Raw genomic sequence first — 67,054 nt, forward strand, 5'->3', positions numbered from 1 at the left:
GTAGCGTGCTCATCAGGATCACGTTTTTGTTTTTCTTGGGCACGTAGGACACCAGGACGGTGCTGGGAGTGAAGGCAAACTCGGAGGAGAAGGCGCTCCTGCCCTTGACCGAGAGGAGCGCCGGCGGCAATTCCGGCTTGTTCTTGCGAACCGTACCGAGCATGGTGAGCTCCCTGCGCAGGAGCAGCTGGCCCAGTTCGTAGGAAGTGAAAAAGTTGTCGCACGTCACGTTGCGAGGCCCGGCGAGCCCTTCTGTGACGTCCAGCACGACCCGCTGGCCCTGATTTTTTTCAGAAGCTCTCTTTTCTCCTCCTCCTCCTCCTCCTCCTCCTCCTGGCTTGCCGGTGTAAAGCTGCATCTTCCAAGCGTAGCTGGACTTGGCGTCGCATGCCATCCAAAACTTGAGGCCGTATTTTGCTGGCTTGCTAGGCATGTACTGTCTGAAAGAGCAACGAACTACAAAAAATAAAGGTGAGATTTTTAAAAATATATTGTAAAAAAATGTACATGTAAAAAAAAAGATGTAAAAAAAGAAAGCCTGCTTGCTACGTGTTTTCTGCATGTCTGCGTGTGTGTGTGTGTGTGTGTGTGTGTGTGTGTGTGTGTGTGTGTGTGTGTGTGTGTGTGTGTGTGTGTGTGTGTGTGTGTGTGTGTGTGTGTGTGTGTGTGCGTGTGGGGTTTTGTTTCCAAGTTGGAGGAATCTCCACCACGTTGGAGGAATCCTTTTGGTGGGATAAACTGCCACGTTGGAGGATTTTTCACGTTGGACGAACCCAGGTTAGATGATTTTTTTCCCACCACGTTGGAGGAATCTTTCTGGTGGGATAAACTGCCAGGTTGGAGGATTTTTTATGTTGGATAAAGTGGAGAAGGTGTGTGTGTGTGTGCGCGAAGGTGTGTGTGCGTGCGTGCGTGTGGGGTCTTGTTGAGGGACGTGAGAGTGGTGGTGAAATAAGTCCCCCCCCCCAGGTTAGATGGTTTTTTTTGTTGGAGAAATCCTTCTGGTGGGATAAACTTGGAGGAGCTTGGAGGATTTTTTACGTTGGATAAAGTGGAGAACGGCTCCCAGTTCTTTGGTGGTGAGATGATTTTGGTTTTATGCCTCTGGCAGCGATGGAGATGTGGTGCCAGAGAATACGAAAAAACAAAACAAAAACAAGGTTAGGGTCGGGGATTGGACCCCCGGTCAGACCTGCCACCTTCCCACGGTCGGTGTCATATAAACCCCACAGAAGACAGAAGAGGGTGGCTACTCTTCCCGTCCCTCTAAACTGAACATAGCTCACCGACATGGACGCAGAGACCTCTAACTTCTCTAACGGACCGGAGCTTGTCGCCGTCGCTCAGATCTTAGAGACCTTCTCTAAAGGCACTGGAAAAGCGAGAGACAATGACAAGTTCGCTGTCTGGCGAGACGCGCATCCTGACGTCTCGCAACGCAGACCCGTGGGAAATTGGGCGCGCCTGAACGCCACCTGGGAGAAAATGGAGGTCCTAACGGGGAAGATCTGGGCCTCGCCCGGCAAGGGGCTGGTACATCTGTGTCGCGCGCGTGTTACACCGTGCGAGGGAATCGTTTTGCTGGCCGACTGCATCCCAAGTCCCCGGAAAGAGTCGGGGGACGGCGTTGTTCTTTGGGGTGCAATCAAGACCGTGAGGGGTCTAAAATTTTTCTCTCTGGTGGTTTACAATGGAGTCTACCGGATCCTCTTCGAGCCGGTGGCTCGCGACGACACGGTCATGGACACCACCGCCCCAGTTTGGTCCGACCCTTACGGGACGGCGTTGGACCCCGTGAGGCTGATCGACGAAGTTATCGCCGAGGACCGCGCCAGGCTTCTGAGTCCCCCTCAGGAAGACGGAGTGCACTTTGAGGATCTGTCTGGGGGCTGTACGCCTATCCGGAAAAGCTGCCCGAGGTGAAGCCGAACGCGGGGATAGTCTTTTGTTATATGGGACGACGCGGGATACCTGTTTGACATCGCTACCGACGAGTGTACTCGGAGCATTTTGTTTTGTTCGACCCCGTGCGGTTTCCAATACGTGCTCGTGGATGGCACTATGAGAGTCCCGTTCAAGTCTGTCTCTGAACTCTTGGCTCACATCGCTGGCTGTATCGAGCTTCTCCCTGCCACGCCAGCCTCTGTCGTTACGCGTGCCGATTAAGATGTCCGGACACCTTTGGATTATGAATACATGTGATGTGAATTCTAATATGAATATGAATATGAGTGCCTATGAATGCATTGTGTACCCCTTTCTTTGATTACTGTTTTATATTCAATAAATATTTTGCATTTAATCAAAAGTTTTGCTTATTTGGTCTTTATTTTCTCCCTCATAATATAATATAATATATATATATATAATATATATATATATATATATATATATATATATATATATATATATATATATATATATATATATATATATATATATATATATATATATATATATAATATATATATATATATATATAATATATATATAATAATCAATCAGTGTGTGTGTGTGTGTGTGTGTGTGTGTGCGGCGCATGGGGTCGTGTTGGACCTAGGGAGGACGTGAGAGTGGTGGTGAAATAATTTGCAGGTGAAAGCACACACACAAACACAGAGTTTCCAAGTTGGAGGAATCTTCACCACGTTGGAGGAATTCTTCCGGTGGGATAAACTGCCACGTTGGAGGATTTTTCACGTTGGATAAAGTGGAGAACGGTCCCCAAGTTCTCTGGTGGTGAGATGATTTCGGTCTCTCTGAGGTTTTAATATGAATATGAATATGAGTGCATATGAATGCATTGTGTACCCCTTTCTTTGATTACTGTTTTATATTTTATAAATATTTAGTATTTATTCAAATGTTTTGCTTAGTTGGTCTTTATTTTCTCCTTCATAATATGATAATATTCAAATATGTGTGTGTGTGTGTGTGTGTGTGTGTGTGTGTGTGTGTGTGTGTGTGTGTGTGTGTGTGTGTGTGTGTGTGTGTGTGCGTGTGTGTGTGTGCGCGAGCGTGGGGTCGCGTCAGACCCCGGGAGGACGCGGGACGGGTGGGTGGTGAAATAATTTTTTTTTTATTTTACATGTATGGGGAGCGTGGCTGCTGCGGGCACGGAGGTCTGCGCTATTGTGTCAACGCTATTCCACCAGTCTCAATGTGAGGAGCGCTGCGGCGGAACCTATTGACCAGTCGCCGCCTCATTTCCAATTTTTACACAAGTTTACACAAGTTTTCCCTCGATTTCCCAGGTTTCCCAGGATTTTTCCGAGTTGGAGGATCCTCCTGGTGGGAATAAATTGCCCCGGTCGGAGGACTTTTTCCACGTTGGACAAAGTGGAGGACGGTTCAGGAGGAGTTGTCTGGCGGTGAGATGACGATGAGCCGATTGGAGGATCCCTCGCTGGTTCAGATTTTGGGTTGGGTGCCTGTGTGCCGGGGGGGGAGGTGCGGCGAACCTTAAAAGTCGCAGAGAGAATACATCGCAGTACCACTTCACCTGACGAGCTTGGAACGAGCGTTTATCCACAGTCTCGTCGAAAGGTTCCAACGCTATGGCCTCTCAAGAAGAAGGTGACCTGCAAACCGACGGCTGCGCGATGTTCGAGCCGCGGCTCGAGCGGACCACAGACTGTCTGCGCCTTCGCGTAGAAGAAGAGGGAACCCTGTGCCCGTTGGATCATAGCGGATTCCCCGACCCGGAAGGAGGCCTAGACGAAGGTCTGGAGGGCGACTGTTTGCGTGGGAACGCTCTGGCCGCTGAGGGTGCCTTGAGGGACTTGTTGGACAAACACATCCTGGCCAGCGACGGACGGTGTGCTCGTGTCAAGGCTCATTACAGACACCGCCACCTGCAAACTCGCCCACGGCATGGTGGCGTTTCCGGACGCCCTCTTATTTGCCAGCGGTGGCAAATGTTACCTGCTAAACGTAAAGCGATGCGTCATCTGTGCCGGCGCTGGGAAACGACACCGCGACAGATGCAAAGAAGTTTGCGAGAGATTCACGGCGTACCTGACCGACACCCAGCTGGACGACGACTACGGGCGCAAGCCTCTGCTGTAGGCAGGCTGAGCGAGAGGAGCGTGGTCGGCCCTCGCACTGCGGACAACCTGTTCAGGGAGCTGGGCAGCCGCGAGGGCATGTCGTATGAGCTGGACACCGTAGACACTCATGTGTGTGATGCGTGCGGCGTCAGGCTTTCCCGTTTCGTAGCGGGTGACAACATGCTGAGAGAGCATGTGTATCACGTGCACGTTGCCGGAGTGGAGGAGTGCGACTTCCTGGCGAAAAAGTTCTCTGGCAAAGAAAGCGTCCGGAAAGCAATGATAGGCAAGGAGCGTTACAGAAGGGGCTACGTGGCGTTCCCCGAGTTGATGCTGAGTTGATGCATAGGAAGGCTATGTCGGCTTTGGCTACGAGATGCCCTGCGTCGTGTGCGGCTCGCGGCGGAGCGAGCCTTGGTTTAAACTTGTTTTCTTATGACCTGAAAAGCTAATAAACAATGTTTTAGTGTTTCTGCATTGACTTCCATCAGAACAGCCTCCAATGGTCATGTTCTGATGCCAGAATACTGTCAAACAGCTCAATGCATCCTAAATGTACAGCTGCATATGTCTTGGTTTAAGCTAGTGTTTTTATGACCTGAAAAGCTCAAAAACGATATTTTAGTGTTTCTGCATTGGTTTCTAACAATACAGCTTATAATGGTCATGTTTTGATGCCAGGCAACTTTAAAACAGCTCAATACACCATAAAAGCACAATTGCAAATGCCTTGGTTTAAACTAGTTTTCTTATGACCTAAAAAGCTCCAAAACGATGTTTTAGTGTTTCTGCATTGACTTCCATCAGAACAGCCTCCAATGGTCATGTTCTGATGCCAGGCAAATTTAAAACAGCTCAATACACCATAAAAGCACAGTTGCATATGTCTTGGTTTAAACTAGTGTTCTTTTGAATTAAAAAGCTCAAAAACGATGTTTTAGTGTTTCTGCATTGCTTTTCATCAGGACAGCCTCTAATGGTCATGTTCTGATGCCAGGCTACTGTCAAACAGGTCAATACACCCTAAAAGCATAGTTGCATATGCCGTGGTTTAAACTAGTGTTCTTTTGACCTGAAAAGCTAATAAAAAATGTTTTAGTGTTTCTGCATTGACTTCCATCAGAACAGCCTCCAATGGTCATGTTCTGATGCCAGAATACTGTCAAAAAGCTCAATGCTTCCTAAATGTACAGCTGTATATGTCTTTGTTTAAACTAGTGTTCTTATGACCTGAAAAGCTCAGAAACGATGTTTTAGTGTTTCTGCATTAGTTTCCACCCGAACAGCCTCTAATGGTCATGTTCTGATGCCAGAATACTGTCAAACAGCTCAATGCTTCCTAAATGTACAACTGCATATGTCTTGGTTTAAGCTAGTGTTCTTATGACCTGAAAAGCTCAAAAACGATGTTTTAGTGTTTCTGCATTGGTTTCTGACATTACAGCTTATAATGGTCATGTTTTGATGCCAGGCAACTTTAAAACAGCTCAATACACCCTAAAAGCATAGTTGGATATGCCGTGGTTTAAACTAGTTTTCTAATGACCTGAAAAGCTAATAAACAATGTTTAGTGTTTCTGCATTGACTTCCATCAGACCAGCCTCCAATGGTCATGTTCTGATGCCAGAATACTGTCAAACAGCTCAATGCATTCTAAATGTACAGCTGCATATGTCTTGGTTTAAACTAGTGTTCTTATGTCCCGAAAAGCTCAAAAACGATGTTTTAGTGTTCCTGTATTGGTTTCTAACATTACAGCTTAAGATGGTCATGTTCTGATGCCAGGCAACTTTAAAACAGCTCAATACACCATAAAAGCACAGTTGCATATGTATTGGTTTAAACTAGTGTTCTTTTGACCTGAAAAGCTCAAAAACGATGTTTTAGTGTTTCTGCATTGGTTTCCATTAGAACAGCCTCTAATGGTCATGTTCTGATGCCAGGCTACTGTCAAACATGTCAATACACCCCAAAAGCATAGTTGCATATGCCTTGGTTTAAACTTGTTTACTTATGACCTGAAAAGCTAATAAACAATGTTTTAGTGTTTCTGCATTGACTTCCATCATAACAGCTTCCAATGGTCATGTTTTGATGCCAGGCAACTTTAAAACAGCTCAATACACCATAAAAGCACAGTTGCATAAGTCTTGGTTTAAACTAGTGTTCTTTTGACCTGAAAAGCTCAGAAACGATGTTTTAGTGTTTCTGCATTGGTTTCCATCAGAACAGCCTCTAATGTTCATGTTCTGATGCCAGGCTGCTGTAAGACAGCTCAATACACCCTAGAAGCACAGTTGCAAATGCTGTGGTTTAAACTTTTGTTCTTATGGCCTGAAAAGGTCCAAAACAATGTTTTAGTAATTCTGCATTGGTTTCTAACAACACAGCTTATAATGGTCGTGCCGTGGTTTAAACTAGTGTTCTGATTACCTAAAAAGCTCTAAAACAATGTTTTAGTTTTTCTGCATTGGTTTCTAACATTATAGCTTATAATGGTCATGTTTTGATGCCAGGCAACTTTAAAACAGCTCAATACACCATAAAAGCACAGTTGCATATGTCTTGGTTTAATTTAGTGTTCTTTTGACCTAAAAAGCTCAAAAACGATGTTTTAGTGTTTCTGCGTTGCTTTTCATCAGAACAGCCTCTAATGGTCATGTTCTGATGCCAGGCTACTGTCAAACAGGTCAATACACCCTAAAAGCATAGTTGCATATGCCGTGCTTTAAACTAGTTTTCTTATGACCTGAAAAGCTAATAAACAATGTTTTAGTGTTTTTGCTTTGACACTCCATCAGAACAGCCTCCAATGATCATGTTCTGATGCCAGAATACTGTTAAACAGCTCAATGCATCCTAAATGTACAGCTGCATATGTCTTGGTTTAAACTAGTGTTCTCATGACCTGAAAAGCTCAAAAACGATGTTTTAGTGTTTCTGCATTGGTTTATAACATTACAGCTTAAGATGGTCATGTTCTGATGCCAGGCATTTTAAAACAGCTCAATACACCATAAAAGCACAGTTGCAAATGCCTTGGTTTAAACTAGTGTTCTTATGACCTAAAAAGCTCCAAAACGATGTTTTAGTGTTTCTGCATTGGTTTCTAACATTACAGCTTATAATGGTCATGTTCTGATGCCAGGCATTTTGAAACAGCTCAATACACCATAAAAGCACAGTTTCAGTTGCCGTGGTTTAAACTAGTTTTCTTTTGGCCTGAAAAGCTCCAAAACGATGTTTTAGTGTTTCTGCATTGGTTTCCAACAGAACAGCCTCTAATGGCTATGTTCTGATACCAGGATACTGTCAAACAGGTCAATACACCCTAAAAGCATAGTTGCATATGCCGTGGTTTAAACTAGTTTTCTTATGACCTGAAAAGCTAATAAACGATGTTTTACAGTAGTGTTTCTGCATTGACACTCCATCAGAACAGCCACCAATGGTCATGTTCTGATGCCAGAATACTGTCAAACAGCTTAATGCATCCTAAATGTACAGCTGCATATGTCTTGGTTTTTTTATGGGAAAAATTTTCTCTTCCTGTTTCTATGTGTCTTCCTTATTTCTATGCAGTTATTATACGATTTATGACTTATGTTCAGCAATTAATATCTTATGTTTTGTCTTACTGTATGCATTTGACATTTGACTTACATTGTTCAATGGTTGTCTCTGCCTGATAGACTTTCAACTCTAGCTCCCAAACCCAAGGTCAGGGAGTTGTGTCTCTGTCTGTTGAGACTTGGTGCTCCTTTCTCACAGATAGTCGGACGTCAGCGATTCAGGTGTGAGAATGTAAATATCTTCACACACACTGCGACAGGGAGGAGATGGTGCATGTAATTTGATTGGGTTAGAAAGACATTCCACCCTAGTCGGACAGAGAAGCTAAAAGGCAGAAGCAACTTGAGGATCGTGGGCTCTTTGCATCACACCTCCGTGGTGTGTGCACTGATCTCCCCAGCTGGTTTTTGGTTTGTTGATGTGCATGATCAACATCCATGCTTTTTATTTGCTTTCCCCATTATTTTTATTTTCTTTATTATTTCAATAAATCGCACAAAAGGACAACTCTCTCTCATCTACTTCTTTATGGGAAATTTCCACCACAGTTTAAACTAGTGTTCTTATGACCTAAAAAGCTCCAAAACGATGTTTTAGTGTTTCTGCATTGGTTTCTAACATTACAGCTTATAATGGTCATGTTATGGTGCCAGGCTACTTTAAAACAGCTCAATACACCCTAAAAGCACAGTTGCAGATGCTGTGGTTTAAACTAGTTTCCTTTTGGCCTGAAAAGCTCAAAAACGATGTTTTAGTGTTTCTGCATTGCTTTTCATCATAACAGCCTCTAATGGTTATGTTCTGATGCCAAGCTACTAAGCTACTAAGACAGCTGAATACACCCTAAAAGCACAGTTGCAAGTGCTGTGGTTTAAAAACTTGTTCTTATGGCCGGAAAAGGTCCAAAACAATGTTTTAGTGTTTCTGCATTGGTTTCTAACATTACAGCTTATAATGGTCATGCCGTGATTTAACCTAGTCTCCTTATGGCCTGAAAAGCTCCAAAACGATGTTTTACTATTTCTGCATTGGCTTGTAACATTACAGCTTATAATAGTCATGTTTTAATGCAAAGCTACTGTAAGTCAGCTCAATACACCCTAAAAGCACAGTTGCAAGTGCCTTGGTTTAAACTATGTTCTTATGGCCTGAAAAGGTCCAAAACAATGTTTTAGTGTTCCTGCATTGGTTTCTAACATTACAGCTTATAATGGTCAGGGCGTGGTTTAACCTAGTCTTCTTATGGCCTGAAAAGCTCCAAAACGATGTTTTAGTGGTTCTGCATTGGTTTCTAACATTGCAGCTTATAATGGTCGTGCCGTGGTTTAAACTATTGTTTAGATGACCTTAAAAGCTCCAAAACAATGTTTTAGTTTTTCTGCATTGGTTTCTATTATTAAAGCTTAAAATTGTCGTTCCTTTGCTTAAACTAGTGACCTTATGGCCTAAAAAGCTGCAAAACAATGTTTTAGTGTTTCTGCATTGGTTTCTAACATAACAGCTTATAATAGTCAGGTTCTGATGCCAAGCTACTGTAAGACAGCTCAATTCACCCTAAAAGCAGTTACAAGTGCCGTGGTTGAAACTAGTCTTCTTTTGGCCTTTAAAGGTCCAAAACAATGTTTTAGTGTTTCTGCATTGGGTTCTAACATTACAGCTTATAATGGTCATGTTCTGATACCAAGGTACTGTAAGACAGATCAATACACTCAAAAAGAACAGCTGCAATTGCTATGGTTTAAACTTTTGTTCTTATGGCCTGAAAAGTTTCAAAACGGTGTTTTAGTCTTTCTGCATTGGTTTCTAACATTACAGCTTATAATAGTCATATTCTGATGCCAAGCTACTGTAAGACTACTCAATACATCCTAAAAGCACAGGTGCAAGTGCCCTGGTTTAAACTTTTCCTCTTACGCCCTGAAAAACTCCAAAACGCTGTTTTAGTGTTTCCGCATTGGTTTCTAACATTACAGTTTATAATGGTCATGCCGTGGTTTAACCTAGTCCTCTTATGAGTTGAAAAGCTCCGAAACGATGTTTTAGTGGTTCTGCATTGGTTTCTAACATTACAGCTTTTATTTGTCGTGTGTGGCAAATTTTGTGTTTGTCATGAGATGCTGTGCCTCTGGCTGAGGGTTGTTCCTTGGGGGTCATCAAGCATTTGTTATCAAATGGTGGGGTTTCACTGTAGTGTCTACGGGAACATTGTTAAAGGAAGTAAAGGGGGGTTTACTGCACTCATGTATATCAAAGACCAGTCAACAGCTCATGTGGGGGTTTGTAACAGGGTATAAATACAGATCTTGTGTCCTCATTCCATCAGTGGATACTTTGTACATGCTGTAGTAAGATGTGCCTTACGTCTTAGAGGTATTGTGATTGTGATCCACTCCGTGTCGACATGAGAGTAAACTTTGAGATGGTTTATCACACTGATGATCTTCGGTTGATTTCTTTATAATAAGATTTCCACAACAATTTGGTGTCAGAAGTGGGATGGATGTTCTGTTGATCGACCCCTGGCCCAGACTGAAGGTAAACCACCGGTGGGAATCTCAAAGGAGATTCAGGGAAATTTCCGCTCCAACAAATGGAGGGCTGGAATCCCGCCTGATGCTGGGTCCGGGTGGCGGACAGCGGACGTTCCATTCAGTTTGTGAGTACAGTGTTATGAATCATTTCTGTTTACGGAAACACTTTGGGTGTTGTAGCGCTTGGTATTGGTTAAGTCACGTTCGTGTTTAAATTCTGTAATACCTTGATGGTGAGTGAGAGCCCATTAGTCTGTGAAGGACTTTGTGAGTAGCAGACACCAGTGTGGATAAAAAAAAAATACAAACAAACAGGGAAAGGTAACTGATTGATCACTGGTAGGATTACAAAGACTTTGTGAAGCCATGAGGGCTTATAAGGGAAACCCCCGTACGAGTAAAAATTAAGCAAGATTGTTAACCACTTTAAGCTCAGCTTGTGTGTTATATGTCACTTTGTGTCAGATGTGGCTTGTTTGTTTTTTGTTGTTGGTTTTTAAGTCTAGATTAATTATAACTGTTATATAAGATAACTATTAATTATACTTAATTATGGACATAGTAGATCTATGGATGTCCCACTGGAGTAAAGGGGATATGATTGATCTAATAATATGTAATGCTATAAGCTTGTGATGACTCCTTCAGTGTCTGTGTGCAGCATGATAAACACACAACAGGGTACGTTGCTCTAAACGAATGTGTCGTACAAACTACCTGGCTGAAAAAAAGTCATCATAAGGTAATTGTGTGAATGCTAATGTCTAACCATGCTGTGGTATGGGAAGATCAGAATGAGTGGAGACTTGTGTGTTTGAAAAAATCCAGTTAAAGTCTAAGCATCTGCCCAAGTGAGTCTAGGAACAAAACCAAAGAAATTACTATTTAATCCTTACAGGCTCTGATTAACAGGCTGCAAACAATGGAAAACTGGGTGAGGATGTTCAACTTTGGCACCAGGTAAACTATAGAAACAAATAACATTTTATTATGTAGTCCGTGTCACTCATTAGCAAAAGGCTGAACCAGGAGAAGAGGAAGTTGGCAGGTAGGAAGAAGAAGGTAGGGGAAGTTAAGAGTAGATGGAAATCTGTAAGATTTGTTTTGAGAAAGAAAGTCTTGTGAAAGTGAACAATGGGGATAAATTAGCAAGTAGGGGAGGAATCAGGGATCTGTACCCTGCTGTCTCTGTGTGAGGAGCTTTGATCATCAAGGAGACGTCATCTCTACAGGAATCTGGGACCAACAAAAGCTGATGTCGACCAGAAGCAGAAGACCCACAGTGGGGGAGAAAGGACACTCTCTGACCTCTCTCTGACCTCTGTGCAGGACACAGACCAAGACTCTCACTAACTGCTCCTTCCAGGAAAAAAGGATTTTCTTCCAGTAGGTGATTACAGGCACCAGAATCAGAACAAAAGGGAAGATGCAACAAATGCTCAGGAGTGAAGATGGGAAGGTGTTGGTGACTGAGAGATGGAAAAACAGCTGCTGTCTTTTCAAGGGACTGAAGGTGATGGAAGTTTACACCAGCCGGTGTGAGAAAGGTCCAAGACAAAGAATAAAGGAGAAGACAACAGCGCTGACAGAGCGATCAGAATCATAATGACTGTTCTAATCAAAAAGGACCAGATCTAGTAAGATCCAGAGCAAAGGATTTTCATCAAAATCAGCTAAACCACAGAGACAGCAGAGGATACAGACATGAGCATAGAAACATATAGAGAAGGCACAAATTATTAGGATGTTTCTCAAATCAATACTAAATTTCAACAGTAAATTTAGAATGAGTAGTTTTTATATCCAGACTATTTATGCTCCACAAGTTTTTGAAAAGAAGATTGATAGAAAAATAGATGAATAACCCATTTTTTTATAGTCATTTTCATCCCTGAGTGATAATAATGTAATAATGATAATGATAAAACGGGATAGTAATTATGACCAGATACTGGTTGATGTGGATGTTTACTGAAACAGATAAAATCCGAATAGATTTTACTTGAGTCTCTGAGCACCCCCACTTTGTCTGTCCTCACACTAAAGGGTTAATTAACTTTAGAACCATTTGGTAGAACCATTGTTCTTATGACCTAAAAAGCTCCAAAACGATGTTTTAGTGTTTCTGCATTGGTTTCTAACATTACAGCTTATAATGGTCATGTTATGGTGCCAGGCTACTTTAAAACAGCTCAATACACCCTAAAAGCACAGTTGCAGATGCTGTGGTTTAAACTAGTTTCCTTTTGGCCTGAAAAGCTCAAAAACGATGTTTTAGTGTTTCTGCATTGCTTTTCATCAGAACAGCCTCTAATGGTTATGTTCTAATGCCAGGATACTGTCAAACAGGTCAATACACCCTAAAAGCATAGTTGCATATGCCGTGTTTAAACTAGTTTTCTTATGACCTGAAAAGCTAATAAACAATGTTTTAGTGTTTTTGCATTGACACTCCATCAGAAAAGCCTCCAATGGTCATGTTCTGATGCCAGAATACTGTCAAACAGCTCAATGCGTCCTAAATGTACAGCTGCATATGTCTTGGTTTAAACTAGTGTTCTTTTGACCTGAAAAGCTAATAAACAATATTTTAGTGTTTCTGCATTGACACTCCATCAGAACAGCCACCAATGCTCATGTTCTGATGCCAGAATACTGTTAAACAGCTCAATGCATCCTAAATGTACAGCTGCATATGTCTTGGTTTAAACTAGTGTTCTTATGACCTAAAAAGCTCCAAAACAATGTTTTAGTGTTTCTGCATTAATTTCTAACATTACAGCTTATAATGGTAATGGTATGATGCCAGGCTATTTTAAAACAGCTCAATACACCCTAAAAGCACAGTTGCAGATGGTGTGGTTTAAACTAATTTCCTTTTGGCCTGAAAAGCTCAAAGACGATGTTTTAGTGTTTCGGTATTGGTTTCTAACATTACAGCTTAAGATTGTCATGTACTGATGCCAGGCATTTTAAAACAGCTCAATACACCATAAAAGCACAGTTGCAAATGCCTTGGTTTAAACTAGTTTTTAGTGTTTCTGCATTGGTTTCTAACATTACAGCCTAAGATGGTCATGTTCTGATGCCAGGCAACTTTAAAACAGCTCAATACACCTTAAAAGCACAGTTTCAGTTGCCGTGGTTTAAACTAGTTTTCTTTTGGCCTGTAAAGCTCAAAAACGATGTTTTGGTGTTTCTGCATTGGTTTCCACCATTACAGCTTATAATGGTCATGTTTTGATGCCAGGCAACTTTAAAACAGCTCAATACACCATAAAAGCATAGTTGCATATGCCATGGTTTAAACTAGTTTTCTTATGACCTGAAAAGCTAATAAACAATGTTTTAGTGTTTCTGCATTGACACTCCATCAGAAAAGCCTCCAATGGTCATGTTCTGATGCCAGAATACTGTCAAACAGCTCAATGCGTCCTAAATGTACAGCTGCATATGTCTTGGTTTAAACTAGTGTTCTTTTGACCTGAAAAGCTAATAAACAATGTTTTAGTATTTCTGCATTGACACTCCATCAGAACAGCCACCAATGCTCATGTTCTGATGCCAGAATACTGTTAAACAGCTCAATGCATCCTAAATGTACAGCTGCATATGTCTTGGTTTAAACTAGTGTTCTTATGACCTAAAAAGCTCCAAAACAATGTTTTAGTATTTCTGCATTGATTTCTAACATTACAGCTTATAATGGTAATGGTATGATGCCAGGCAACTTTAAAACAGCTCAATACACCTTAAAAGCACAGTTTCAGTTGCCTTGGTTTAAACTAGTTTTCTTATGACCTGAAAAGCTAATAAACAATGGTTTAGTTTTTCTGCATTGACTTCCATCAGAACAGCCTCCAATGGTCAAGTTATAATGCCAGAATACTGTCAAAGAGCTCAATGCTTCCTGAATGTATAGCTGCATATGTCTTGGTTTAAACTAGTGTTCTTATGACCTGAAAAGCTCAAAATCGATGTTTATGTGTTTCTGCATTGGTTTCTAACATTACAGCTTAAGATGGTCATGTTCTGATGCCAGGCAACTTTAAAACAGCTCAATACACCCTAAAAGCACAGTTGCAGATGCTGTGGTTTAAACTAGTTTCCTTTTGGCCTGAAAAACCCAAAAACGATGTTTTAGTGTTTCTGCATTGCTTTCCACCAGAACAGCCTTTAATGGTCATGTTCTGATGCCAGGCATTTTAAAACAGCTCAATACACCATAAAAGCACAGTTGCAAATGCCTTGGTTTAAACTAGTGTTCTTTTGGCCTGAAAAGCTCAAAAACGATGTTTTAGTATGTCTGCATTGGTGTCTAACATTACAGCTTATAATGGTCATGTTCTGATGCCAGGCTCCTTTAAAACAGCTGAATCCACCATAAAAGCATAGTTGCATATGCCGTGGTTTAAACTAGTTTTCTTATGGTCTGAAAAGCTCAAAAACAATGTTTTTGTGTTTCTGCATTGACACTCCATCAGAAAAGCCTCCAATGGTCATGTTCTGATGCCAGAATACTGTCAAACAGCTCAATGCGTCCTAAATGTACAGCTGCATATGTCTTGGTTTAAACTAGTGTTCTTTTGACCTGAAAAGCTAATAAACAATGTTTTAGTGTTTCTGCATTGACACTCCATCAGAACAGCCACCAATGCTCATGTTCTGATGCCAGAATACTGTTAAACAGCTCAATGCATCCTAAATGTACAGCTGCATATGTCTTGGTTTAAACTAGTGTTCTTATGACCTAAAAAGCTCCAAAACAATGTTTTAGTGTTTCTGCATTGATTTCTAACATTACAGCTTATAATGGTAATGGTATGATGCCAGGCTATTTTAAAACAGCTCAACACACCCTAAAAGCACAGTTGCAGATGGTGTGGTTTAAACTAGTTTCCTTTTGGCCTGAAAAGCTCAAAGACGATGTTTTAGTGTTTCTGTATTGGTTTCTAACATTACAGCTTAAGATTGTCATGTACTGATGCCAGGCATTTTAAAACAGCTCAATACACCATAAAAGCACAGTTGCAAATGCCTTGGTTTAAACTAGTTTTTAGTGTTTCTGCATTGGTTTCTAACATTACAGCCTAAGATGGTCATGTTCTGATGCCAGGCAACTTTAAAACAGCTCAATACACCTTAAAAGCACAGTTTCAGTTGCCGTGGTTTAAACTAGTTTTCTTTTTGCCTGAAAAGCTCAAAAACGATGTTTTAGTGTTTCTGCATTGGTTTCCACCATTACAGCTTATAATGGTCATGTTTTGATGCCAGGTAACTTTAAAACAGCTCAATACACCATAAAAGCACAGTTGCAAATGTCTTGGTTTAAACTAGTTTTCTTATGACCTGAAAAGCTAATAAACAATGGTTTAGTTTTTCTGCATTGACTTCCATCAGAACAGCCTCCAATGGTCAAGTTATGATGCCAGAATACTGTCAAAGAGCTCAATGCTTCCTGAATGTACAGCTGCATATGTCTTGGTTTAAACTAGTGTTCTTATGACCTGAAAAGCTCAAAATCGATGTTTATGTGTTTCTGCATTGGTTTCTAACATTACAGCTTAAGATGGTCATGTTCTGATGCCAGGCAACTTTAAAACAGCTCAATACACCCTAAAAGCACAGTTGCAGATGCTGTGGTTTAAACTAGTTTCCTTTTGGCCTGAAAAGCTCAAAAACGATGTTTTAGTGTTTCTGCATTGCTTTCCACCAAAACAGCCTTTAATGGTAATGTTCTGATGCCAGAATACTGTCAAACAGCTCAATACACCCTAAAAGCACAGTTGCAGATGCTGTGGTTTAAACTAGTTTCCTTTTGGCCTGAAGAGCTAAAAATCGATGTTTTAGTGTTTCTGCATTGGTTTCCACCAGAACAGCCTCTAATGGTCAAGTTTTGATGCCAGGATACTGTCAAACAGGTCGATGCTTCCTAAATGTACAGCTGCATATGTCTTGGTATAAACTAGTGTTCTTATGACCTGAAAAGCTCCAAAACGATGTTTTAGTGTTTCTGCATTGGTTTCTAACATTACAGCTTATAATGGTCATGCCGTGGTTTAACCTAGTCTTCTTATGGCCTGAAAAGCTCCAAAACGATGTTTTAGTGGCTCTACATTGGTTTCTAACATTAAAGCTTATAATAGTCATGTTCTGATGCAAAGCTACTGTAAGTCAGCTCAATACACCCTAAAAGAACAATTGCAAGTTCCGTGGTTTAACCTAGTCTTCTTATGGCCTGAAAAGTTCCAAAACGGTGTTTTAGTGGCTCTGCATTGGTTTCTAACATTACAGCTTATATTAGTCATGTTCTGATGCAAAGCTACTGTAAGTCAGCTCAATACACCCTAAAAGCACAGTTGCAAATTTTGTGGTTTAAACCTTTGTTCTTATGGTCTGAAAAGGTCAAAAAAATGTTTTAGTGTTTCTGCATTGGTTTCTAACATTACAGCTTATAATGGTCATGCCGTGGTTTAACCTAGTCTTCTTATGGCCTGAAAAGCTCCAAAACGATGTTTTAGTGGCTCTACATTGGTTTCTAACATTACAGCTTATAATAGTCATGTTCTGATGCAAAGCTACTGTAAGTCAGCTCAATACACCCTAAAAGAACAATTGCAAGTTCCGTGGTTTAACCTAGTCTTCTTATGGCCTGAAAAGTTCCAAAACGGTGTTTTAGTGGCTCTGCATTGGTTTCTAACATTACAGCTTATAATAGTCATGTTCTGATGCAAAGCTACTGTAAGTCAGCTCAATACACCCTAAAAGCACAGTTGCAAATTTTGTGGTTTAAACCTTTGTTCTTATGGTCTGAAAAGGTCAAAAAAATGTTTTAGTGTTTCTGCATTGGTTTCTAACATTACACCTTATAATTGTCGTTCCGTGGTTTAAACTATTGTCCTTATGGCCTAGAAAGCTCCCAAAACGATGTTTTAGTGTTTCTGCATTAGTTTCTAACATTACAGCTTTTAAGAGTCATATTCTAATGTCAAGCTACTGTAAGACAGCTCAATACACCCTAAAAGCACAGTTGCAAGTGCTGTGGTTTAAACTTTTGTTCTCACGGCCTTTAAAGGTCCAAAGCAATGTTATAGTGTTTCTGCATTGGGTTCTAACATTACAGCTTATAATGGTCATGCCGTGGTTTAACCTAGTCTTCTTATGGCCTGAAAAGCTCCAAAACGATGTTTTAGTGTTTCTGCATTGGTTTCCACCAGAACAGCCTCTAATGGTCATGTTCTGATTCCAGAATACTGACAAACAGCTCAATGCTTCCTAAATGTACAGCTGCATGTGTCTTGGTTTAAACTTTTGTTCTTATGGCCTGAAAAGCTCCAAAACTATGCTTTAGTGTTTCTGCATTGGTTTCTTACATTACGGCTTATAATGGTCATGTTCTGATACCAAGGTACTGTAAGACAGCTCAATACACCCTAAAAGCACACTTGCAAGTGCTGTGGTTTAAACTTTTGTTCTTTTGGCCTCAAAAAGTCCAAAACAAAGTTTTAGTGTTTCTGCAATGGTTTCTAACATTACAGCTTATAATGGTCATGCCGTGGTTTAACCTAGTCTTCTTATGGCCTGAAAAGCTCCAAAACAGTGTTTTACTGTTTCTGCAATGGTTTCTATCATTACAGCTTATAATACTCATGTTCTGATGCCAAGCTACTGTAAGACAGCTCAAGACACCCTAAAAGCACAGTGGCAAGTGCCGTGGTTTAAACTAGTCTTCTTATGGCCTAAGAAGCTCCAAAACGATGTGTTAATGGTTCTGCATTGGTTTCTTACATTGCGGCTTATAATGGTCATGTTCTGATGCAAAGCTACTGTAAGACAGCTTAATACACCCTAAAAGCAGTTCCAAGTGCCGTGGTTGAAACTTTTGTTCTTATGGCCTGAAAAGGTCCAAAACAATGTTTTAGTGATTCTGCATTGGTTTCTAACATCACAGCGTATAATTGCCGTTACGTGGTTTAAAATAGTGTCCTTATGGCCTAAAAAGCTCCAAAACGATGTTTTAGAGTTTTTGCATTGGTTTCTTACATTACGGCTTATAATGGTCATGTTCTGATGCCAAGCTACTGAAAGACAGCTCAATACACCCTAAAAGCACAGTTGCAAATGCTGTGGTTTAAACTAGTCTTCTTATGGCCTAAAAAGCTACAGAACAATGTTTTAGTGTTTATGCATTGGTTTCTAACATTACAGCTTATAATAGTGATAGTCTGATGCCAAGCTACTGTAAGATAGCTCAATACACCCTAAAAGCACAGTTGCAAGTGTGGTGGTTTTAACTAGTCTTCTTACGGCCTAAAAAGCTCCAAACTGATGTTTTAGTGTTTCTGCATTGGTTTGTAACAATACATCTTTTAATAGTCATGCCGTGGTTTAACCTAGTCTCCTTATGAGCTGAAAAGCTCCAAAACGATGTTTTAGTGTTTCTGCATTGCTTTCTAACATTACAGCTTATAATAGTCATATTCTGATGCCAAGCTACTGTAAGACCGCTCAATACACCCTAAAAGCACAGTTGCAAATGTAATGGTTTAACCTAGTCTCCTTATAGCCTGAAAGGCTCCAAAAACGATGTTTTAGTGGTTCTGCATTGGTTTCTAACATTACAGCTTATAATGGTCATGCCGTGGCTTAAACTAGTCTTCTTATGGCCTGAAACCCTTCAAAACAATGTTTTAGTGTTTCCGCATTGGTTTCTAACATTACAGTTTATAATGGTCGTGCAGTGGTTTAAACTAGTCTTCTTATGGACTATAAAGCTCCAAAACGATGTTTTAGTGTATATGCATTGGTTTCTTACATTACGGCTTATAATGGTCATAATCTGATGCAAAGCTACAGTAAGACAGCTCAATACACCCTTAAAGCACATTTGCAAGAGCCGTGGTTTAAACTAGTATTCTTATGGCCTAAGAAGCTCCAACACTATGTTTTAATGTTTCTGCATTGGTTTCTTACATTACCGCTTATAATGATCATGTTCTGATGCCAAGCTACTGTAAGACAGCTTAATTCACCCTAAAAGCAGTTGCAAGTGCCGTGGTTGAAACTAGTCTTCTTATGGCCTGAAAAGCTCCAAAACGATGTTTTAGTGTATATGCATTGGTTTCTAACATTACAGATTATAATAGTCATGTTCTGATGCCAAACTACTGTAAGACAGCTCAATACACCCTAGAAGTACATTTGCAAATGCTGTGGTTTAAACTTTTTTTCTTATGGCCTGAAAAGGTCCAAAACAATGTTTCAGTGTTTCTGCATTGGATTCTGACATTACAGCTTATAATGGTCATGTTTTGATGCCAAGCTACAGTAAGATAGCTCAATACACCCTAAAAGCACAGTTGCAAGTGCCGTAGTTTAAAGTAGTCTTCTAATGGCCTAAAAAGCTACAAAACGATGTGTTAGTGTTTCTGCAATGGTTTCTTACATTACGGCTTATAATGGTCATGTTTTGATGCCAAGCTACTGTAAGAAAGCTCAATACACCCTAAAAGCACAGTTGTAAGTGCCGTAGTTTAAACTGGTCTTCTTACGGCCTGAAAAGCTCCAAAACGATGTTTTAGTGATTCTGCATTGGTTTCTAACATCACAGCTTATAATAGTCATGTTCTGATGCCAAGCTACTGTAAGACAGCTCAATACACCCTTAAAGCACATTTACAAGAGCCGTGGTTTAAACTAGTATTCTTATGGCCTAAGAAGCTCCAACACTATGTTTTAGTGTTTCTGCATTGGTTTCTTACATTACCGCTTATAATGATCATGTTCTGATGCCAAGCTACTGTAAGACAGCTTAATTCACCCTAAAAGCAGCTGCAAGTGCCGTGGTTGAAACTAGTCTTCTTTTGGCCTGAAAAGCTCCAAAACGATGTTTTAGTGTATATGCATTGGTTTCTAACATTACAGATTATAATAGTCATGTTCTGTTGCCAAGCTATTGTAAGACAGCTCAATACACCCTGAAAGCACAGTTGCAGGTGCTGTGGTTTAAACATTTGTTCTTATGACCTGAAAAGCTGCAAAATTATGTTTTAGTGTTTATGCATTGGTTTCTAACATTACAGCTTATAATAGTCATGTTCTGTTGCCAAGCTACTGTAAGACAGCTCAATACACCCTAAAAGCACAGTTGCAAGTGCTGTGGTTTAAACTTTTGTTCTTATGGCCTGAAAAGCTGCAAAACGATGTTTTAGTGTTTCTTCATTGGTTTCTAACATTACAGGTTACAATGGTCATGCCTTGGTTTAACCTAGTCTCCTTATGGGCTGAAAAGTTCCAAAACGATGTTTTAGTGTTTCTGCATTGCTTTCTAAGAATACAGCTTATAATAGTCATATTCTGATGCCAAGCTACTGTAAGACAGCTCAATACACCCTAAAAGCACAGTTGCAAATGTAATGGTTTAAACCTTTGTTCTATCGCCTGAAAAGGTCCAAAACAATGTTTTAGTGTTTCTGCATTGGTTTCTAACATTACATCTCATACTGTTCATGCCGTGGTTTAACCTAGTCTCCTTTTAGCCTGAAAAGCTCCAAAACAATGTTTTAGTGGTTCTGCATTGGTTTCTAACATTACAGTTTATAATAGTCATGTTCTGATGCCAAGCTACTGCGAGACAGCTCAATACACTCTAGAAGCACAATTGCAAATGCTGTGGTTTAATCTTTTGTTCTTATGGCCTGAAAAGGTAGAAAGATCAATGTTTTAGTGTTTCTGCATTGGTTTCTAACATTACAGCTTATAATGGTCATGCCGTGGTTTAACCTAGTCTTCTTATGGCCTGCAAGGCTCCAAAACGACGTTTTAGTGTTTATGCATTGGTTTCTAATATTACAGCTAAAAATAGTCATGTTCTGATGCCAAGCTACTGTAAGACAGCTCAATACACCCTAGAAGCACAGTTGCAAATGCTGTGGTTTAAACTTTTGTTCTTAAGGCCTGAAAAGGTCCAAAACAATGTTTTAGTAATTCTGAATTGGTTTCTAACAACACAGCTTATAATGGTCGTGCCGTGGTTTAAACTAGTGTTCTGATTACCTAAAAAGCTCCAAAACAATGTTTTAGTTTTTCTGCATTGGTTTCTAACATTATAGCTTATAATGGTCATGTTTTGATGCAAAGCTACTGTAAGACAGCTCAATACACCCTAAAAGCATAGTTGCAAATGCCGTGGCTTAAACTAGTGTTCTTATGACCTGAAAAGCTGCAAAACGATGTTTTAGTGTTTATGCATTGGTTTCTAACATTACAGCTTATAATAGTCATGTTCTGTTGCCAAGCTATTGTAAGACAGCTCAATACACCCTGAAAGCACAGTTGCAGGTGCTGTGGTTTAAACATTTGTTCTTATGACCTGAAAAGCTGCAAAATTATGTTTTAGTGTTTATGCATTGGTTTCTAACATTACAGCTTATAATAGTCATGTTCTGTTGCCAAGCTACTGTAAGACAGCTCAATACACCCTAAAAGCACAGTTGCAAGTGCTGTGGTTTAAACTTTTGTTCTTATGGCCTGAAAAGCTGCAAAACGATGTTTTAGTGTTTCTTCATTGGTTTCTAACATTACAGGTTACAATGGTCATGCCTTGGTTTAACCTAGTCTCCTTATGGGCTGAAAAGTTCCAAAACGATGTTTTAGTGTTTCTGCATTGCTTTCTAAGAATACAGCTTATAATAGTCATATTCTGATGCCAAGCTACTGTAAGACAGCTCAATACACCCTAAAAGCACAGTTGCAAATGTAATGGTTTAAACCTTTGTTCTATCGCCTGAAAAGGTCCAAAACAATGTTTTAGTGTTTCTGCATTGGTTTCTAACATTACATCTCATACTGTTCATGCCGTGGTTTAACCTAGTCTCCTTTTAGCCTGAAAAGCTCCAAAACAATGTTTTAGTGGTTCTGCATTGGTTTCTAACATTACAGTTTATAATAGTCATGTTCTGATGCCAAGCTACTGCGAGACAGCTCAATACACTCTAGAAGCACAATTGCAAATGCTGTGGTTTAATCTTTTGTTCTTATGGCCTGAAAAGGTAGAAAGAACAATGTTTTAGTGTTTCTGCATTGGTTTCTAACATTACATCTCATACTGTTCATGCCGTGGTTTAACCTAGTCTCCTTTTAGCCTGAAAAGCTCCAAAACGATGTTTTAGTGGTTCTGCATTGGTTTCTAACATTACAGTTTATAATAGTCATGTTCTGATGCCAAGCTACTGCGAGACAGCTCAATACACTCTAGAAGCACAATTGCAAATGCTGTGGTTTAATCTTTTGTTCTTATGGCCTGAAAAGATAGAAAGAACAATGTTTTAGTGTTTCTGCATTGGTTTCTAACATTACATCTCATACTGTTCATGCCGTGGTTTAACCCAGTCTTTTTATGGCCTGAAAAGGTCCAAAACGATGTTTTAGTGGTTCTGCTTTGGTTTCTAACATTACAGCTTATAATAGTTATGTTCTGATGCCGAGCTACTGTAAGACAGCTCAATACACCCTGAAAGCCCAGTTGCAAGTGCCGTGGTTTGAACTTTTTTTCTTATGGCCTGAAAAGGTCTAAAACAAGGTTTAAGTGTTCCTGCATTATTTTCTAACAATACAGTTTATAATGGTCATGCCGTAGTTAAAGCTGGTCTTCTTATGGCCTGAAAAGGTCCAAAACAATGTTTTAGTGTTTGTGCATTTGTTTCTAACATTACAGCTTATAATAGCCATGTTTTGATGCCAAGCTACTGTAAGACAGCTCAATACACCCTAAAAGCACAGTTGCAAATGTAATGGTTTAAACCTTTGTTCTATCGCCTGACAAGGTCCAAAACAATGTTTTAGTGTTTCTGCATTGGTTTCTAACATTACATCTCATACTGTTCATGCCGTGGTTTAACCTAGTCTCCTTTTAGCCTGAAAAGCTCCAAAACGATGTTTTAGTGGTTCTCAATACACCCTAGAAGCACAGTGGCAAATGCTGAGGTTTTAACTTTTGTTCTTATGACCTGAAAAGCTGCAAAACGATGTTTTAGTGTTTATGCATTGGTTTCTAACATTACAGCTTATAATAGTCATGTTCTGTAGCCAAGCTACTGTAAGACAGCCCAATACACCAGAAAAGCACAGTGGCAAATGCTGAGGTTTTAACTTTTGTTCTTATGACCTGAAAAGCTGCAAAACGATGTTTTAGTGTTTCTGCATTGGTTTCTAACATTACAGTTTATAATGGTCATGTTCTGATGCTAACCTACTGTAGGACAGCTCAATACAACCTTAAAAAACAGTTGCAAGTGCCGTGGTTTACCTAGTCTTCTTATGGCCTAAAAAGCTCCAAAACGATGTGTTAGTGATTCTGCATTGGTTTCTGACATTACAGCTTATAATGGTCATGCCGTGGCTTAAACTAGTTTTCTTATGGCCTGAAACCCTTCAAAACAATGTTTTAGTGTTTCAGCATAGTGCATTCTGCACTGGTTTCTAACATTACAGCCTAAAATGGTCGTGCAGTGGTTTAAACTAGTGTTCTTATGGACTATAAAGCTCCAAAACGATGTTTTAGTGTTTCTGCATTGGTTTCTTACATTACGGCTTATGAGGGTCATGTTCTGATGCAAAGCTACTGTAAAACAGCTCAATACACCCTTAAAGCACAGTTGCATTAGCCGTGGTTTAAACTAGTATTCTTATGGCCTAAAAAGCTCCAAAACGATGCTTTAGTGTTTCTGCATTGGTTTCTAACATTACAGTTTATAATGGTCATGTTCTGATTCCAAGCTACTGTAAGACAGCTCAATACACCCTAGAAGCACAGTGGCAAATGCTGAGGTTTAAACTTTTGTTCTTATGACCTGAAAAGCTGCAAATTGATGTTTTAGTGTTTATGCATTGGTTTCTAACATTACAGCTTATAATAGTCATGTTCTGTAGCCAAGCTACTGTAAGACAGCTCAATACACCCTAGAAGCACAGTGGCAAATGCTGAGGTTTAAACTTTTGTTCTTATGACCTGAAAAGCTGCAAAACGATATTTTAGTGTTTATGCATTGGTTTCTAACATTACAGCTTATAATAGTCATGTTCTGTAGCCAAGCTACTGTAAGACAGCTCAATACACCATAAAAGCACAGTTGCAAATGCTGTGCTTTAAACTTTTGCTCTTATGGCCTCAAAAGGTTCAATAATGTTTTAGTGTTTCTGCATTGGTTTCTAACATTTCAGCCTATAATGTTCAAGTCCTGGTTTAACCTAGTCTTCTTATGGCCTGAAGAGCTCCAAAATGATGCTTTAGTGTTTCTGCATTGGTTTTTAACATTACAGTTTATAATGGTCATGTTCTGATGCTAACCTACTGTAAGACAGCTCAATACAACCTTAAAAAACAGTTGCAAGTGCCGTGGTTTACCTAGTCTTCTTATGGCCTAAAAAGCTACAAAACGATGTGTTAGTGATTCTGCATTGGTTTCTGACATTACAGCTTATAATGGTCATGCCGTGGCTTAAACTAGTGTTCTTATGTCCTGAAACCCTTCAAAACGATGTTTTAGTGTTTCAGCATAGTGCATTCTGTACTGGTTTCTAACATTACAGCCTAAAATGGTCGTGCAGTGGTTTAAACTAGTGTTCTTATGGACTATAAAGCTCCAAAACGATGTTTTAGTGTTTCTGCATTGGTTTCTTACATTACGGCTTATGATGGTCATGTTCTGATGCAAAGCTACTGTAAGACAGCTCAATACACCCTTAAAGCACAGTTGCATTAGCCGTGGTTTAAACTAGTATTCTTATGGCCTAAAAAACTCCAACACTATGTTTTAGTGTATATGCATTGGTTTCTAACATTACAGATTATAATAGTCATGTTCTGATGCCAGGCTACTGTAAGACAGCTCAATACACCCTAGAAGCACAGTTGCAAATGCTGTGGTTTAAACTTTTGTTCTTATGGCCTGAAAAGGTCCAAAACAATGTTTCAGTGATTCTGCATTGGTTTCTAACATTACATCTTATAATAGTCATGCCGTGGTTTAACCTAGTCTCCTTATGGGCTGAAAAGCTCCAAAACGATGTTTTAGTGTTTCTGCATTGCTTTCTAACATTACAGCTTATAATGGTCATATTCTGATGCCAAGTTACTGTAAGACAGCTCAATACACCCTAAAAGCACAGTTGCAAATGTAATGGTTTAAACCTTTGTTCTTATGGCCTGAAAAGGTCCAAAACAATGTTTTAGTGTTTCTGCATTGGTTTCTAACATTACAGCTCATAATGGTCATGCCGTGGTTTAACCTAGTCTCCTTATAGCCTAAAAAGCTCCAAAACGATGTTTTAGTGGTTCTGCATTGGTTTCTAACATTACAGCTTATATTAGTCTTGTTCTGATGCCAAGCTACTGTAAGACAGCTCAATTCACCCTAAAAGCAGTTGCAAGTGCCGTGGTTGAAACTAGTCTTCTTATGGCCTGAAAAGCTCCAAAACGACGTTGTAGTGTTTATGCAATGGTTTCTAACATTACAGCTAATAATAGTCATGTTCTGATGCCAAACTACTGTAAGACAGCTCAATACACCCTAGAAGCACAGTTGCAAATGCTGTGGTTTAAACCTTTATTCTTATGGCCTGAAAAGATCCAAAACAATGTTTTAGTGTTTTTAGATTGGTTTCTAACATTACAGCTTATAATGGTCATGCCGTGGTTTAACCTAGTGTTCTTATGGCCTGAAAAGCTCCAAAACAATGTTTTGGTGGTTCTGCATTGGTTTCTAACATTACAGCTTATAATGGTCTTGTTCTGATGCCAAACCACTGTAAGACAACTCAATACACCCTAAAAGCACAGTTGCAAGTGCCGTGGTTGAAACTAGTCTTCTTATGGCCTGAAAAGCTCCAAAACAATGTTTTAGTGATTATGCATTGGTTTCTAACATTACAGCTAATAATAGTGATGTTCTGATGCCAAGCTACTGTAAGACAGCTCAATACACCCTAGAAGCACAGTTGCAAATGCTGAGGTTTAAACTTTTGTTCTCATGGCTTGAAAAGGTCGAAAACAATGTTTTAGTGTTTCTGCATTGGTTTCTAACATTACAGCTTATAATGGTAATGCCGTGGTTTAACCTAGTCTTCTTATGGCCTGAAAAGCTCCAAAACGATGCTTTAGTGTTTATGCATTGGTTTCTAACATTGGAGCTAATAATAGTCATGTTCTGATTCCAAGCTACTGTAAGACAGCTCAATACACCCTAGAAGCACAGTGGCAAATGCTGAGGTTCAAACTTTTGTTCTTATGACCTGAAAAGCTGCAAATTGATGTTTTAGTGTTTATGCATTGGTTTCTAACATTACAGCTTATAATAGTCATGTTCTGTAGCCAAGCTACAGTAAGACAGCTCAATACACCCTAGAAGCACAGTGGCAAATGCTGAGGTTTAAACTTTTGTTCTTATGACCTGAAAAGCTGCAAAACGATGTTTTAGTGTTTATGCATTGGTTTCTAACATTACAGCTTATAATAGTCATGTTCTGTAGCCAAGCTACTGTAAGACAGCTCAATACACCATAAAAGCACAGTTGCAAATGCTGTGCTTTAAACTTTTGCTCTTATGGCCTCAAAAGGTTCAATAATGTTTTAGTGTTTCTTGCTTTGGTTTCTAACATTACAGCTTATAATGGTAATGCCGTGGTTTAACCTAGTCTTCTTATGGCCTGAAAAGCTCCAAAACGATGTTTTAGTGGTTCTGCATTGGTTTCTAACATTACAGCTTATAATGGTCGTGCCATGGTTTAAACTAGTTTTCTGTAGTAAATTTACAGCTGCTAGATTGAAATGCATAAACTCAAACCACCACTACATTTACGTTTAAACAGATACATCTCAAATTTATTACAAGTGCTGATATAATATTATCAGCAAGGAAGAAAGGACAGAGCAGCGGTGAGAAGTCGCCTGGTCTCCTGCAGGAGTGAGAACCCCAACGTCCCAGACAGCAAGTCATCCATCGGTCTGTGGGGCTCTGCCCTTCTAAGGCTGAGCCACGAGCTTATAGACCCTGATCCTACATCAGCTAGACATCTGGTTTCATTCTAACTTCTGGCCTGATACCACTGGCCAATAATAAGTGTTTACTCAAAAGTAAATGTCTGTTTCCTGGAGTCTATCCCAGATATTCCTTAGACAACAACTCTGCCAAAATACAAGGGTTATAGTACAGTCACTGCACCTTACTGACCAGAACAGATTGTTGACTGCCTGTATAATAATATATACTATATAATATGATACATAAATATACTACAAATCCCTTCCTCATGGGCATTTTAATGCCCATCCACCTTGAACGTGAGAGGCCAAGAAAGCTCCTCTTTAACTCATCATACTGCATTACATTAAATAGACATGAACTTAACTTCAACATTAAGATGACAAATCAAAGTTAAAGATTCACAAAATCTGTAGTAAATAGAAAACCTAAGCTCTTCTTTCAGCTCCTACAGGTGATCCTCACACGCTGCCTGTAAAGAAGTACATTTATTAATACATCTTACAGCTTTTCTTCCACATAAGTGTCCTCTTTATCACAACAGATTCTTGACAGACTCTACAGCGACCACAGTCAATCATGAAGGTCTGTGCTCCCATATCGTCACTGCATCTGCAATTCAGCTCATGTCTTACAAATTCAAACATCTGTGTATATCAACGATGCAGCTAAGGGCGGCGCCCCGCCCACACCCTGTAGCCATGTTGGTCGTGTTGTAGGCACAATTTTAGGTGGGTGAGAAATCTTGGTGTAGCTGGAATTAGAATAATTGGACTCTCCATCGGCTCCTCCTTTGGTTGTACTGGAAGCTGTCGCACTGCACCCTCTGCGTTGTCCTCTGAACCTCATCTGATGCCCTGCCTTTCCGCTAGCGACCCATTTGGCCCAGTTTGTCTTCACGTAGAACACAAAGTCCCTCGTTTTCCGACCGTCAAGGGCTCCAGCACACTTCTGCTGCACCATCCTCTGTCCCCCTCGGACAGGTGCTCCAGCTGTGACCTGAGAGCTGATAGCTGAGAGGCAGAAAGATCTGCACCATGGTGCAGCATAAACCATCCTACAGAGCTAGGGTTAGGGTTAGGCTGAATAGAACATATAGTTTACTTTTTGTTTCAGGTCGTCGCTGTAGAAATCAAAAGATCAGAGAATATAAAAACCCACTGTCGTAGCAGGTCAGAAGACACACCCTCCTCTGATACTGATGTAACCTGTGGATGGAGGTTAAGGGTAGGAGAGAAATCAGTTAGAAAGGAAAATCCGTTTGAGCGAGATGTTTATGCTGACACAGTTTCTCCACTGCTGCTCTGTGTAGAGAGAAGGGTTGAAGTTGTTAATGTGAGCTTCCTGTGTACAACAACACACTGAGATGCAGAATGAAAATGGTTAAACCCTCATTATATAAAATCAACAACAATAAAACATCGTTAATACGTGTCATGGTCAGTCTGTAGAGCATGTATCAGTCAGTCCTGTCACTGTCATGAGCCCAGGGTTTTTATCGTGCACGTGAGCTAAGAGAGAAGCCTCTTGCTCTATGAGAACTATAATTTAGAAAGGCTAGCCTGTGACCTTGTTCTGCTAAATGAGTCAGCAGTGTCACTCAGGGCCCATCAGTGATCCAGAGTTTGATCTTCTTCGTCCTCTTCTTTCCTGCAATGGAACAGCACAGCACTCACATAGAAACTTGGTTAATGCATTACCCACTATTCTGTCGAGCAAAACACTATTCTGTCGAGCGAAGCTTCATGCAATGTTAGTTTATGTGTTTATGCATTTTTTATTTTCAAGCTACACACTAAAATGCAAGGTTCACAGTACTTTTTCATCCCTCTCTTGTCATTGTCACATTTACACTTTATTTTTCATTCATTCCTTGATTTCCTTAAATCCTTTCCACCCTCACACACCATGCTACCATCTCTTTTCATCTCACTCCACTATGAGTCCCATTGTGAGATCATACTTTTCTCTGTAGTGCAAGCAATTTACACACCTAGTCAAATTTTGTATCAGCTCAAACATACACTTGCCTCCATCGACTAAGTTCATCAACTTGGGATAAGACACATCTAAGTGATTATACAAATTATATTATGCCTAAGAGAAAAATGGAGCAATAAGCCCTAAGCCAACCACACGTCATGTAGACAGAAAACATAATCAGGGAGAACCAAAGCTGAAGCCTTCTAAGTCCTTTAACACTAGGCAACCATGGAGCCACTATGAATCTACTATGCCTTTTATCGCAAAGCTAAAGATTAAGAGTAAAACATGTAGAGTATCTGGGTCATTAGGAACCAAAATTTTGTAAATTTTATCAATGTGATATGTTTATTATTTTATGTTAATGTTTTATGTTATAAAACAATAGTAGAAATGCACTCTCAAAAAACTTCCACATGGCCTGTTTCAATCAACTCTCTCTTCATGTCCAAATAATGTGTGAAGTCTAGATGTTTACTCAAGAGAAACCAGTCTACGTGGCTAGGACTGGCAATGGACCGTGTTATTCGAGTGTTCCCAGAACACTCTAGAACTCCCCCAACTTCTTTGGCCATCAACCAGGGTCAGCTTGACACTAGCTGCAGATGTTCTTTCAAGAACAAACCTTCTCAAACTCAAAAACAAATACTTTAACCTCAGTTACTCAAAAAAAACTCTTTAACCTCAGTTACCAAGGACCCCACAAGCAATAATCAAACATTTTTCAACAAAGTCCTGGCAATTAGCCATGTTATCTGTTTAGTTCCCGGATCCTTCTGGACCACCCTCGACCTCCTAGCTCCTTTCCCAGGTCAGCATGACATTTTGAATGTTTCCTTAAGAACAGCTCGGAAAAACATGATTAGGCAACACCAGACTCCGCAAACCCAGTCCAAGCAAACTCTTTAACCCCAGTAACTGAGGACACACATGAACCTATCCACTCTCTGCATTTCCCCCATAAGCAATGATCAAATTTACCACAGACTTTCCCCCTCAATGGACAGATAAATGTCCATTGAAGTTGTAGCCAATTAAGATAGCTAACTACAATAACACTAGCAAAACCCTTAGAAATAATTTCCTACACTTACGTATTTATCCTTACCGGGGACTTTATCATCAAACCCTCAATAAAACTGAGTGAAATTAAGGACAATGTCAATAGAAGGAACAAGAATGATTAGACCTTTATAACTACAACATCAACACGAACTAATCTCATTATGAACACAGAATCACTGCGTTGTAGGAAACCTTATTGAATTCAACAAGCACTGCAGATGCATGCATTAAGTGACTTTATGACAAAATTAACGTAAAGACTACTATCAACTGTAGCTGCTTGCAGCACCACAATCCGTAACATTACAATACTGTACTATAGAAGGCTAAGCATTGTTGCAACAGTAACATCTTGCGGGTTCTGAATGGTTTGGTTTTTCTATCTATTGGAGAACTGGCACACTGGTCTGATTTTAGTCACTTTAAAAGTTGATATTTGTCATATGTGTCATATGAGAGCATGATGCGTTATACTAGCTTACATACTGTAGGGATCAACCTGCTATTTAATGTATGAGGGAAACATTTACACTCTCCTCAAATTCCCTTTTTAGCTGATTGACCTCCTCAGATACTTCACTCAATTTATGGTATGTGGGAGGCACTTTCTACAGTGTTGAAGCTTGTCTAGTGAAACCTTCTTACCTCTTTAAACCAATAATGTGAATGAGTCATTACCAATATCATGAGACAACTGTTTACAGTTAGTGTTAATTAGAGAGATGAAATGAGGCATGTCTCGAAGTCTGGTGCACACAGTCTCTTCGTCCACATACTTCACATTCACCTTGTTTTAACACAGTCAACCACTGAGCATCAGATGGAGCATTTGTCAGCAGAGTGAGTGAATTGGGAGCTTTATCTTGAAATATTCTCTATACCTTTGTCTTTCTCTTGCCTGGTAAAATTGGCATATTTTTAATCTTTGAATCTTTTAAAAAACTAAAAAAAAATTAAGCATTACTCAATACCTGAACAGCTTGTTAGATTATACCACCTTAGACACATTGTCTGCTTCATCAAATCAATGACCAAAACTATACTCTGATTGATTCCATTTCCAGGTAAGGATGCGTGGGGCTCGGGTGCTGCGTCATGTCTGGCACAGTGGTGGGGGGGTGACTGGTGGTTGGTGGTGCCTGCCTGCCTAAGGAACCGGGACGGGTTGGTGGACTCAGGGCTGGCCGCATGGGTCCCCTGCGGTGGGGGTGTGGTGGCTGCTGGGACCGGTGGCCCTGTGCCGGGGTGGGACCATTTTGAGGGTTGGCGTGTGCCTGTCTCCGGGGAGCCGGAGGCGGGCCTCCCTGCCGGTGTGCGGGGGCGGACCTGGGGGTGGAGACCTGGGTAACCTGCGTCCGGGGGACTCCCTCTGGGGGTGCCTGCCTGTGCCCGGAGGGGTGTCTCTCCCCTGGGGCGCTGCCCCTGCTCGGGTGGGGCGCTGCCTGCCCTAGCGGTCCGACGCCCTCTGGTAACTGCTCGGGCCTGTTGCAGGAGGGGTTGGCGGACTACTCAGGCTAGAACCTTCATTGGGCCCTGGGCGGAGGCTGGCCCTCAATGCACAATCGCAGAGTATGTGTGTGGGTTTGAGTGTCACACTACACGGGGCGAGCATGGGCATACTTGAGCGAGAGAATGGGTAAGTGTGAAAGAAGGGTGAGGATGGCTCTGGCTGTGCTGCGTGTGGCGCCTGGGCAGTAGTACTGCGGTCCCTGGGTCTCGGCTGTCCCTTCCTGGCTGGGGGTTGTGGGGGGTGGTGGGATAGGTAGCAGAGCCAGTCGGGAACCTGGCTCTGTGGACCCTGGTGCTCTGCTTCCCAACTACATTTCTCCGCATTCATCCACTTAGGTCTGCAAGGGGCGTCCTGCTGATGGAGGGACCAGGGCTACTGGGAAGTGGTTCCGTCCCTTCCAAGTGGGATGCTCTGCAGTTTTAATTGCATTAGTCATACACACTTGTCCAGGAATCTGGGGGCTCCTTCTGGGGGGGCCAGTAGACTTCCCACTGATGGCTCTGTCTGCTGGACCCCCCGGAGAATTGGGTATCTCCCAAAGTTCCTCATACTTAGCTACATACACATACATTTAGGGCCGGGGGTGGGCTCTTTCACTGAGGCCTGGGGCTCAGGCCAGTTGTGGCCTCGGCCACTGGCCCTGATGGAGAGATCACCACCCAGTTTTAACTGCAAAAAGACATTTAGGGCGAGGGGGGGCACTGTCCCGGGGACACACCGTCAGCCAGCGGTTGTGCTCCTGGAGGTGTCACCCACCTTCAGTGCACTTTAGTTCCACACACTCACGTCCAAGCTGGGTTGCAGGGTTCTGGGGTACCTATTTCTACTGCCCTCTGCCTCCCCCGGGTTGGGGGGGTTGGTCGGGGCTCGGGAGGAGCTGCGGTCCCTGCCTGGGGCCACATGGACGGCAGGCCGGAGACCTACCCTCCCCACGAATGTGATCAAGCGAATGGTGTGGGTGGGAGAATGTATCTGAGAGTGCATTGGTTCACGTATGATTGACTAGTTTGTTGTGAGAGAGTCTATGGTGTGTGTGTGTGTTGATGTGATGATGTGTGTTGCACATGTGGCACTATTATTGGTATTAGTATTAATCTCCAAGGTAAACCACAGTACAAAAATTGTTTAGTTATGAATGTGTTAGCCTAAGGTACATCCATGCTTCTTATTTATTTATTTTTTTGCTCCGATTGTTTACTTAACAGATTTGCTTGGTTTCAGCAGCTGGTTGCACCCCTTATCCCCCCTCCCCCCCACTCTCCCGCATACACACCCTAAAGCAGAAACCTAACCTGTCCACCAACACAGCAACATCACACACATTTTGGATTAGCTAAATAAACCATTAAATAAACCATAAATCAGGAAGAGTATATATATTCTATATATACTCTTCTTGTTAAAGCAAAGCTGTCCATCACAATATGGCATTCAGCGTAATATATGCTGCTTGCTTAACTGCTGGACAGAACAAAAAAAAAAAAAAAAAAAAAAAAAAAAAAAGCAACTTATGGCCTATAGAGCTTCAAAATGATGTTTTAGTGTTTCTGCATTGGTTTCTTACATTACGGCTTAAAATGGTCATGTTCTGATGCCAAGCTACTGTAAGACAGCTTAATTCACCCTAGAAGCAGTTGCAGGTGCCGTGGTTGAAACTAGTCTTCTTATGGCCTGAAAAGCTCAAAAACGATGTTTTAGTGTTTCTGCATTGGTTTCCACCAGAACAGCCTCTAATGGTCATGTTCTGATGCCAGATTACTGTCAAACACCTCAATGCTTCCTAAATTTACAGCTGCATATGCCTTGGTTTAAAGTAGTGTTCTTTTGACCTGAGAAGCTCCAAAACGATGTTTTAGTGTTTCTGCATTGGTTTCTAACATTACAGCTTATAATGGTCATGTTATAATGCCAGGGCACTGTCAAACAGGTCAATACACCCTTAAAGCATACTTGCATATGCAGCGGTTTAAACTAGTTTTCTCATGGCCTGAAAAGCTCAAAAACAATGTTTAGTGTCTCTGCATTGGTTTCCACCAGAACAGCCTCTAATGGACATGTTCTGATGCCAGAATACTGTCAAACAACTCAAGGCTTCCTAAAAGCATAGTTGCATATGCCGTGGTTTAAACTAGTTTTCTTATTGCCTGAAAAGCTCAAAAACGATGTTTTAGTGTTTCTGCATTGCTTTCTAACATTACAGCTTAAGATGGTCATGTTCTGATGCCAGGCAAATTTAAAACAGCTCAATACAACATAAAATCACACTGGCAAATGCCTTGGTTTTAACTAGTGTTCTTATGACCTGAAAAACTCCAAAACGATGTTTTAGTGTTTCTGCATATGTTTCTAACATTACAGCTTAAAATGGTCATGTTATAATGCCAGGCTATTAAAAACAGCTCAATACACCCTAAGAGCACAGTTGCATATGTCGTGGTTTAAACTAGTATTCTTTTGGCCTGAAGACCTCAAAAACGATGTTTTAGTGTTTCTGCATTGGTTTCCTTCAGCACAGCTTCCAATGGTCATGTTCTGATGCCAGGCTACATTAGAATAGCTCAATACACCCTAAAAGTACAGTTGCAGATGCTGTCGTTTAAACTAGTTTTCTTTTGGCCTGAAAAGCTCCAAAAAGATGTTTTAGTGTTTCTGCATTGGTTCTAACATTACAGCCTCTAATGGCCATGTTCTATGACTGCCAAAATACTGTCAAACAGCTCAATGCATCCTCAAAGCATAGTTGCATATGCCGTGGTTTAAACTAATTTTCTGATTGCCTGAATATCTCAAAAACGATGTTTTAGTGTTCCTGCATTGGTTTCCACCAGAACAGCCTCTAATGGTCATGTTCTGATGCCAGAATACTGTCAAACAGCTCAATGCTTCCTAAATGTACAGCTGCATATGTCTTGGTTTAAACTAGTGTTCTTATGTCCTGAAAATTTCAAAAACAATGTTTTAGTGTTTCTGCATTGGTTTCTAACATTACAACTTAAGATGGTCATGTTCTGATGCCAGACAACTTTAAAACAGCTCAATACACCATAAAAGCACGGTTGCAATTTCTTGGTTTAAACTAGTGTTCTTATGACTTGAAAAGCCCCAAAACAATGTTTTAGTGTTTCTGCATTGGTTGCCATCAGAACAGCCTCTAATGGTCATGTTATGATGCCAGGCTACATTAGAACAGCTCAATACAACCTAAAAGCACAGTTGCATATGCCGTGGTTTAAACTAGTTTTTTTTTTTTACCTGAAAAGCTCCAAAACGATGTTTTAGTTTTTCTGCATTGGTTTCTAACATTACAGCTTAAGATGGTCATGTTCTGAGGCCAGACAACTTTAAAACAGCTCAATACACCATAAAAGCACGGTTGCAAATGCCTTGGTTTATACTAGTGTTCTTATGACCTAAAAAGCTCCAAAACGATGTTTTAGTGTTTCTGCATATGTTTCTAACATTACAGCTTATAAGAAAGAAAGAAGAAGTAATTAACCCTTAATAGTCCCACAGTGGGGAAATTCATTCTCTGCATTTGACCCATCCCCCTTGGGGCAGCAGTGAGCTGCCACATGAGCGGTGCTCGGGGAGCTAGCGCGAAGTGTCTTGCTCAGGGACACACCTGATGCCGAGGCGGGGGATCGAACTGCAGACCTTTTGCCTTCTGAGGTCGACACGCTACCAACTGAGCTACCAGGTCGCTAATCATAATGGTCATGTTATAATGCCAGGCTACTTTAAAACAGCTCAATACACCCTAAAAGCATAGTTGCATATGCAGTGGTTTAAACTAGTTTTCTTATGGCCTGAAAAGCTCAACAACGATGTTTTAGTGTTTCTGCATGGGTTTCCTTTAGAACAGCCTCCAATGGTCATGTTTTGATGCCAGAATACTGTCAAACAGCTCAATGCATCCAAAAAGCATAGTTGCATATGCAGTGGTTTAAACTAGTTTTCTTATGGCCTGAATAGCTCCAAAACGATATTTTAGAGTTTCTGCATTGGTTTTTTACTTTAAAATTTGTAATTGTCATGTTCTGATGCCAGAATACTGTCAAACAGCTCAATACACCCTAAAAGCACAGTTGCAGTTGATGTGGCTTAAACTAGTTTTCTTTTGGCCTGAAAAGCTCAAAAACAATGTTTTAGTGTTTCTGCATTGGTTTCCACCAGAACAGCCTCTAATTGTGATGTTCTGATGCCAGAATACTGTCAAACAGCTCAATGCATCCTAAAAGCACAGTTGCATATTTCTTGGTATACACTAGTGTTCTTATGACCTGAAAAGCTCAAAAGCGATGTTTTAGTGTTTCTGCATTGGTTTCTAACATTACAGCATAAGATGGTCATGTTCTGATGCCAGGCAACTTTAAAACAGCTCAATCCACCATAAAAAAACAGTTGCAAATGCCTTGGTTTAAACTAGTTTTATTATGGCCTGAAAAGCTCAACAACAGTGTTTTAGTGTCTCTGCATTGGTTTCCACCAGAACAGCCTCTAATGGTCATGTTCTAATGCCAGAATACTGTCAATTGTCTGTTACAATGTTCCACCGCTATGTGCTTGGATTTACAACGTGAAAGGACGAGTGTCATTGTTGCCGTCTCACCGAAGGAAGCAATAAAAAACATTAACAAGACAATAAAACAGTTTTGCTGCTTTGCTTATTTACAAAAAAACTAAATAAAGTTCACACATTATTTCACTGTAACGTTACTAAAAATTGCAGAAAAGACGACAGTACACCGCTCACCCATCTAGTTTTAACAAATGTGCAATTAAAAATATATTATAAACCAAAAAAACGCTTGAAAGCGTTTCGGTTTTATATTCCATTTATTTCGTTATTTCCCCTTTCACCAGTACCACATAATAAGTCATTGCAGAGCTACATCCATGTTTCACCAGCCGCTTTCGGCAGTGAGTCATAGACGGACGTTGTTCTGCCCGCTTTCATGTAGACACGGAACTCTTCACAGTTTTGTCAAACGTAATTTCGTTATTCATATACAACAACATGCAAATGCTAAAAATTACTGAAAAGATGACAGTACACCCATCTAGTTTGGGTGACCAGAAAACGCTTGAAAGCGTTTCCGTGTTATATTCCGTTTATTTGGTTATTACTCCTTTCACCTGTACCACATAAAGTCATTGCAGAGCTACAGCCATGTTCCTACAAAGTTAACCAGCTGTTTATTTCGTTATTTCCTCTTTCATGTCTGTCTGTTGAATGAAAGTGGGCGTGGTCATCCACGTCCCAGAGCGGTGACACTGGGGGAAGGGGAACGCGCATCAACACGCAGGACAAAGATCTGCGTTTCTCTGCTGCTACAGCCTCGGCTGCGTTGGGTTGTTAGTGTCCCTTTCACCTGTACCATATGAAATGTGTTCCTACGAAGTTGATCAGCTGCTTTCAGAATCAGAATCGTTTTTATTCACCGGGTTTATTTTTATTTACAAAATATAAACAGAAAACGCTTGAAACGTTTCCGTTTTATATTCCATTTATTTAATTATTTTTATTTACAAAAAAATCCCATACGCTTTGCACTGTAACGTCACTAAGAATTAGGAAAAAAGACAGTACACCCATCTAGTTTTAACAAATGTGCAATAAAAAATTTAAACAGAAAACGCTTGAAAGCGTTTCTGTTTTATATTTCCGTTTATTTCGTTATTTTCCCTTTCACCTGTACCACATAAAGTCATTGCAGAGCTACAGCCATGTTCCCAAGAGGTTCACCAGCCGCTTTCAGCGTGACACACACATGGACGTTGTTCTGCCCGCTTTCATGTAGACACAAAACTCATCAAAGTAAAAGAGCTCAGAGCAGCATTTGCAATTACATGTATATTAATAACGAAATAAACGGAATGTAAAGTAAAATGCTTTATAGAGTTTGGTGTCTACATGAAAGCGGCTGGTCAACTTTGTCAACATGTGGCTCCAGTAAGTGGGGGAATAACGGCCCAAAGCAACAGGCTGAAAGAGGAGGCTGTGGCAGAGGAACACAGGTCTTTGTCCTGTATGTTGATGCGCCCAGCCCCCACAGTCAGCGCTTACCTTTGCTACGGGACTGATAGCCCCGCCCACTTTTATTTATCAGACAGATATGAAAGTGGGGATAACGAAATAAACGGGATGTAATGTAAAACGCTTTCAAGAATTTTGTCTACATCAAAGCGGGCAAATCACATGTGAACGTTTTAATTTTTTTGTAAATAAAAATAATGTTTGCCCTGTTCAAACCTGGGGAATAAAAACGATTCTGATAGCAGCTCAAGATCAACTTAGCAGGAACACATTTCATGTGGTAGAGGTGAAAGGGACACTAACAACCCAACGCAGCCGAGGCTGTAGCAGCAGAGAAACGCAGATCTTTGTCCTGCGTGTTGATGAGCGTTTCCCCTTCCCCCAGTGTCCCTGCTCTGTTACGTGGATGGCCACGCCCACTTTCATTCAACAGACGGACATGAAAGAGGGAATAACGAAATAAACATCTGGTTAACTTTGTAGGAACATGGTTGTAGCTCTACAATGACTTTATGTGTTACAGGTGAAAGCAGTAATAACGAAATAAACGGAATATAAAAAACGTTTTCAAGCGTTTTCTGTTTATATTTTTTAAAACTTGATGAGTGTACTGTCATCTTTTCTGTAATTTTTGATGACGTTACAGTGCAAACAATATTTGAACTAGTTTTTTTTGTAAATAAACAAAGCTTCGCCACATTTGAGAGGGATCTAAAACTGTCTTATTGTATTATTGATGATGATATCTTATTGCTTCCTTCGGTGAGACCGCAACAATGACACTCGTCCTTTAACGTTGTAAATCCAAGCACATAGCGGTTGAACATTGTAACAGTGGATGTCACTCTTAGACTCATAGGAACTGTGCAGCCTTGCAGACAGGAGCAGGGTCAGCAAGCCCAGGCAACCCACCACATAGAGTGCGTCAGTGATGGCCCTCTTTACCTAACAAAGGCAGCTGTTCACAGATGATTCAGGGTCTCAGCTAGCCGAGCAGATCATTTGACCACCTTCTAGTGGGAATGGGTATATTTAGAAAACCCAAAAGTTCTAGTGTTAAAACAGCTCAATACACCATAAAAGCACAGTTGCAAATGCCTTGGTTTAAACTAATTTTCTTAAGGCCTGAAAACCTCAAAAACGATGTTTTGTTGTTTCTGCATTGGTTTCCACCGGAACAGCCTCTAATGGTCATGTTCTGATACCAGGCTACTGTCAAACAGGTCAATACACCCTAAAAGCATAGTTGCATATGCCATGGTTTAAACTAGTTGTCTTATGGCCTGAAAAGCTCAAAAACGATGTTTTAGTGTTTCTGCATTGGTTTCCACCAGAACAGCCTCTAATGTTCATGTTCTGATGCCAGAATACTGTCAAACACCTCAATGCTTCCTAAATTTACAGCTGCATATGCCTTGGTTTAAAGTAGTGTTCTTTTGACCTGAGAAGCTCCAAAACAATGTTTTAGTGTTTCTGCATTGGTTTCTAACAATACAGCTTATAATGGTCATGTTATAATGCCAGGCCACTGTCAAACAGGTCAATACACCCTTAAAGCATACTTGCATATGCAGCGGTTTAAACTAGTTTTCTTATGGCCTGAAAAGCTCAAAAACAATGTTTAGTGTCTCTGCATTGGTTTCCACCAGAACAGCCTCTAATGGTCATGTTCTGATGCCAGAATACTGTCAAACAACTCAAGGCTTCCTAAAAGCATAGTTGCATATGCCGTGGTTTAAACTAGTTTTCTTATTGCCTGAAAAGCTCAAAAACGATGTTTTAGTGTTTCTGCATTGCTTTCTAACATTACAGCTTAAGATGGTCATGTTCTGATGCCAGGCAAATTTAAAACAGCTCAATACAACATAAAATCACACTGGCAAATGCCTTGGTTTTAACTAGTGTTCCTATGACCTGAAAAACTCCAAAACGATGTTTTAGTGTTTCTGCATATGTTTCTAACATTACAGCTTAAAATGGTCATGTTATAATGCCAGGCTACTTTAAAACAGCTCAATACACCCTAAGAGCACAGTTGCATATGTCGTGGTTTAAACTAGTATTCTTTTGGCCTGAAGACCTCAAAAACGATGTTTTAGTGTTTCTGCATTGCGTTCCTTCAGCACAGCTTCCAATGGTCATGTTCTGATGCCAGGCTACATTAGAATAGCTCAATACACCCTAAAAGCACAGTTGCAGATGCTGTCGTTTAAACTAGTTTTCTTTTGGCCTGAATATCTCAAAAACAATGTTTTAGTGTTCCTGCATTGGTTTCCACCAGAACAGCCTCTAATGGTCATGTTCTGATGCCAGAATACTGTCAAACAGCTCAATGCTTCCTAAATGTACAGCTGCATATGTCTTGGTTTAAACTAGTGTTCTTATGTCCTGAAAATTTCAAAAACAATGTTTTAGTGTTTCTGCATTGGTTTCTAACATTACAACTTAAGATGGTCATGTTCTGATGCCAGACAACTTTAAAACAGCTCAATACACCATAAAAGCACGGTTGCAATTCCTTGGTTTAAACTAGTGTTCTTATGACTTGAAAAGCCCAAAAACAATGTTTTAGTGTTTCTGCATTGGTTGCCATCAGAACAGCCTCTAATGGTCATGTTATGATGCCAGGCTACATTAGAACAGCTTAATACACCCTAAAAGCACAGTTGCATATGCCGTGGTTTAAACTAGTTTTTTTTTGCCTGAAAGGCTCCAAAACAATGTTTTAGTGTTTCTGCATTGGTTTCTAACATTACAGCTTAAGATGGTCATGTTCTGAGGCCAGACAACTTTAAAACAGCTCAATACACCATAAAGGCACGGTTGCAAATGCCTTGGTTTAAACTAGTGTTCTTATGACCTAAAAAGCTCCAAAACGATGTTTTAGTGTTTCTGCATATGTTTCTAACATTACAGCTTATAAGAAAGAAAGAAGAAGAAGAAATTAACCCTTAATAGTCCCACAGTGGGGAAATTCATTCTCTGCATTTGACCCATCCCCCTTGGGGGAGCAGTGAGCTGCCACATGAGCAGTGCTCAGGGAGCTAGCACGAAGTGTCTTGCTCAGGGACACACCTGATGCCGAGGCGGGGAATCGAACCGCAGACCTTTTGCCTTCTGAGGTCGACACGCTACCAACTGAGCTACCAGGCCGCTAATTATAATGGTCATGTTATAATGCCAGGCTACTTTAAAACAGCTCAATACACCCTAAAAGCATAGTTGCATATGCAGTGGTTTAAACTAGTTTTCTTATGGCCTGAATAGCTCAAAAACAATGTTTTAGTGTTTCTGCATTGGTTTCCACCAGAACAGCCTCTAATGGTCATGTTCTGATGCCAGAATACTGTCAAACAGCTCAATGCTTCCTGAATGTACAGCTGCATATGTCTTGGCTTAAACTAGTGTTCTTATGACCTGAAAAGCTCCAAAACGATATTTTAGAATTTCAGCATTGGTTTTTTACTTTAAAATTTGTAATTGTCATGTTCTGATGCCAGAATACTGTCAAACAGCTCAATACATCCTAAAAGCACAGTTGCAGTTGATGTGGCTTAAACTAGTTTTCTTTTGGCCTGAAAAGCTCAAAAACAATGTTTTAGTGTTTCTGCATTGGTTTCCACCAGAACAGCTTCTAATGGTCATGTTCTGATGCCAGAATACTGTCAAACTACTCCATGCATCCTAAAAGGGCAGTTGCATATTTCTTGGTTTACACTAGTGTTCGTATGACCTGAAAAGCTCAAAAGCGATGTTTTAGTGTTTCTGCATTGGTTTCTAACATTACAGCATAAGATGGTCATGTTCTGATGCCAGGCAACTTTAAAACAGCTCAATCCACCATAAAAAAACAGTTGCAAATGCCTTGGTTTAAACTAGTTTTATTATGGCCTGAAAAGCTCAACAACAATGTTTTAGTGTCTCTGCATTGGTTTCCACCAGAACAGCCTCTAATGGTCATGTTCTAATGCCAGAATACTGTCAAACAGCTGAATGCATCCTAAAAGCATAGTTGCATATGCCGTGGTTTAAACTAATTTTCTTATGGCCTGAATATCTCAAAAACGATGTTTTAGTGTTTCTGCATTGGTTTCCACCAGAACAGCCTCTAATGGTCATGTTCTGATGCCAGAATACTGTCAAACAGCTCGATGCATCCTAAAAGCACAGTTGCATATGTCTTGGTTTACACTAGTGTTCTTATGACCTGAAAACCTCAAAAGCAATGTTTTAGTGTTTCTGCATTGGTTTCTAACATTACAGCTTAAGATGGTCATGTTATGATGCCAGGCCACTGTCAAACAGGTCAATACACCCTACAAGCATACTTGCATATGCAGTGGTTTAAACTAGTTTTCTTAAGGCCTGAAAAGCTCAAAAACGATGTTTTGTTGTTTCTGCATTGGTTTCCACCAGAACAGCCTCTAATGGTCATGTTCCGATACCAGGCTACTGTCAAACAGGTCAATACACCCTAAAAGCATAATTGCATATGCCATGGTTTGAACTAGTGTTCTTATGACCTGAAAAGCGCAAAAACAATGTTTAGTGTTTCTGCATTGGTTTCCATCAGAACAGCCTCTAATGGCCATGTTCTGATGCTAGGCTACTGTCAAACAGGTCAATACACCCTAAAAGCATACTTGCATATGCCGTGGTTTAAACTAGTTTTCTTAAGGCCTGAAAAGCTCAAAAACGATGTTTTGTTGTTTCTGCATTGGTTTCCACCAGAACAGCCTCTAATGGTCATGTTCCGATACCAGGCTACTGTCAAACAGCTCAATGCATCCTAAATGTACACTTGCATATGCCATGGTTTAAACTAGTGTCCTTATGACCTGAAAAGCTCAAAAACAATGTTTTAGTGTTTCTGCATTGGTTTCCATCAGAACAGCCTCTAATGGTCATGTTCTGATTCCAGGCTACATTAGAACAGCTCAATACACCCTAAAAGCACAGTTGCAGATGCTGTCGTTTAAACTAGTTTTCTTTTGGCCTGAAAAGCTCCAAAACGATGTTTTAGTGTTTCTGCATTGGTTTCTAACATTACAGCTTAAGATGGTCGTGTTCTGAGGCCAGACAACTGATGCCAGGCTACTTTAAAACAGCTCAATACAGCACCCGAGGTCAGAGTGAGCCACCGGGGGTCAACGCTGTCCGCCCCATGCGAACCAGGGGCAAACCCTCCCCCCGATGAGCGGGTCGGCCTGAAAGAGTGGAGCCGAGGACCCACGGTTCGTAGGGAGCCCGCCAGAAGATGGCCCCGCGCCCAGAGTGGGACCCGCCCCCAGTCCACCACCCCCACATGAGAGGAGCGGGCCTACCCCATCGGCCCGACCTCATCTCCTGGCACCACACCGGCCTGCAGCACAAGTCCAGCAATTGGTGGGGGTCAGCAAAAAAGAGACCACCCAGGCACACGATCATCGTACCCCGGGCAGAAAACCGGACCCCCCACACTCCAACCGCACCACACGCATACAAACTCACACAAACACAGACACATACACCCACCCACATGTAAACCACACAATATCACACACACACCATAGACTCTCTCACAACAATCTACTGTAGTCAATCATACGTGAACCAATGCACTCTCAGATACATTCTCGCTCCCACACCATTCGCTCGATCACATTCGTGGGGAGGGTTGGTCTCCGGCCTGCTGTCCATGTGGCCCCAGGCAGGGACCGCAGCTCCTCCCGAAGCCCCGCCCAACCCCCCCAAGCCGGGGAGGCAGAGGGCAGCAGAAAAGGTACCCCAGAACCCTGCAACCCAGCTTGGACGTGAGTGTGTGGAACTAAAGTGCACTGAAGGTGGGTGACACCTCCAGGAGCACGACCGCTGGCTGACGGTGTGTCTCCCGGACAGTGCACTCCCTCACCCTAAATGTCTTTTTGCAGTTAAAATTGGGTTGTGATCTCTCCATCAGGGCCAGTGGGCAAGGCCACAACTGGCCTCAGCCCCAGGCCCCAGTGAAAGAGCCCACCCCCGGCCCTAGATGTATGTGTATGTGGCTAAGTATGAGGAACTTTGGGAGATAGCCAATTCTCCGATGGGTCCAGCAGGCAGAGCCATCAATGGGAAGGCTCCATCTACTGCCCCCCCCAGAAGGAGCCCCCAGATTCCTGGGCGAGTGTTTATAGCTAATAAAATTAAAACTGCAGAGCATCCCACTTGGGAGAGACAGAACCACTTCCCGGTAGCACCGGTCCCTCCATCAGCAGGACGCCCCTTGCAGACCTAAGTGGATGAATGTGGAGAAATGTAGTTGGGAAGCAGAGCACCAGGGTCCGCAGAGCCAGGTTCGCGACTGGCTCTGCTACCCATCCCACCACCCCCCATAACCCCCAGCCAGGAAGAGACAGACGAGACCCAGGGACCGCAGTACTACTGCCCAGGCGCCACACGCAGCACAGCCAGAGCCATCCTCACCCTTCTTTCACACTTTCCCATTCTCTCGCTCAAGTATGCCCATGCTCGCCCCGTGTAGTGCTACACTCAAACCCACACACATACTCTGCGGTTGTGCATTGAGGGCCAACCTCCGCCCAGGGCCCAATGAAGGTTGTAGCCTGAGTAGTCTGCCAACCCCCCCTGCAACAGGCCCGAGCAGTCACCAGAGGGCGTCGGACCCGGATGCAGGTCACCCAGGACTCCACCCCCAGGTCTGCCCCCCGCACACCGGCAGGGAGGACCCACCACTGTGCCAGACATGATGCATGATGCATCCTTACCTGGAAATGGAATCAATCAGAGTATAGTTTTTGGTCATTGATTTGATGAAGCAGACAATGTGTCTAAGGTGGTATAATCTAACAAGCTGTTCAGGTACTGAGTAATGCTTTTCTTTAGTTTTCCAGTTCATAAGGATGATCTTCTTTGCGACACAGAGGGCAGAAAGGAGTGTGTGTGATGAGTTTGTCTCTAGATCAAGCCCACTTAGATCTCCTAGAAGACAAAGTGCAGGGGCCGCTGGGATCGGACAGCTTAACTGGGTTGACAGGTGTTCACATACTCCAAAATTGCTGCACAGGTGAACATGACTAGAATGCATGTAGGAATCTATCTGCTGTGTTATCTGTACAGTGAGGGCAAATATTTGAGTTTGTGAGACCCATTTGGAACATCCTTTGTCCTGTGAGTTCTATGAAGGATTTTGTATTGTATTAGTTGTAAATTTGTATTTTTTGTCATTCTGAATAAATTAGAACATATATTATTCCAGAACGTGTAATTAGTAGTGATGTTGAGATCAGCTTCCCATTTAGAGATTGGAAGGCTCACTGTCTGGTCTACATTGGAAATTAAGGTATAAATTTTGGATACTGTCCTTTTCCCTGATATATCAATAAATCACTCTATTACTGGTGGTGGTTGCATGTGGTTGGGAGTATTCTTACTTTTTGCATTAAGTATTGACTTTAGTTGTTGGTATTCTAAGAAATTGGCACTAGTGATTTCATAGTGGAACACTAATTCTTCAGAAAAGGTAAACTTGTCTCTGTCTAAACTTGTCTGAAAACATGTTTCAGATGTGTTATCCCTTTGATATGCCAAGTTGGAAAGTGTATTGCCTTTTTGTTTTGTATGATGTCTGGATTGTTCCAGAGAGGTGTGTTTTGGCAAAGAGTAAGCGAAGACCCATTAATTTTAAGAAAATGCTGTCAGAGATACTTTTATGCTAATACTATGGTAACAACTATGATGTTTAATTTTGGTGCTGATAAAGGGCAGATCTGCAAGTTTAATATTTCCACAAAATGTTTGTTCATTGTCTATCCAGGAGGAGTCTGCTGGCATGGGTTTTATCCATTTGTGGACATGGTTCAGTCTATTGGCAAGAAAATAGTGGTGGAAGTTAGGTAGTTCTAGGCCGCCGCAGCGTCTGGATTTTTGTAGAGTTTTTAAACCAATTCGTGGTGGCTTGGTTTAAGTAAGTGAAATGGGTAAGGACTGTCATCTTTTGAGGTTGGCTTCTATTTGTTTTAATAATGGATTGTAGTTTAGATCAATAAGCTCTGACAGCCTAGACGATAATTCAATGCCCAAGTATTTAATGTTCCCTGAATGGAGTGTGGTAGAAGAGATGTTAGTCACCTTAAGGTTAAGTGGCACTAAAGATTTGGTCCCTTAATAGAATATTCTGAAAGTCCTGAGAATTCATCTATGAGGCTGATAGTTGTAGGAAGAGACGACTGTGGCTCCAGGAGAAACAGTAACACATCGTCAGCATATAAACTTATTTTATGATTTACTGATTTGGTCGATATTCCAGTAATTCCTTCATGCTGTCTTATTGCTGCGGCTAGAGGTCCAATAAATATTGCAAATATTGATGGGGAAAGTGGGCAGCCCTGTCTCGTCCCCCTATGCAGATTAAACCTTGGTGAGATCTGGTTGTTTGTTCTGACTGCGGCGTTTGCTGAGCTGTATAATATTTGGATCCAGTCTATGAATGATTTCCCAATGCCGAATTTGTGCAGAGTGGCTAAAAGAAACTTCCAGTTTACTCTATCGAAAGCTTTTTCTGCATCTAAGGAGACGATGGCTGACTCTAGTTTATGGGTGGTGACATAATCAATTAAGTTGATTAATCTGTTCATATTGTTTGTTGACTGTCTACCTTTAATGAAGCCTGTTTGGTCAGAGTGAATTATATATGGAGGGATTTTTTTCTAATCTTCTAGCAAGTGCTTTACACACTATTTTTAGATCTACATTTATTAGTGAAATTGGTCTATAACTTGATGGGAGTGTAGGGTCTTTTCCTGGTTTTTGGAGCAGGCTTATGAAGGCAGAATACATATTTGTGGGTAATGAATGCTGTTGTTTAATTTCAGCTACCATTTTGTAAAAGCTGGGCAATCGCCGACAGTCCGAAGGACACGTCGCGGTGACCAACCATGCTGGGGACAAGCTTCAGCTATAAGAATCCCAGATACAGCTAGGTAACACTGACAGAGTCCTAACATTGTACATCTTGAGTGGGGTGCACTATTCCCAGAAGTAATGCAATACTAAGTCGATGCGTGGAGTGGAATGAGCAAGCCCCTACTCCATCTCCCTGTTTCAAAAAGCAATTTAATATATGTTCCCCAGCCAGGAAACAAATCAGATATTAAGCTGATAAGAACAGATACTACACTGGATCTTAGCCAAAAGGCCGAGAAGCAATGAGCCAACCTCTTTACTGCCAGAGGCGGCCTCCTCTGGTGCTGCTCACTTGTCAGCGTGCTGTGCGATGAGCTGGACAGACAATGGTGTCTGCTTAGCCCCACCCACGCCCCTACTCTCTGTGCCTTTCCGCGGGCCTTCTGCAAGGTAGACATGCTGTGCTTCAATGAGAAACAGACCAAAGGAGGTTGAGGCATTGACATTTCCACTTTTGTTTGAAAAATGTAAATCAAGCGGGTTTGGTAAAAATTCCCATCTACATGGTCTTAAAAGACTTTACAGATATCAAAAGTCGTGCTTCCGTTAGGAGGAATGAAGGCACATCAAAATGTGGAAGCGCTTCACGAATTTGCGTGTCATCCTTCCGCAGGGGCCTTGCTAATCTTCTCTGTATCGATTCCAATTTATCATGTTATGCCTGAGCAAGCACGGCAAATGTGAGACGATGGGGCCAGCTGTTGGAAAAAACCTTCCTCACGCCTCGGTCTGGCCTGACGGGCTGCCACTAGCCTGGCAGCAAATAAGCCGATGTAGTGATGCCGCACCTTTGAGCCGACTACAGTAGCGAGGCCTTTGAGACTAACTAAGCGTGTAGACATTTGGATGACGTGAGCTTTTTGAATGAGGCCTGAATGATTCTGTTGCAAATTACAAGACAGTGTCGAGCTAACGCTGTCTGGCCAGCGCTGCTCCTGCCTCCCAGGTTTACATAACATGCTAGTGAGTTAGCTAAGGGTCAATTGGAGGCTTAAAGGCATCTCTATGTAAACCTGTGTCCTTTCACGTAAAGGACAAATTCGAAACAGGTCAAGTTCTTACTTTTTCATTGAAGGGAATATATATCGACTTTCCACTGTGTCAGTAAACATGTGACACAGCTACATTTGAGTACGTCTCTGTTGGGAAGTTGTCACTATGCACTCTTGGAATTGTCAATGCCTCAACCTCAATTGCTTTTGCTAGAGATGAATTCAGGAACTGAAGATTGCCATAAGCCAGTATGGACACAACATGCAGCTTAAATTGGCAGCTACATCGTTACCCTTGCAGACTCACTATTTATTCCATATGCATTCAGTACATTGATGTATGTAGTAAAGCGAAGTAAGTAAATGAACAACCTGATTAGTGTTACAACACTATTCTGATCTCAGCCTGTTATTTAGCATTTCATACATGTGTTATAAGTAATAAGTGAGTATTTTGACCATTTAAGCCACATATTCAGAGTCTCACAGTGAAACACAAAACATCACAAACTAAATGATTCGTTTAACATGAAATGTATTTATTACAGTGTGTTTACAAATTATTTATGAAAATGACTTCTGTTGGCAGATGGAGGCCAACACCATCTCCCAAACCTTGCAGCACAGAGGAAGCAGTAATGAAGACACTTCCCCTACAGTATGTGGTTTGGCCCGGTAGGCTCCTCTTCGTTTGGACCGGAGGCTGGAGGGAGCGGGGAGCTCCAGGATGCTGAAAGAAACACCATGAACAGATGTGTTGTTAACACACATGTCTACATTGTGATGTTAAGCCTATCACCACTTTACTATTCAGGTAAATGACTGCTCAGGCGATTACTTACTGCACTGAGCCTCCATGAATGCAAGGGACAACTTCTCTCCAGGTGCTCCTATCCCTGGATGAAGTTCTCCAGCCTCCACAGCTGCACCTGTCACAACCAAAATAAACACATTAGTTTCAGGAGTAGATGATTTGAAGAACAGACTATGAATAAGCTCTGACATGTCATTCTTACTCAATGTAAATGTGCAGCTGTTGTTCCTGCGTCGGTTTACCATCTCCACCTTGGGCCCGAGCTGCTTGGAACGCAGGATCTTGGTCTAGTTTGGTTGTGTCTGGTAAAGTGAAAGCATTAGAATACAGAGTGATTAAATACATCAGAGAAAATGTTAAGACGTGAACATTTGAGTTGTATTTACTGTTGCTGGGAGTCACCTTCTGCAGCTAAAACACAATATCTTATAAATACAACATGTTTATAATAACAACAAACAAAGTGTCAGAACAGACACAGAACAGGACATCTTATCTCAATCTAAATTAAACTTTACTTAACAGAACAAATAGTAAAACAAATAAATTGGTACGTGTCTCCTCCTCTGATGAGGTACATCCACCTCAAGGGACAAAGCAGCAGAACACTCATTCACAATTTACCCTAAACATCATCTGTTTGTGACAGAGTAGATGCAAGTAACAGTTCTGTACTAAGTCAGTGCAGGAGCCTGATGGAACTGTGACGGCATAATGTGTTTACAATGTTGTACTGTCACGAGTCATGAGAATAATTTTACATAATGCAATAATACTAAACAAAAAGACTCTGGTCTGCTCACCTTTTAAACTGGGTGGATGCGGATGACGTTGGTGCGAAACCAGAGCTTTGGTTTCCACCAAGTCACCGTGTCCTCCGCTGGACTCAGGTTGGCATCTGCAGAAACTGAAAAGAAAGCAGCAATTTACTAGCTTTTAAGACATGACAGTATAAAAAACACTACTTAACAAATACAGGCCCCAGGAAAATGAATCCATAGTAAAACCCACATGATGAGAAGGACATGAATGAATTTAAATGAAAGTTGTGACAAACGTTTCTTACATTCACAGATGAAGGGGCTGAGATCAGCTGCCCCGGTCTCCACCGTCTTCAGCCTCCTCTCCGCCCAGACGTCCTGAGCTGTGACCTCATATTTTTCCTTCTTCTCTGCCTTCCTGATGTTCAGTCTTCTTTCCTTTTCTTCCTTCTTCCGCTGTTTTTTCTTCTCCTTCTCATCCTTTTCACATTGTTCCATCCATTTTTTCTTCTCTCTCTCTTTAGCTCCTGCTGTTTCTTCCTCTCCCTTTTCTGCTCTTCTCTCTTTTGTTTTCTTCTTCTCTCCTCTTCCTCCCTAAGTCGTTCGTCCTCCTTTTTGAGCTCCTTTGTGACCATCTTTGAAACAGCCTTCTCTCTTTTCTCGTCCGTCTTCTGTTGTCGTTTTGTCTGTCTTTTAATCCTTTGCTGCCTTTCTTTCTCTTCTTTCTTCCTTAGTTCCTCTTCCTTCTTCTACCACTTCTCTTTTCTCTTATCTTCCTTCCTCTCGTCTTTCTTCTCATACTTGTCTCGCTGCTCCTTTTCTTTCTACCATCGTTGCTGTCTTGCCTTTTCTTGCTTGGTAAGTATTTCCTTTTCCTTCTTCTCTAGCTTCTTCAGTCGGATTTCCTCCAGTTCTGGCAGGTACTAGGTGACATTAAAGTTCTCAAACACGGTTTTCTTCATCTCCTCTTTCCGTGCTTCCTCACGTCTTTTTTTGCTTTCTTGCTCCATGGCGATCTGATGACTAACGGCCTGCATCTGTATGCGGCATTCTATTTCGTCTTGTTTCTTTAGTGCTGCCATCCTTTGATCTCTGTCCATTTCTTTCAAGTTGCATTCCACACTTTTCTTTATCAGCTTGTTCCACCACTTCTGGACATATGCAGATGCAAAGTTCACTTTGGCTTCTTTGTTTCTTCTTCTTTCCTCTTCTGCTTTCTCTCTTCTCTGTCTCTCTGGTTCTTCTGTCACGAATCCTACACAGGTCTTCTTATTTGCCATCGTGCCATTCCTTCTTTCTTCGCTCTCTTTTCTTCGTCTCTTTCAATTCAAACACAAAACAGAAAAGATTATTCACTTGATACAACTTGTTTGACTTTTGACAACTTACAGCTTTTCCATTTACTCAAACACTTGTGTCTGATATCACACTTTAAAAACCGGTAACACGCTAAAAACAGAACCTGCTGCAGCTACAGACACAGGGACCCTTGAATGACATGACTTCAACGGCATCGTCTTATTTTGGTGTCTACGTGTTGTTTTATGTTCCTAGTGTAACTAGAAAGGGGGAAAATAAGTAACCTGAATGTGGTGTTTGTCCATTCGACAGAGTAGGAAGTGACCCGGAGGCCATGACACAGGCAGTAGAGGAGCCAAGACGGTGAAACCTATGTTAGACACTAAATGACCACGGTACGGCCCTGTTTCCCCCACTCTCAAAAACGATCGGATTGAACACAGTTACTTTAGCTGTGAAACTGCTACATCAAAACAAATCTCTGTCCACTCACTCCAGTCATGCAGCTACTGACAGAACTGGACCTGTGCGCGTGATTGAGTTTCCATGCGGAACACGAACACATAAATTTAGGCCCAGTCGCCATTTTGAATCACAAAAAATGACCATAATATTTCTACATCTTAACAAAAATAACAGGTTGTCAATAAATATTATTTCTACATTCAACACATGACATTTAGGGAAAAATAACTAATTAACACGGAATAAACCACATTAAACACCTTTCCAACCTGAAAGTCAAACATTTCTACTACAAAGAAATTATTAAACAGTTGTGAGGAGCAAAGTTACATGTAGGCTAATATAAAAAGCAGCGTGTCTTTTCTAACCTGCCAAGCAGAGGTGAATCTGGGCCACACGCCGGTACTTCCAGACATCAGCTCATGCTCCAGTTGGTTCTTTAAGAACAGGTGAGTGACTGTTGCCCAAATAGTAAATCCAAAGATCCTTAAATTGAGTTAAATATCCAAGGGCTCGTGGTTCCTGGAGCAATCCTTAGCCACAACAGAAAAACCTTCGTTTGTCAAGGTTAGCGTCCAACTGCAAAGGGGGGAATACCCACATCTACGGGCCTTATATAACTTCCGTCTTTCTGTTTCCAGGACACCCACTGACGCACGTGCGAACGAGAAAGACGGAAATGTAAGCTAATTTATTCAGTCCCTTTCTTACAGTACATCAGTGTATTTTCTAAATGGATTTTGCTTACCTTCACATAGAAAAATGCAAAGAAATAATTAACACTTTAGCTACATGTGGTCATGCTAATTCAACTTGAAAACAAATTAATATACTGTAGGAACTATATCCTAGGACTATACTAAGCTAAAGCTTAAAGCTAGAGCCAAAATGATGCGTTCACATTCCAGCGTGGTATGTTTAAGTGTAGCTCAAACAGGAACGTGGCTCGATGAAAAATAAACTACCACCAGACTTTCAGTGAGGTTTTTTTTTTTTTTATTATTTTTCTACATAATGCTACACTCACAATACAAACAAAAACTATTGCTGACTGTGTTAAAAAAATTGTGCAGGTGGGAACAGGCAAAGTCAGTGTTTGTAAAGGAGAAGTCAGAACGTATTTTACAGTCAAAACTGGTCTTTTGAATGAAACTGTAAACATACCAATGCATGTGAAACATGAAGAGTCCCATCATGCACATGTGAATGATACAGTATATTATTATACTATATATTTTATTCTCTTCTTTAGACAAGCATGAAGCCAAGCTGAAAGCAGTCTTTGGCTTCCAAGCAATTGAGGAAGTATATTATGATCATTTGAAAAGCGCACATACTGTATGTCTAAAAAAAGTCGTGCTTCCATTAGGAGGAATGAAGGCACATCAAAATGTGGAAACGCTTCACGAATTTGCGTGTCATCCTTTCGCAGGGGCCATGCTAATCTTCTCTGTATCCATTCCAATTTATCATATGTGCTGCATGAGCAAGCAAGGCAAATGTGAGGCGATGATTGCCTTATAGGCCAGCTTTTGGAAAAAACCTTCCTCACGCCGCGGTGTGGCCTGACGGGCTGCCACTAGCCTGGCAGCAAATTAGCCGATGTAGTGGTGCCACACCTTTAAGCCGACTACAGTACCGAGGCCTTTGAGACTAACTAAGCTTGTAGACATTTGGATGACGTGAGCTGTTTGAATGAGGCCTGAATGATTCTGTTGCAAATTACAAGACAGTGTCGAGCTAACGCTCTCTGGCCAGCGCTGCTCCTGCCTCCCAGGTTCACAAAACATGCTAGTGAGTTAGCACTATCAATTGGAGGCTTAAAGGCATCTCTTTGTAAAGCTGTGTCCTTTCATGTAAAGGACAAATTCGAAACGGATCAAGTTCTTAATATTTCACTGGAGGGAATATACTGACTTTCCACCATGTCAGTAAATGTGGCACAGCTACCTTTGAGCCGACTACATTTTGATGTGCCATCATTTCTCCTTACGGAAGCACAACTTTTTTCAGACCTAGATGTGCACGGCTTGTTTACAGATTTAAAAAGAAGACAGTTAGGTCAAATTTGGTGCAGAAATTGTTATATGTGTTTACTCTGGAAGTGGTAGGCTTGTGGGTAGGACAAAGCCCAAAGTGGGAAAAAAGTGCTTGTGATCAGTGAGATCTGAGGGGGTTTGATATTACAACTGCGAAACAGAGTCATACCCAAACGTAGCTAACACAGCGGAAAGTGCAGTCATTCCACCCAGTGACGTAGTGCTGACTTGACCCATTGGTACTTTGCCTTGCCTACTGGAGCAAACGATGCCACAGGAGGCTTCCTGTAGCGTGCACATAAATGTGTGCTTTTCACAAAACAGTGAAGGCACTGCCCATAGACAGAGCCTGCCAAAAATCATATCAACTCGTCAGCATTCCTCTCCACGGAAGTCTTTAGTAAAAGGCGAAAGACTTGTGCGTTTTGAAGAGAAACCAGAGCCAAGCTGGCCTGGCGCCACAGCTGAAGCCAAAGTCCCTTGTTGTACAAGCCACAGTCGTCACGGGACATGTGCCTCTGACTTGCAGTATTTCACAGGCCCCTCCCACTTCCTGGAGCTATGCTAACCAAACAGGCAGGAACCGAGGTGTGCCAAAGGTCACGTGCCAGCCCAACCCTACGGGCTCAAAGGAGCCTATTGCCGTGTATGCACATTGGAAATAAGGGGAGAGAGCGCGAACGCAGTGCCCTTTAGCACAAATTATGCAGTTGAGAGTCCCGCATTTGGGGAATTCGCAGGGGTCAGACAGCCAGAGTGCAATGGCCGAGCGTCGCCCAGGGTGAACCACCTTCTTGATCATGGTATCTCCCCTGCCAGGTAAGTATGCCTTGCTCCGCCAACGCGAGATTCTTCGCGGGCTGATCATGTTGACTGACGGTGCTGAAATTCAATGAGCCTATAGAACTGCACCAAGCCACCACTCAGGTAGAACGCTTGTGTAGGGGTTGAAAAGCCGTATTTCCCCTTGTGTTTCTGTTCCACATGCAGAAACACACCTCTGCCATCACACATTGATACATTTCCAGCACAAACGCAAGCACCACATCTACTACAAATCCAGGGAAATCGTCGACAATCCGAGGGACACGTTATGGTGACCCACCATGCTGGGGACAAGCTTTAGCTATAAGAAACCCAGATCATCAGAGACAGTCAGTAGGAAAAGAAAGGCGCGATGCTGTGAGAAAACGCGAGACTCTGCGAGAACAGCAGGAGAAATTCAACAAGGCGGCGCGACACCGGTAGTAAACAACAGCGCGACAAACTATCCGCCAATTTAAATAAATAAATAACTACCTCATTCTACGGAAAACAATCAACCATCTTACCATTCTGGATAACACCGAAGAAAGTTTTGAGTACATCGACGAGTGCTTCGAGCGTCTGGTACTGGGGAAAAAGGACACGGCTCCCAACAAGAGGTCCCGTCCGTCTGAGTCACCTGAGTCACCTGGAGCTAGCTCTGCGAACAAAAACATCACGGACATCATGGAGTCCATAAAGAAAAAAATATCAAGCTTTGATGCGCGTCTGGCGCTAGTGGAACTCCTCCACAAAGAGTTTATGGCCCTCCGCGACTCCCTGGAATTTAACCAGCAGCAGGTGGTTTCTCTCGCCACCGAGAACGAGGCCCTGAAGGGAACGATGCAGTCCCTGACGGAGGTTGTGGCTTAGCTAGCAGCCGAAAATAAAAAAATAAAAGAAGGCATCATTGATCTGCAGGCCCGCAGCATGAGGGACAACCTGGTGTTCTCAAGGATTCCAGAACAGGCGGAGGAAAACGCAGAAACCACAGTTAAAAACGTCCTTAAACAAAAGATGAAGATTCCAGTAGAAGTTGTCGACAAGATGGCGTTTCAGCGTTCCCACAGACTCGGAGGAAGACGACCGGATGGCCAGCGCTATCGACCCATCGTGGCCAAGTTTCATGACTTTAAGCAGAAGGAACTGGTTAAGAGCCGGGGCAGACAGCTGAAGGGAACCGACTACGGCGTCAACGACCAGTTCCTCAAGAAGATCCTGGACCGCCGCCGCCGACTGTTCCCCATCCGTAAAAAGTTCATGGCAGAAGGCTGCAGGGCTGTCATCAGCGTCGACAAACTGTACATCAACGGAGAGCTCTACCGGAACCGGGAAGCAACTCCGTGGCTGTACTAGCAGGTGGTATGTAACAAAAATGGTTTAATATAAAAGGTTTGTTGAAAAATAATAGATGCAATGCAACTATGTGTTATAACTTTACATCCAGTATTCAAACTCGTTCCCTTGCAGATGTTTCATGTAAATGTTCAAGACTTCATCAGTTATGTCAGGAGAGAATGGACAACCTTTATAGAAATTAACGATACACCCACACCCTGTGTTCTTTGGGAGACTGGGAAGGCAGTTATGCGCGGTAGAATTATTTCATATTCATCGCACAAGAAAAAAAAGGACATGCTACTTGAATTAGAATTAGAGCAAAAAATAAAATCTCTAGAGATTAAAGGAGACTGATCATACTTTTTATTCTAAAAAATATTAGACTTTAATGTCTCAGTAAGGTCTCTGTAAATTTTCATCCCATAAAACCCGTTAGATCGTCCACACTGCCCCTGTCAATATGTGGTTCTCACTCCCCGTCAGCAAACGCTGTGTTTTCTGGGGGTGTCGCAAGCGAAGCTGCTCAACACACCTCTATGCGGAAGCGCATACCTTTTTTGTTGTTGTTTATTTTTTTTAATTGGCTCCATGGATACGAACCACCGCACGGTTAGGATACAATAGGTGGCAGTAGTGCGACATTGAGAATGCAATCCACCGCAATACTTCACAGAAGAAGACCCACTACAGGACTGCACGACATTAGCCAGCCAGCTGGTTCGTAGCGTAGTAGAACCATACGTCTACGATCCCGAATCTGACCCTGAAGCTGAAGAGGAGGCTGTTGAAGTCGCCACATTTCAGCTGATGCAAGATGTGTCTCATTGGTAATGTCGCATTTACTTAAATTTAATTGATTTATGTAATTTGCAAAGCGACTAGCGGTTGCTAATGCATATGCTAAATGGCCTGTGCAGCTTGAATATTTACAACATGACTTACCTGTAAAACTCCCGTTAATAGAAAACAATACTTTAGCTTACATTATACAAATAACTAAAAGTTTGAGAGCATAGCTGAAAAAATATAAATACATTTTACATTTCACATATCACCGTTTTTGTCTTACTTGTGCTGCTGCTCTGACATAATTTTATTTAAAAATGTGTATTAATATTTAGAGCAATCACTGCATGACCTACCTGGGAACAAAAAGCATTGGTTCAAATTATATATTGACCTAACGTATTTTTACTGCTTTTAATTATGTTTTTTAGCATTCTTGATAAATCTGACAGTAATATGTCTCTGTATGTGACGTCGTTACAGGTATCTAGTCTACAGAGGCTAGTGAGCTGGTGCTGAGGTTTCCTGGGATGAAGAATCTGAGTTGCCATCTCTTCATGCTTGGGTTGTAGATGAAGGCAGAGTTTCCTGATGGATAAAACACTAAAACACTCATTGTATGATGGATGTACACCACCTGTGGAATAACTCCTTTACCATTTGAGTAAAAATGTGTTTTTGTGAGTGCAATACTCATTAAGAATTTTTTTTAATTTATATATAATTTATGTGCTTTTTATTTATGGCCGCTTCAACTTTATAGCTTACCATATTAGAAAGAGAAAAAGATGTAATTTCAATACTATGATTTCCTGAATAAAAGTGTTTTCCCTTCAGAAACACAGTTCAGTGAAATACGCAATAGTTAAAGCCAATTTTATTGTCAACCAAAAAAATGCAGCACTACTCTAAAGCTAGAACAAACTGTTACCTTCACACTCCAATGTGCAATGTATAGGTTACTGAGTTAATTAAGAAGTCTGGGGGTTTGAGGACAGAAGCTTTTGCAGGGCCTTGTAGACGAAATGCATGAAAGTAGGGTAAACAGAGATGTGGTGATCCTTGTTCTCATCACTATTTGGAAGACTGAGCGGAAGCAGTCCTCTACCAGATGGAAGCCTTGGCTGTCCTCACTATCACCTCATCAAAACAAAAGGTACTGCAATCAGAATTGTAGATTAGTGAAATATTCATTATTATGTAGGTCAAAACCTCTATTCTAAGAACACACAATGCCAGACAAAAAATTAAACCAAACAAGAGGACAGGCCTGTCTGTGCTAAAACAACAGATAAACAGTTGTTACAATTCAAATATAAAATCTAAACAGTATATACCAATTAAAATCTTCTATTGCCTATCTTACTGTTGGTACATACAAACTTGCATACCTTCACTCCTGAGCTGGGCAGCAGATGTCTGTGTACCAACAGTCTGCAGTGATTTCTCTGTTTGACAGCCTCCTTGCATGTGGGCAACTGGGATGTGCCTCCCTACAGTATAGAAAAGACTTACATTTACTGTAAATTGTATTGGACCTACAAATATAATGGCTATGGTACAAGCTATAGGTTACTGACCAGATAAGCAGCAGTTATTGTAGCGATGTGACTAATTAGCAACTAAGCTTGCAACACAACACAGTAATCATTCCAACTAATCATGTTAGAATTTGATAGAACAATGACATAACCCCAAAACACAAGTTGATTTAGGCTGTGACACAGGACGGGGTAATAACAAACAACCGCGTTCATCTGCATTTTCTTATTGTAGCGATCGACCAGCTGTAGCTCTAAAGTGCAAAGGCCTAAAGGCATGCAAACGGCTAACGCAACACAAACAGGAGCGGCAGCACGTTAACAGGACAAAAGCTCGATCCACCGTTTCCTGCCTGTCGCCGATCGAAGGCCCATCGCTATTAGCTGTTCCCCACACAGGTGTGTGGTTGCACCAACTCAGAGTAGCACATTTGAAAGGGACAAAGGCTCAGTTGACTCACTGTAGCCGTTAGCGACGCTAGCGATTAGCCTGTCTCACTTGTGGGTTTCTGCATTTTAAACAGACCCAACTAACATATTTAGATATCACAAGTATCAAGCACAAACTTACTACAGCGAGCTAGATCCACCGCTTCCTGCCTGTTGCCGCTGGAAGGGCGATAACGATCAGCTGTTCCCCACAGGTGTATGCGATTACAGAAAAAGGACAGACGCTAGACCCACCGCTCCCTGTCTGTAGCCGCTCGATGCCGATAGCCATTAGCTTGTCTCACATGTGGGTTACTACATATTAAACAGACTAACCAACATAGTAAGTATCAAGCACGTACTTACTACAGCGAGCTAGATCCACCGCTCCCTGCCCGTAGCCGCTCGATGCCGATAATCATTAGCTTTTCTCCACACAGGTGTGTGGCTGCAGGAGCCCACATGAGCACATTTGAAGGGGACAAAGGCTCGGTCGACTGGCTGTAGCCGTTAGCATAGCTAGCTAGTAACTTGCCTCACACATAGGTTACTACATTTTAAACAGACAAACTAACATTTTAAAACATTATAAATATCAAGCATGTAATTACTTCAGTGAGTGGATGACGGACTGTAGGAATAGATCATTTTTTCTCAACAGGAGCCGTGAAACAAATCCAGCATTGTACGCACCCTCGTTTGAAATGCACATATGTATAAATGCTGAGGCGGTGTTTCTGGCACCGGTCCGTTAAAAATAAAAGTGACCTACAAAGCCCTCACTTGTTGATCCCTTGGTAAAGTGAATAGACTTTGGTCTTTGTTAGAACACCCAAGAACCGAACTATTTCTATGGGAGGACTTGGGCGCTGCCATGCTGGTCTGTTCACGGTGAGTGAGAGGGGGGAAATGGCGGAAGTCCAGTTTTGGTTCGGGATCATTGTGGGGGTGGTGGTTCAGGATTTGCAGGGAGAACTTCCTACCAGTGTGACGACACCTGTGACAAGGTCTCAGAGTAGTAGATGACTCTCTCCGTTGGATGAGAAAATTTACGTTTTCAAAATGTGAAAAAAGCAGGAAATGCATTTCTACCGTGCTCAGTGTGTGTATATGTGACCCATAGAGTCATAGGAACGCTCCAAAATGTCTAAAAAGTGGATTTTGCATGATATGAGCCCTTTAAATATGCTGCCTCTCCAACCAATGATAGAATCCTAGAATACCTAAAGAATCTAAAGCTGAAATTAAATAATATAATTGATTGCAAAACTCAGTTTCAGATAGATCAATTATGCTGGAAGAACTTTGACCATGCTAACAAATGGGGTAAATTTCTAGCTAACCAATTAAAAAATAATAAAGAGAATAATAAAGAGAAACAAATCATCCATTCAATAACTAATAGAAAAGGGAATATTACTCATGATCCCCATGAAATAAATGATACCTTTAAAAGCTGTAAAAGCTTTATAAGAGTTATATACGTCCCAAATAGATCCATCCACCTCAGCCATAGAGGAGTTTCTGAATAAACTAGAACTGTCAAAGCTAAAGGAACAATCCACAACTCTAGACTCATTGTTATCTTTGGCAGAACTACATGAAGCTTTGCAGGAGATGCCCAATAAAAAAGCTCCAGGACCAGATGGATTCCAACTAAATTTTATAAAGAGTTCTGGTCCATGCTGGCACCCAGCTTTTACAAAATGGTAGCTGAAATTAAACAACAGCATTCATTACCCCTCCTCCCTGAACCGCCGCCTTACCGTGGTGGAGGAGTTTGTGTGCCCGAATGACCCCGGGAGCTATGTTGTCGGGGGCTAAATGCCCCTGGTAGGGTCTCCCAAGGCAAACAGGTCCTGGGCGACGGGCCAGACTAAGAGCGGTTCACAACCCCCCTATGAAAGGCAAACCACCAAGGGCAGAGAAGTCACCCGGTATGGCGCAGCCGGGGCCCCACCCTGGAGCAAGGCCCGGGGTTGGGGCTCGTATGCGAGCACCTGGTGGCCGGGCCCGGCCGGGCACAGCCCGAAAGAGCGACGTGGGGCCATCCTCAAGTGGATCCACCGTCCGCAGGAGGAACCGTAGGGGGCCGGTGCAGTGTGGATTGGGCAGCAGTCGAAGGCGGGAGCCTAGGCGACCCAATCCCTGGATGGCCATTCTGGCTATTGGGACATGGAATGTCACGTCACTGGGGGGAAAGGAGCCTGAGCTTGTGCAGGAGGTCGAGCGGTACCGGCTAGAAATAGTCGAGCTCACCTCCACACACAGCCTGGGCTCTAGAACCCAACTCCTTGAGAGGGGCTGGACCCTTTTCTACTCTGGAGTTGCCTGCCGTGAGAGGCGGCGGTCTGGTGTGGGCTTGCTCATAGCTCCCCAGCTTAGTCGCCATGTATTGGAGTTTTCCCCGGTGGACGAGAGGGTCGCTTCCCTGCGCCTTCGGGTGGGGGATAGGTCACTCACCGTCATTTGTGCTTACGGGCCAAATAGCAGTGTGCAGTACCCGGCCTTCTTGGGGTCCCTGGAGGGAGTGTTGGAAAGTGCTTCAACTGGGGACCCCATCGTTCTTCTGGGAGATTTCAATGCTCACGTAGGTAACGACTGTGATACCTGGAGAGGCGTGATTGGGAGGAACGGCCTCCCTGATCTGAACCCAAATGGTGTTATGTTATTGGACTTCTGTGCTAGGCACAGTTTGGCCATAACAAACACCATGTTCGAACATAAGGGTATCCATCGGTGCACATGGCACCAGGAAACCCTAGGTCGGAGGTCGATGGTAGACTTTGTAGTCGTTTCACCTGACCTTCGGCCATATGTTTTGGAAACTTGGGTGAAGAGAGGGGCTGAGCCGCAACTGATCACCACCTGGTGGTGAGTAAGATCCGCTGGCAGAGAAGGAGGCTGGAACAACTTGGCAGGCCCAAACGTATTGTGAGGGTCTGTTGGGAACGCCTGGCTGAACCCTCTGTCAGACGGACCTTTAACTCACACCTCCAGGAGAGCTTCGACCAGATTCCGAGGGAGATGGGAGACATAGAGTCCGAGTGGACCATGTTCTCCGTCTCCATCGTCAACACGGCCGTTCGGAGCTGTGGACGCAGGGTCTCCGGTGCCTGTCGTCGTGGTAATCCCCGAACCCGGTGGTGGACGCCGGAGGTAAGGGACGCCATCAAGCTGAAGAAGGAGTCCTACCAGGTATGGTTGACCTGTAGGACTCCTGAGGCAGCTGATGGGTACCGGCAGGCCAAGCGTGCTGCAGCCCGTGCCGTTGCGGAGGCAAAAACTCGGGCTTGGGAGGAGTTCGGGGAGGCCATGGAGGAGGACTATCACTCGGCCTCAAAGAGATTCTGGCAAACTGTTCTGCGCCTCAGGAGGGGGAAGCAGTTCTTTACCAACTCTGTTTTCAGTGGAGGTGGGGAGCTGTTGACCTCAACTGGGGATGTTATCGGACGGAGGAAGGAGTACTTTGAGGATCTCCTCAACCCCTCCGACATGCCTTCTGCTGAGGAAGCAGAGGCAGGGGACTCAGAGGCGGACTCGCCCATCACCCAGGCTGAGGTCACAGAGGTAGTTAGTAAGCTCCTCGGTGGCAGAGCAGCGGGGGTGGATGAGATCCGCCCTGAGTACCTCAAGTCTCTGGATGTTGTGGGGCTGTCTTGGGTGACACGCCTCTGCAACATCGCGTGGAGGAGGGGGACAGTTCCTCTGGACTGGACAACCGGGGTGGTTGTCCCTCTTTACAAAAAGGGGGACAGGAGAGTGTGTTCCAACTATAAGGGGATCACACTTCTCAGCCTCCCTGGGAAAGTCTATGCCAGGGTACTGGAGAGGAGAATTCGGCCGATAGTCGAACCTCGGATACAGGAGGAACAATGTGGTTTTCGGCCTGGTCGTGGAACGCTGGACCAGCTTTATACCCTCAGCAGGGTGCTTGAGGGTTTGTGGGAGTTTGCCCAACCAGTCTACATGTGCTTTGTGGATCTGGAGAAGGCATTCGACCGCGTCCCTCGTGACATCCTGTGGGGGGTGCTCCGGGAGTATGGAGTCCAGGGCCCTTTGCTAAGGGCTGTTCGGTCTCTGTACAACCAGAGCAGGAGCTTGGTTTGCAATGCCAGCAATAAGTCCGACCTGTTCCCGGTGCATGTTGGACTTCGGCAGGGCTACCCTTTGTCACCGGTTCTGTTTTTTTATTATTTTTATGGACAGAATTTCTAGGCGCAGCCAGGGGCCGGAGGGGGTCTGGTTTGGGGACCACAGGATAGCATCTCTGCTTTTTGCAGATGATGTTGTCCTGTTGGCTTCATCGGGCCAGGACCTCCAGCGTGCGCTGGTGCGGTTTGCAGCTGAGTGTGAAGCGGCTGGGATGAGAATCAGTTCCTCCAAATCTGAGGCCATGGTTCTCGACCGGAAAAAGGTGGTTTGCTCTCTCCAGGTTGGAGAAGAGTTCCTGCCCCAAGTGGAGGAGTTTAAGTATCTTGGGGTCTTCTTCACGAATGATGGAAGGAAGGAGCGTGAGTTTGACAGACGGATCGGTGCGGCGGCTGCAGTAATGCGGTCGGTGTATCGGTCCGTCGTGGTGAAGAGGGAGCTGAGCCGAAAGGCAAAGCTCTCAATTTACCGGTCAATCTACGTTCCTACCCTCACCTATGGTCATGAGCTTTGGGTCATGACCAAAAGGGCAAGGTCACGGAAACAAGCGGCTGAAATGAGCTTCCTCCGCAGGGTGGCTGGGCGCTCCCTTAGAGATAAGGTGAGGAGCTCTGTCACCCGGGAGGAGCTCGGAGTAGAGTCGCTGCTCCTCCACATCGAGAGAAGCCAGTTGAGGTGGCTCGGGCATCTGGTTCAGATGCCTCCTGGACGCCTCCCTGGGAAGGTGTTCCGGGCATGTCCCACCGGCAGGAGGCCCCGAGAAAGACCCAGGACTCGCTGGAGAGACTACGTCTCTCGGCTGGCCTGGGAACGTCTTGGGGTCCCACCGGAAGAGCTGGAGGAAGTGTCCGGGGAGAGGGAAGTCTGGAACTCTCTGCTTAGACTGCTGCCCCCGCGACCCGGCCCCGGATAAGCGGATGAAAATGGATGGATGGATGGCATTCATTACCCACAAATATGAGTTCTGCCTTCATAAGCCTGCTCCAAAAACCAGGAAAAAGACCCTACACTCCCATCAAGTTATAGACCAATTTCACTAATAAATGTAGATCTAAAACTAGTGTGTAAAGCACTTGCTAGAAGATTAGAAAAAAATCATTCCATATATAATTCACTCTGACCAAACAGGCTTCATTAAAGGTAGACAGTCAACAAACAATATGAACAGATTAATCAACTTAATTGATTATGTCACCACCCAGAAAATAGAGTCAGCCATCGTCTCCTTAGATGCAGAAAAAGCTTTCGATAGAGTAAACTGGAAGTTTCTTTTCGCCACTTTGCACAAATTCTGCATTCTGCAATCATTCATAGACTGGATCCAAATATTATACAGCTCAGCAAACGCCGCAGTCAGAACAAACAACCAGATCTCACCAAGGTTTAATCTGCATAGAGGGACAAGACAGGGCTGCCCACTTTCCCCATCACTATTTGCATCACTATTTATTGAACCTCTAGCCGCAGCAATGAGACAGCATGAGAAATTACTGGAATATTGACCAAATCAGTAAATCATAAAATAAGTTTATATGCTGACGATGTGTTACTGTTTCTCCTGGAGCCACAGACGTCTCTTCCTACAACTATCAGCCTCATAGATGAATTCTCAGGACTTTCAGAATACTCTATTAACTAGACCAAATCTATAGTGCTACCACTTAACCTTAAGGTGACTAACATCTCTTCTACCACACTCCATTCAGGGAACATTAAATACTTGGGCATTGAATTATCCTCTAGGCTATCAGAGCTTATTGATCTACTGTAAACTACAATTCATTATTAAAACAAATAGAAGCCAACCTCAAAAGATGGCAGTCCTTACCAGAGATTATATAGCCCACTTTCGATCAACTCTGTTTTTGACAGCTCTAGGTCAAAGGTCACTTGATCTTTTCACCGTTGAACTTGCCATGTCAGAGTGCACTTGATCTTTAACCCCGAGTGTCAGAGTGCACTTGATCTTTAACCCCGAAAGTCAAAGTGTACCTGTTTTTTGACCCCGAATGTCAAAGTGTGCCTGTTCTTTGACCCCGAGAGTCAGAGGTCCGCCGAACTTTGATCCACCGTGTTAAAGGGCGATGCGATTATTGGAACGCCGTTATGTATGCAGATATTTTATATATATATGAGCCACCGGTGCTTTCTTTTTTTTTTTTCTGAGCACCCTGATCTGCTATTCTGGAATAACATTTTTGAACATGGAGCTAATCAACTGGTCACTCAGCGCATTGGACAAAATGTTTTCACAAAGGAAAGAATCTCCGGGAGAACCACTCTGCCCCTTGGGGACTTTTGCCTCCGGCTACGTGCGGGACGCGTGGGATTCCTGGTGCCCCCTGTGTCTGGAGCCTCTGTCCATCGAGGATGCAGAGGATCTATTCATATTTTGGACTTTGATAACTGGGCTACTCATGATTGGCTTTGGTGGTGCCCTGCTTTATCAGAAGATTGGAAAGATTGGAAAATCTGTGGCCGGCTCATTGGCGTGTCCACCGGCTGTGGAGCTGCAAACGCCGACGGGGGCCATGGTTACTCGGCTGACGGAATTACACCAGAGGATTGCCCGGATTGAAGGACTGATCTGTAACATCTCAGCCCGTTCGGATGCCCGGATCACAGGACTGACTAATAAGATCTCAGCCCGTACGGAGGAAGACAAGAGACTGAGGGATAACATCTGCAGACAGACTGAACACTTGGTGAATATGGTGACAGCCTTGTCTGACAGGCTTGAGGAGATGTCACGGGTGACCCATGGTCCCACAAGAGGCGAAGAAGCCCTGAGTTCTGACCCATTGGAGTATTGATCTAGACAAATTAGTCATGGATTGTTAAAATGTATTAAATTTGGCTGTGTATTACTCTGTCCCTTCTCCCTCACCCCTCCCTTCCCGGGTCCAATCTAGCTCACCAGCTGTGCCTCTATCTATCCTCTTCCCCTTATTGTGACTCCCTTCAAGGACAACTGTTGGACTGACCTGTAAACATCTTGGTCGGCCTCGGTCATACTTCTATAAACAACACTTCACTACACTGATTCAGATACCCCCCCCTCCCCTCCTTACAGTCTCACTGTCTGCTCTCCGACCTTATCTATCTGTCCTGATGAACCCAAGAAAAAATTCCAGCAAGGTTTCCACTTGTACTGTGTGATACTGTATGTGTGTGTGTTTTATTACTGTTTGTACTGCAATTTGCTTCCACTGTCGGACTAGCGCCAGGTAACCTGGCTGCTGATGGGAATTTCCCCGCTGTGGGACTAATAAAGGCATTCTTCTATCCTTCTACAGTCCTCCTTCCCCCCGTCTGGGTTTATGTGTCATCCGTCTGTTATGTGTCATGTGCCCTGTGTCGTTTTGGAAAGAGCAGATTTTGAAACAATTGCATTTGTAGTAATAGAGTGCACTGCTGGTGTACAACAACAACATCTGCAACTTGCAATGCATATACCCTCGCATCGTTGATAGTCCTCTGCGTTGTTGGTCAGAGGAGTCCTCTCGGTCTGCAGTCGTACGGCATTTTTGGCACACACACACACACACACACACACACACACACACACACACACACACACACACACACACACACACACACACACACACACACACACACTGGTCCGCGTCTCCCTTTTACCCCCGGTCTCTGGCTCTTTCCTATATGATCCCTCAACAGACTCAAAGTCATAAACCTGATTAGACGTCAAGTGGGCCTGCGTTGTTTTAGAAAGAGCAGATTTTGAAATCACTCTGTGTGTGTGTGCATGCACTCACGCACGCACACACACACACACGTTGTAATAGAGGGGAAGAGATCATTCAACTCAACAAACAACCTCTCACCCCCTTCTGTCGCACATTAAGCGCCGACATTTAATGTTGTGTTTACATTATTTATGGTCCGCGTCTGCTTTTTACCCTATCCGTCTTTGAAACTCGGTGTCCCATCCCTTCTGATAGCATGGCACCCCCTGCAGGAGTGAGAATGTAAACATCTTCACCCCCGGTGCAATAAGGCGATTCCACCAGGCGCCGGGAGAACGTTTAAAAAACACAGCGTTATAATACCAATCGAAACATGATTATACAAAAATACCGCTTTAACCCATTACACCGCTGGTGTGTTCGGGGGGAGCCCTCCTTGGAAATATTATGTTGTAATACTATGTTGATTTGTTATGCGAAACAAGAGGTGTGAGGGTGTCCCCAGGGGTCATTCAAGAGTCACACACTAGGTAATACAATAGGCTAATCTATAACATAATATGATGACGATGATACGAATTACCGTTTTAACATCGCAGGATTATCCTGAGGAATCCTCAGGATAATCAGTATAAAAAGTGGAGCGGTGTTAAGGAGGGATAGGGTCTTAGCAGGAGGGGGGGTCGGGCTGTTGTAAAACCATTTGATCAGTTTCTGGGTGACTTTTATGGAGAAACCTGGTATAAATATAGGCGGAGTTGAAGTGTCAGAATCAACCCGAACCCAGGCCTTCACGCTAGATCTTCGTCGGACGTTGAAGCAGCGGTACGATTCGAGGTAAAGCTCCGGCGACTCTCATTTCTTTGATTCTCCTGAAAATATGCGCTAACAAATTTCGTCCGCGTCAGCTCCTGCATCTCACGCTGCCCGTGGGGCTCGTCTGCCAGAGAGCGCTACACTCCGTAAGTATGACCTCTTTTGCAAAATCAACCATTATTAGACTGTAGAACGCTTTGAAACAGTTTTCTTTTTATGGCAGATCGCCTTGCGCTACAGCGTCGCCAGAGCCAACAATTCCAACTGCAGTATAGGCACCAGGCGGCTCAACAAGCATTCAACGCCTTCCCAACCGGAGAGGCCCTTAGATTCGTCGGTCAGTTATAACATAATATAAACCGATCAACATTTGAGCGTGC

General features: G+C 42.5%; 1 long non-coding RNA gene and 5 other non-coding genes across 6 annotated transcripts; all 6 read right to left on the reverse strand.

Annotated features, from left to right (window-relative positions):
* Window positions 1–46,781: 46,781 nt before the first annotated feature.
* Window positions 46,782–46,972, reverse strand: LOC114866330 (U2 spliceosomal RNA). The gene has a single exon (XR_003787689.1). It is a non-coding gene; the product is annotated as a U2 spliceosomal RNA (small nuclear RNA).
* A 324-nt stretch (window positions 46,973–47,296) lies between these two features.
* Window positions 47,297–47,402, reverse strand: LOC114866313 (U6 spliceosomal RNA). Its single transcript, XR_003787673.1, has one exon. It is a non-coding gene; the product is annotated as a U6 spliceosomal RNA (small nuclear RNA).
* Window positions 47,403–49,334: 1,932 nt separating this feature from the next.
* Window positions 49,335–51,611, reverse strand: LOC129604834 (uncharacterized). The gene is made up of 3 exons (XR_008696116.1): window positions 51,428–51,611; window positions 49,601–50,614; window positions 49,335–49,441 (listed from the first exon to the last, which is right to left on the reverse strand). It is a non-coding gene; the product is annotated as an uncharacterized LOC129604834 (long non-coding RNA).
* An 835-nt stretch (window positions 51,612–52,446) lies between these two features.
* On the reverse strand, window positions 52,447–52,549 carry LOC114866332 (U6 spliceosomal RNA). The gene has a single exon (XR_003787691.1). It is a non-coding gene; the product is annotated as a U6 spliceosomal RNA (small nuclear RNA).
* An 881-nt stretch (window positions 52,550–53,430) lies between these two features.
* Window positions 53,431–53,543, reverse strand: LOC114866331 (U5 spliceosomal RNA). Its single transcript, XR_003787690.1, has one exon. It is a non-coding gene; the product is annotated as a U5 spliceosomal RNA (small nuclear RNA).
* A 220-nt stretch (window positions 53,544–53,763) lies between these two features.
* Window positions 53,764–53,925, reverse strand: LOC114866324 (U1 spliceosomal RNA). Its single transcript, XR_003787683.1, has one exon. It is a non-coding gene; the product is annotated as a U1 spliceosomal RNA (small nuclear RNA).
* Window positions 53,926–67,054: the final 13,129 nt, after the last annotated feature.

The sequence above is a fragment of the Betta splendens genome, chromosome 11 (assembly GCF_900634795.4).
Source record: "Betta splendens chromosome 11, fBetSpl5.4, whole genome shotgun sequence".
Lineage (NCBI taxonomy): Eukaryota > Metazoa > Chordata > Actinopteri > Anabantiformes > Osphronemidae > Betta > Betta splendens.